The sequence below is a fragment of the Pygocentrus nattereri genome, chromosome 24 (genome assembly GCF_015220715.1).
Source record: "Pygocentrus nattereri isolate fPygNat1 chromosome 24, fPygNat1.pri, whole genome shotgun sequence".
Classification (NCBI taxonomy): Eukaryota; Metazoa; Chordata; class Actinopteri; order Characiformes; family Serrasalmidae; genus Pygocentrus; species Pygocentrus nattereri.
In genome coordinates this window covers 18,985,091-19,057,179 of record NC_051234.1, presented here as the reverse complement: position 1 = coordinate 19,057,179, position 72,089 = coordinate 18,985,091, and positions in this window count along the sequence as shown.

The following is a 72,089-nucleotide window of genomic DNA, read 5'->3' as shown; positions in this document are numbered from 1 at the left end:
AAATCCTTGCCCGAGATTTAATGAGGGCATACATTTATCCCTGCCTCAGAGTGTGAATTTTAAACACCTTCGAAAGTGCCGGTGCGCTTTACGCCGAATCGATGTGCCACAGGAATTAATTTGCACATCTCAAAAAGTGAATAAAAAACACCTGCACAGACATAGGCTAACTTTCATTAATGTCATTACACCATTTCAAGTGAATGATAGCTATTAATTGAATTAATTAAAATGGATTCTGCACCTTTTTATTATTCTTTTATAGCATTTACTGCTAACAGTCATTTCATACAGCTATGTATGTATTACTGGATTAAAATCATAGTTTTCATTGGTAGTCATTTACAGCACCTCCCTGGGTAAAATTGCAAAATGCTGAATTTATGAACTGGCTTTCATAAAGCGACAATACGAAAGTTCAAAATTTTCTATAGTTTCTCATTAGGTTGAATGAATAACTTACTCTAAATGTAGGTATTATGATATAAACTGAGTCTGTTCTACAGGTTCTCATTAGGTTGAATGAATAACTCACTCTAAATGTAGGTATTGTGATATAAACTGAGTCTGTTCTAAAGTTTCTCATTAGGTTGAATGAATAACTCACTCTAAATGTAGGTATTGTGATATAAACTGAGTCTGTTCTACAGTTTCTCATTAGGTTGAATGAATAACTCACTCTAAATGTAGGTGTTGTGATATAAACTGAGTCTGTTCTACAGTTTCTCATTAGGTTGAATGAATAACTCACTCTAAATGTAGGTATTGTGATATAAGCTGAGTCATGTTCTACAGTTTCTCATTAGGTTGAATGAATAACTCACTCTAAATGTAGGTATTGTGATATAATCTGAGTCTGTTCTACAGTTTCTCATTAGGTTGAATGAATAACTCACTCTAAATGTAGGTATTGTGATATAATCTGAGTCTGTTCTACAGTTTCTCATTAGGTTGAATGAATAACTCACTCTAAATGTAGGTGTTGTGATATAAACTGAGTCTGTTCTACAGTTTCTCATCAGGTTGAATGAATAACTCACTCTAAATGTAGGTATTGTGATATAAACTGAGTCTGTTCTACAGTTTCTCATTAGGTTGAATGAATAACTCATTCTAAATGTAGGTATTGTGATATAAACTGAGTCTGTTCTACAGTTTCTCATTAGGTTGAATGAATAACTCACTCTAAATGTAGGTATTGTGATATAAACTGAGTCTGTTCTACAGTTTCTCATTAGGTTGAATGAATAACTCACTCTAAATGTAGGTATTGTGATATAAACTGAGTCTGTTCTACAGTTTCTCATTAGGTTGAATGAATAACTCACTCTAAATGTAGGTATTGTGATATAAACTGAGTCATGTTCTACAGTTTCTCATTAGGTTGAATGAATAACTCACTCTAAATGTAGGTGTTGTGATATAAACTGAGTCTGTTCTACAGTTTCTCATTAGGTTGAATGAATAACTCACTCTAAATGTAGGTGTTGTGATATAAACTGAGTCTGTTCTACAGTTTCTCATTAGGTTGAATGAATAACTCATTCTAAATGTAGGTATTGTGATATAAACTGAGTCTGTTCTACAGTTTCTCATTAGGTTGAATGAATAACTCACTCTAAATGTAGATATTGTGATATAAACTGAGTCTGTTCTACAGTTTCTCATTAGGTTGAATGAATAACTCACTCTAAATGTAGGTATTGTGATATAAACTGAGTCATGTTCTACAGTTTCTCATTAGGTTGAATGAATAACTCACTCTAAATGTAGGTATTGTGATATAAACTGAGTCTGTTCTACAGTTTCTCATTAGGTTGAATGAATAACTCACTCTAAATGTAGGTATTGTGATATAAACTGAGTCTGTTCTACAGTTTCTCATTAGGTTGAATGAATAACTCACTCTAAATGTAGGTATTGTGATATAAACTGAGTCTGTTCTATAGTTTCTCATTAGGTTGAATGAATAACTCACTCTAAATGTAGGTATTGTGATATAAACTGAGTCTGTTCTACAGTTTCTCATTAGGTTGAATGAATAACTCACTCTAAATGTAGGTATTGTGATATAATCTGAGTCTGTTCTACAGTTTCTCATTAGGTTGAATGAATAACTCACTCTAAATGTAGGTATTGTGATATAAACTGAGTCTGTTCTACAGTTTCTCATTAGGTTGAATGAATAACTCACTCTAAATGTAGGTATTGTGATATAAACTGAGTCATGTTCTACAGTTTCTCATTAGGTTGAATGAATAACTCACTCTAAATGTAGGTGTTGTGATATAAACTGAGTCTGTTCTACAGTTTCTCATTAGGTTGAATGAATAACTCACTCTAAATGTAGGTATTGTGATATAAACTGAGTCATGTTCTACAGGTTCTCATTAGGTTGAATGAATAACTCACTCTAAATGTAGGTGTTGTGATATAAACTGAGTCTGTTCTACAGTTTCTCATTAGGTTGAATGAGTAACTCACTCTAAATGTTGGTATTGTGATATAAACTGAGTCTGTTCTACAGTTTCTCATCAGGTTGAATGAATAACTCACTCTAAATGTAGGTATTGTGATATAAACTGAGTCATGTTCTACAGTTTCTCATCAGGTTGAATGAATAACTCACTCTAAATGTAGATATTGTGATATAAACTGAGTCTGTTCTACAGTTTCTCATTAGGTTGAATGAATAACTCACTCTAAATGTAGGTATTGTGATATAAACTGAGTCATGTTCTACAGGTTCTCATTAGGTTGAATGAATAACTCACTCTAAATGTAGGTGTTGTGATATAAACTGAGTCTGTTCTACAGTTTCTCATTAGGTTGAATGAGTAACTCACTCTAAATGTAGGTATTGTGATATAAACTGAGTCTGTTCTACAGTTTCTCATCAGGTTGAATGAATAACTCACTCTAAATGTAGGTATTGTGATATAAACTGAGTCTGTTCTACAGTTTCTCATGAAGCTTAATTTTTTTCGCTGGCATTCTGTAACTATGAAAGAAGACTTTTGTGGGTGGTGCATGAATAGGTCAACTGCCATTTGTCCTAGTAACCTGTTCTGAAGCCAGCAGTGTAGAAATGATGACAGTAGGTCTGTATGGAGGCCAGATGGCTCTGCTGTTGCACTCTTTTAACGGCGTCCTCTGCTGAGGGTCAGCGGCTGTGTGAGTGTGTCAGTCCATCACAGAGTGTGTGCTCCTCAGGAAACGTGACACTTATCTTGCTTAGTTATTTGTGAAGACAGGAGAAAATGTTAAGGGTCCATATGAAACATTCCTTTCAGCGGAAGTGGGCAGAGCTAAACTGCTATAGGCTGAAAAGGTGTTTATTTGTAAATGTTTATAAATCATGACAACACAAAAATAGCATACAGTCCATATTTGGACTGTGTGAGTGTGTTTTAAAAATGTTCATATAATACATTAAGGTAATATTTTAAACATGTGAAGAAAATACAGTTTTTCACAATATGGGCCTTTCTTGTGTTATAATATGGGCCTTTCTAGTGTTGTAAATAAATATGCAGTAGAGCTTAAAGTGCAAGAATTTGGGTACTGCAGGTTAGTTCCATATTTTACAACACATTCTACAGAGAACACATTTCTGCAGATTTTAATGCATAATTGCTGTTTGTTTGCTGAATTTAACGTATTGGGGAAAATAATTCTACATAACCTGTGGCCTGCGCAAGCTGTTATAGCGTATTTTATATGTTATTTTTTCCAGTATGTAATATTTGGGGATTTGGTGATCCCTCTGGTGGAAATGTTTAATTGCATGTAATGTGAGGAAGAACATTTTGTATTGTCAGTTTTGGTACAATCCCAAACAAGCAGATGAAAGTTTGTGAAGGACGTGAATTATTTACTATTGTCGTAATTTTAAATGATCCAATTTTTTTTTCAACTACTATTTCAATTATTATTTAAGGCTTTACAGGTTGTTTCTCTTGAGCAGTGATGCTGCTTCTCTCATCTGTAACAAAAAAATGAACATAGCGCTGCTTTAAGTCATGTTAACTTCCTAATGTCATTAAGATGTGCAGTTAAGTTTCACAGTGGGTGATATGAAGGTGAGGCAGTTGAACTTGCCTTGTGAGACCGGCCCAAGTTTCTGTCATATTATGTAACATATTATGTGTGTACAAGTGAGACAACAATACAAACCTATCCAGTTTATCGATACAGTCACAATTTCAAATAATCATAGAATGATTTATTGTAGCAGTACAAACAATGTTGCTAATCATCTCTAATCTGTCAGGAGTTCACTCACCTCGTAAAGCTGAGTGTCAGTTTGATTTTAAACAGCACTGACAGCTGGAAGCGCCCCAGTTCAGATACTCTAATTACTGAAAAATAAAGGTTACTCTTCAGACCTGGGCTGAACTCTTTTCTTTAGCTTGAGCAATTTTCACTTACACCCCACAAATAGATCAGGACAGACTGACAGATATAACCCAAGCTGTTGCGTTAAAGTCTGAGAAGACTCCTCACTGCATCAGTAGACTTCTGCTATCATTTATTATGTAGGCGGTGTAATTAGCACGTATGAGGAGCGCGCACGCTAAGCTGCCTGCAGCAAATTGGGTAGCCGATGATCTTGGCAGATGATATCTCATGAACAGTAACGTAAGAACATAAGCTTCTGCACCTGACAGTACAATTTATATATCATAGCACTGTGAAGAAGGTGTTGAGAATGATCCACCATCCAAATAATAATACCTGTACTGTGGGGGTCCTGACCAATGAAGAACAGGTCGCAAGGGACCTGACAAAGTATGCAGACAAACAGATGGACTACAGTCTGTAATTGTAGAACTACAAAGTGAACCTATATGGTAAATTGTGTTGATGAAATGAACAATGAGTACAGAAGCATAGTAGGTGTAGTTATATAACATAAAAATTCAGAAGACACATGCAAGTTCACTGGCGGTTTTGAATGGCAAATGAAATGTCTATGTTTGTGTGACATCATGAGACCTGGTTCCCATCACCACCACTGTAAAGCAACCTGAGTCAGTCAATGAACTATTTCAGATTGAACAAACCACTTGGAAGAACTGTCGTTATCATAGATTAAATGTTTAAGAAATGTTTAGAAGTCCCCTGTTCATCTGATGGGGACAATTTGCATTTCTAAAAATGCTAAATATAACTGTATTCTGAATATTGCCTTTACAAAATTGAAGTTGGACTGAATACAGATATTTCTTTATTCTAAACACATTCTGAATGTTTGCATTCCATTACATTCGCACTCTGTGTATACACAAATAGGGCTCTGATTGGTTACACTGTATTGTTGTAATGCTGGGGAGTGAGTAGGCGGATGCATACACTGAGATAAGCATCTTTTATTAAGGGCAAATCCAGGGTCATGGTCAAAATGGTCCAGGTTCAAATAGCCGATACGGAGAGCAGGAGGGACAGACATGACAAAACAAACAACAAACAAAGAACCTCAAACAAGAACCAAACACCACAAGAATAAAATACACCCAACACGATCAAACATCCAAACAACAAAGACCAGCAAAGACAAGGGGCAAACATGGGGCTTAAATACAACAGGGATGATGAGGGACAGGCGGAAAACAGGTGGGGACAGTCAGGGGCAGAGTAACAAAACAAGGGGTCGGACTAGGAAACCAAAACAAAGAAAACACATGGACTAGACCAAAACAAAACACAAACACATGAACAGGACCAGGAGGGGCCAATCATGACAATTGTGCCTTGTTTAAAAAGCAGACTGGGCTGAAACACTCCTTGTAACTTCAGTGTGAATGAGTAAATGATGTCCGTCCAATTAACGACATTTTACTTTGCAGTTTATTTTACTATGCAGTTGTCTAAAAGTGTTGAATATACCCATCATTTACTCTGAAAAGTGTATCATGATGTAATTTATAGCATTAACAATAACATATCATCATTTTGTCCAGCTCTAATTGGAAATGCATGCCCAGGTTTGGTAAAGCAAATGCTGAAGGAGAAATCCTAGAGTGTTAAACAGGAGCCCACAGCAGCGGATCATCATTCAGGAGGAGAACGGCGGGGAAGACCATTCGCCACACATCACACTCACAACTCTTGACCACAGGCTACTGGTAATGAATGGCTTGGCACACCAGGAGGAAAGAGTAAGCTACACCACAGCCTTTTAGGCAGAAGCTTCACTGCACTCCGTTTCACATAGAAACAGACCTTGACTCCAACACTGTCTTAACATACTAAGAGGGTCTGCTTTTCAGTAGTTTAAATTCAGTATTTGTCTTACTACATGTTATAATTTCAAATGTATGTAATACATCGTAGCTGTCCAAAAAAAACAAGCATTTTTCATGTTCATATTTTTTATTTTTATTTTCATAAATATTTATTACTTCATTCAAGCACACCAGCTGCCCTTTACATTTCATATCCAATGGACCAGTATTAATGTTCCAAAATTCCCCTTGAACACCAAAATCGCTGTCTTGGAGATGTTCTTGTTTTAATTTGGACAGTGATGATATATAAGATTTTTCACTATGAGTTTAAAATATCTACCAAAGTGTGTGCAAAAGTCAAAAGTGGCCCTTCACTTATTTAATTTCTAGTCAAAACGATCATTAAGTACAAGTTATACATTTTTTAGCATCAGAAAAAAACAGAAAATGTATTTAAATGAATATTATGCAACTAAATACAGAATTGGATTATTTCAGTATTTAATGTGTCCACTCTTTACCATTTTAACAGCTTCCATTCTTTTAGGAGCCCCACTTTTAGTTTTTTTAAAAATTCTGCAGGGATATTTTTCCACACCTCCCATCTTAGAAGCAGGTTTTACATTTTCTGCTTCTCACCATCCAGGTAATCCCAAACACATTCAGTGATGTTGAGGTCTGGACTCTGGGGTGGTCCGCCCCTTGTTCTGAGAACATCAGCAGCTTCTTTGTTTGATGCGTCTATTTCAATTTTCTCAGTAAGAGCTTCTCAACAGCTACACGTCCTTTCAGACTCATAGTGTTGAGTTGTCTTCTCACAGTGGAAGGATGGACATGAAATGGTTATGAATACACTGCACTTACACTGCTTCAGCACATCAGTTCCCCACAAACAACATGGAAAAGCAGTGGAGATAGCTAATATATTTAAACACAACTGTTTACCAGCAAAATTTTAAATTCAAGCAGGAAAACGATAATTTGGACGATAAGAAACCAAAATGAATTATACAGACCGTAAGTGATGATGCAGTACCTAAATCCTAATTTTTTACTAATTTACTATACTAATGCCTTGGGAAATATTAATTTAATGATGCACACTGCATTAACTTTCTGATTCTCCAAAAAAAGAAGCATTACTTACATAAATATCGACTTAGCAAGACTACATTTCATTTGGATTTCGCAGGTAATCCATTTGGAAAATCCACATGCAGCCAACTGAAGGGGGATGATACAGTCACAGCCACAGACATGCCCAAGCCATGGAAGTACCATAAGAGATTGGTTAATGAATGTTTTAACATAATCTCTTCATGTTGGAAGGATACATGAAGGCCATTGAAAGTCAAAATAGTCCTCAAAGAACTTATTTTTTCATATTATACCATTTTTACCAGGCTCAGAAGACACGTGTAGGTTCACTACTGATTTTGGACAGTAAATAAAATAGTTATATTTGTGTTGCAGACATCATGACCTCTGGTTCCTGTCAGCACCACTGTAAAGAAATCAGAGTCTCGATAATGAACCATTTCACGTCAAATCGCTCTGACTGACTTTGTTTACATCTTATAGATTCAATTTTGCAGAAATTTTTGAAAAGAAATGCTGAGTTTTCTTTTAAGTGCTGTTTATCTGATGGGGACAGTTTTGGTGGTTTACTAGCTCTTGCGGGTGGTTGTTAGAAGTCTCATTTTCTCTGTAGCTTGTCATTTTAACTCAAATTTAGGAAACTCCTTTTTTTCACTTATTTTTCTTTGACTTTCTCCTTCTTTGACTTTCTCATGTCTAATCTCCTCAGAAATATCTCTGACAATAAGTTGTATTTAATAGCTGTTTTTACTGGAAATGAAACAAATGAGCTCTGACTTTTTTGTTTTAAATACATTTTTTAATTATTATTATGTTAACTACTTTTCACTTTCCAACATGTGATTTTAGTAGTTCACATATCAGATTGCAACCTATAAATCTAATTTAAGTCTTTGTTATAATTTTGCTTTTATGCCAAAAACAGGTCACTTAGAAAAAATGAAGTGAATAATAACATCTTCTAATTTTTTTTAACTGTGGGTTGCCTGATTTCATGGTCTGCTTCTGAATCTCCACCACACGCTGTTCAACCTGCCACACATAAATTATGAATTCCCACATTTTCACTTGAACATTGAATTGTTCAGTTGAGAGAGGCTTTAATAGAGTGTCATTCTACTGTACAGTTGGCAAGAGAAACTGTAGGTGTGAATGGCAACTGCATGACACATCAAGAACAGGTAAAGACAATAATAGACCAGGCTGTCTTACTGTCCAATAGCCAAACTTATCACTGCTTTTCAGCATCGTAAAACCATGAGAAACCAAGTGCCATAATCAGATATGTGAGCACCTTTAAAAATGCAATCAATGTGCTCCAAAATGGTGCTATAGTGTAATGCGTATATTATTATATGCTAATACTGGATATGGCCTCCCTTTGCTTCCAAAACATTAAGAAAAGTTCATCATTTCATTGATTCCACAAGATATCAAAAGCAGTCCTTTGAGATTCTGGTCCATGTTGACATGACTGCATCATACAATTCCTGCAGACTTTTCAGGTACATTTCAATGCAGCAAATTCCCTGCTGTACCTCATGCTAACAAAGTTCTACTGGATTCAGATGCAGTGACTGGGTAGGCCACTAAAGAACATTAAATTCATTGTCATGTTCATGAAACCAGTTTAAGATGACTTTTAGTTTGTGACATTATCATGCTGGAAGTACCCATTAGAAGACAGTCAGCAACAATACTCAAATAAGCTGTGACATTCAAGCGATGATTGATAGATATTAAGATCATTGATCATTGATACATATTAAAATCATTACGTACCTAAGGTCATTATTGTGGGTTATACATAATGTTCCAACATCTAGTGTTAAGCCTTCTCAAATAGGTAGAGGCTGTTACTGCAGCAATGGGGCTACAAAATCCCTATTAACACCCTTGATGTCAGAAAAATGCTGGATGCTCAATGCTAACTCATCACCTGTTTAAATACTAACTTTAATATCACTTCATATTTGGAGAAAAAAACAGTGTGAAATGTAATTTTTACCAAAACCGTCCACCAATAGCAACATATATTGACAACCTTTCTGCAATGCTCAAGAAAATATAGAGCCTTCCAACACCACAGCAAATAAAAGGAGAGAAAAATGGTAGGAGCTGCTTGGGTTCTTAACTTGTCAGACTAATCCACATCCAGTCCCCTGGGGCTGCTGGCCACTGGCATTTTCACTGCAATTTGTTATAAGAGAGCAAGTTTACATTTTGATTTAATAAGGCCCAAAGGCATGGCCCCAAACAAGAATCAATCCGGGTGGGGAAAAAAAGATACACAGTCCAGAGAGGTGGAGAAATAAACAGGAAAATTCACTCAGACCACTCATTGCGTGGTCATCATGGTTCAAATGTTTCAGTTTATGTTTTGAGGTTTACTTTCAATTGGATTTAATTAGTTGTATTGGTCTGTACTCGGCATGCACTCTAATAAGTGCACTTGAGGGATGCCTATATAAAATATTCAGTGCTTTTCTTTTGAGCTTCTTCTGAATCGTCACATTAAACAGTCAGCATATGCACTCTCTGCCTTCAGGCATAATATGTAAGGTATACCAGCATAAGAGAGACTCGCTGACATTTTCTTTTGAAAGTCTAACCTCCTAACACAGAAGTGATTCTGGTTAAGAAGCAGGCCTTGACCGTTTAAAGGGGATGTACTGCACATTTTAATTTTTTTCCCCTCTTGAGATCCACTACTAGTGTTTGTGTGGTGTACCAATTTTTTTACATGACCATTTTCCAACCTCTGTCCCTTTGTGTTACTTTAAGACTGATATATGTAAATGAAACATCAAATATTCTGATTAGCTGCCTGGTAGTTATGCCTCATTAAAAAAAGCAGTCCAGGTTGAAACACTCCTTATAACTTTGATATATATGGGCATGGCTAACCTGCTGTAGGCTGAAAAGGTGAATATATGTAAATGATGTCACAAAAACAAGGAATTCAAAACAGATTGTTTTACAGCTTGGTGACTTTAGCCGTGTTTATATATGCTTTGTTCACCATATGGCACAATGGGCAGTTAATAAAAACCTGTACATTTTCAGAAACAAAATTACATTCAGTTCAAAGGAATTTGCCAAGATGAGTGATTTCATGTCTCAGACTTCTGGGTGCATAAAGTTTGCATGCAAGTTCAACTCCGGTTTTCACCATTTCAGCTCTGGTGGTGGCTACCAGAGAACATGTAATGTTGCAGATTTTTAAGTGGAAGGTCCAGAGCTAGTCCAAAATAAATGGGTTCATATGGAGCTTTTGTGCAAAATCTTAGTTTATGCATTTTCTCTAGAGAAGAATGCTCTAATTTTCTAAACAAAGAACATCAATCTGAAAGTATTTTTGAAGTCCATTTTTAGGACTTTATAATAGTGTCTAATGTACAATCATGACATCATTGAGCACTAACCATTCAGCAAATGAGCTGATCAGCTCGCCAACCAATCAGTAGCCTACTTAGTAGCAGTAATTCTGGCCATTCAGTACCAGTAATGCTAACCTACCAGCACTCAGTACCAGTTATGCTAACAAATCCGAACTCATTTGCAGTAATGTCAACCATTTAGCACTCAGTACCAGTAACTCTAACCAATCCACACTCAGTAGCAATAATGCCAATCATTCAGCACTCAGTAGCGGTAATGCTCCCTAATCAGCACACAGTAGCAGTACTTTCAACCAATTAGCACTGAGTAGCTGTAATCCCATCCAATCAGTACTCAGTAAAAATAATGCCAACCAGTCAGCACACAGTAGCAGTAATTCCATCTCATTAGTACTCAGCACCAGTAATGCTAGCATCCTGCTGCCAAAAATGTTGCAGAAAAACAGAAATATGGTATAGCATATAGTTTTCTTTTTTAGTTATATACATTGTTCTACTTTCCAAAATAAAAGAAAGTTCCTACACAAATGTTTAGAAACTTGTTTCATTTTTTGTTAACTGTCAATTCACCCCTGTTCATTGAAGTCACGTCAACATTTTGTAGTCATATTATAGATATAATAGGAGAAATAGGAAGTGGCCAGGCTCCCCTTAAACTGATCAAGTCACTGCTGCTTTGACCTCTGAAGGGGTAGAGCTTCATAACCAAAAGAGAGGAAACATTAATTTAACTAAGGCCAAATCCCATTTTACCCCTTGCCCCCAGCACTTAGCCCTTAGCCCTCCATTTTGCACACTCACATCTAGGATTAGGGTGTCCCTCTTTAAAGGCATATGATGCCCTAAATATAACTAAAGCCCAGCAGTGAGTAGCTGAACTTTTCCCTCCTCTGCTATCACTGAAGACGGGTTGGGTCGCCTACAGAGCACCATTAGTAGCTGTTAATGAAGCAATGTTTTTTTTGTGTGTGTGTTGTTAGGGTTGTCCCATTTCGTAGGGCACGATTTCAACCACTACCCCTTGTAACTCAGTTTCAGGGGGTTAGAGTGACACTCGAAAACAATGAGTAGGGGTAAAAAGAAGAAATGGGATTGGACGTACGTCTGAACCATTATACTGTTTCCTCCCCAAGTGTGTTTGCATACACTTAATACTCTGATCATTATCAGATTTTAGCAGTTTTATTCAAGTGGTCATGTAAACAGTATACTCTGATTTCATATATTGGGTTAAGGCATAGGAAGTCGATCAAGAAATCTGATTTTTGCTCAGTAATCAGGTTTTTCCATGTAGTTCTTTCTTTTTTCCGTCTACATTTCCAATACATTTACAGAATTTAGCAGACGCATATGTGAAAACAGAGCACTGTCTTGGAAATAGCAAGCATTTAACACGACACCCACGAGACGACCACAAAACGCTTTTAGAGCAGTTCTGAAACCATCCACACGCTAGACAAAATGAAGAATGTGAATATTCAAGTCAAGTCAAAGTTTATTTATAAAGTGCTTTTTACAACAGACTTTGTAACAAAGCAGCTTTACATAAAACTCTGGGTCCATGACCCCATGAGCAAGCCAGTGGCAAGGAAAAGCTTCCTAAGAGCAAGAGAAAGAAATCTTGAGAGAAACTACGCCTCAAAAGAAGAACTCATCCACCTCTGTTCAACACTGGATAGCAAAACAATAACACAAGAGTAATATGAACAGAGAATAAGATTTTACCTTAAGCATTAAATATAAAAAAATTGTATTTGGATTAAGCAGCAATAACTAATTAATACTGTTGGAGGCCTATCAGAGTCGAAATGAGTAACAATGAGAATCAGTCAGTGTTACCAGTGAAAACCAGTACCTACTGTTAGAAGTGTTTCACAGAGAAAACCATGAACATCAGTGACTACTGTTAGAAACCTGTAATAATGATCTGTTAATATGAATATGAGAAGAGCTCAGCGTATTTTGAAGCAGGGGAAGCAATGTCTATAATTGGGTTATTCGTGGGGCAGGTGAAGCAATGGCTATGATTAAATCTTAATCAAAGCAGATGAAGCAACAGCATCAAACTGCACAGGATGGGTCACAGGTGTTCAGTTTGGCAAAGAAACATACAGGCAGTTAGTTCTGTTAAGAGAGACTGACTTCAGTTTACAGTGTTAACAGAGTGTAGCAGAGGCTCCAGTAGGTCTAGGTATTACAGCCTAAATGAATGGGAGAACCAGAAGGAAACAAAGACATGAGGGCTTGGTGAGATGTCAGCGTCCCTCTACTCCACCGTCAACAAACCTGTGTGAATGCATGAGGGCAGCGGAAGACCAGCACCTTTATTCCCAGTTTACCATAATACTCTATGTCCATGAACCCCCAGATCTACACCTTTTATCTAACAGGAAAAAATAATTGCCAAAGACTTGACTAAACAAGTGGGGTTTTAGCCCAGACTTAAAGACTGAGGCTGTGTCTGAGTCCTGAACACTGACTGGAAGGTTATTCTAAAGCTCGGGGGCTTTCTATGAAAAGACACTACCCCTGATGTGACTTTATTGATTTTAGGTGTTAAAAGAGCCAGCATCTTGTGATCTAAGTAGATGTCAGGGTTCATAATAGCTCACTTAGAGCTTTATATGTCAGTAAAAGAATTTTGTAATCAATGCGGAATTTAACTGGCAACCTGTGTAGGTTTGATAAAACTGGACTGATATGGTCAAACTTTCTGGTTCTTGTAAGGACTCTGACTGCAGTGTGAGGAAAATGTGAGGAAATTTTGTTTTTCATTGATATAGGTCCTTTAAGATATAAAAAGCAATGTACATTGCTCCCCACATTTCAGGAATAAATGTGTTTGCACTTTAGCGAGCTTGTTAGATGTCTTGGTGTCTAATACGGCTTTGTCTTACATGATAACAAGGCAGATCCTCAAGTGCAGCAAAGGTGTCTTGATACTGAAAGGTTAGGGTTGTGTTGCTAAGACGAGAGAGATAAAATAAGGTAGCAGTGTACTGATGTCATTATTAAAAGCCTGTTTTCAGACGACTGGTCTTCAGCAAAGCTCTTTATTTCATGCTGAATTCTCATACAGGAGCTGGGAAAAGGTCATAGCTTACAACAAGTCTTACTATATCTGGACTGGATAAGATGCTAAGCTATGTCAAATAAGATGAACAATTCCTCAGAAAACACAGGCTCATTCTTAGAGAACAGAATGGAAGGAAAACTACATATAAATATGGAGTCAAGTGATAAACCAATTCATTCCATTTATTACTAAGCGGCCATAAATGAATCTGAAATTGGAAAAATGCTAATAAAGATTAAGAGCTATTGGATGATTGCGCAAACCTGTAAACAACCTCTGCATGACACAGGGATGCGATATCTATATTTCATTTCTGATTATATTCTCAGGCCTGTATGAAGATTGCTCTCTGCTCTTTCCCCTTGCAGAATATTTATAATTGATTTCAATCTCAGCACAGACAATATTTCTATTTTAAGATAATTTTGGATGCATGATTTTTGATGCTAGCTATTCAGTGCTCTCGCTCTGAGCCCATATCGACAATGTATTCAGTCGTAAATATTGATTTTCACCATGAATCATTTGCTACATGCTTTCCATACATGCAGAACTTGTGTCGCGTACATATGAGGTTAAAAAATGTGTCCAAAAGTTTGTAGACACCAGCATTTGTTCTAAAATCAGGGATATTAATAGGGAATTTGTCCCCCTTTGCAGTGCTAAAAGCTCTACTCTTCTGGCAAAGCTTTACACTACTTGACAGAATATTGTGAGGATATGATTGCATTCAGCCACAAGAGCATCAGTGAGGTCAGCCACTCATGGTGAATGATTAGTTCTGGATCATGAACAACACTTCAACTCATCCCAAAGGTATTGGATTTGGAGTTCCAACATGCCAGAGAATGCAGTTCCACTGCTCTGCAACCCAATTACCATTCTAGCCCACACTTGGCATTGGGCTCGGTGACCATGGTGGGCATGGCTTCTCCAAAGCGTCACATTCTATGGGTCAGTGCTTTTCTCTGGAGGTGTGTGAAGGGTCACCAATGTGTACAACTTAAAGCAGCTGAATTCACTCATTAGAATGTGTGGAGATTTTTAACAGACGTATTTCCCAGTAAACTTGAGCTGCATTTACAATATGTAGAAAGTCAATGGCAAAAATTTTCAATGGGACAAGGATTCTGCTAGTGGCATCAGCAGCATATCTATAACTTTCCAGTTACACCTGGTTCAGTAACAAAAAAATCTTGGCATCATAATTCATTCAGATTTATCATTCGATCAAAATTTTGTATATCTTTGCAATATTGCCAAGATAAGAAATGCCATATCCCTGCATTACGTATAAACATTACTACATACCTTTATTACTTCAAGGCTAGACTATTGTAATTCACTACTGTCAGGATGCACTGGCAGGAATTTAAGCAAACTTCAACTAGTTCAAAATGCTGCAGCCAGGGTCTTCATTAAAACTAGAAAATTTGATCATATCAGTCCAGTGCTATCATCACTTCATTGGCTGTCTGTTAAATTCCGTATTGATTACAAAATTCTTTCATTGACGTTTAAAGCCCTACATGGGCTCGCTCCTGAGTACCTGCAAGACCTTATTTCTAACAGAGGCTAACAGATACAATATTATACAAAGACCAGCACCTAACTAGGGAAAACTCAGGGCTTAAATACAAGATCAACAAGGGTTAATAAGACACAGGGGAGTACAATCAAGGGCAAAGTCTCAGAATAAGGGGGCAGAACCAAAACAAGGAAATACATGGACAAGACCAAAAAAGAGGACACAGCAGCAGACACAGGCAGAACAGAAGGCCCATGGGGAGCAGCAGACACAGGCGAGGGCAGAACAGGTGGGAACAAAGGGGCTGCGATTGGTGGCGGGTCCAGAAGCCCAACAACAGGTGGCGAATCCGGAGGCGAGGCGACTGACGGCAGGTCCAGAGGCATGACAACTGGCAATGGGTCCAGAGGCGCAGGCATGTCGTGGGGTGCGGATATGGGGTCAAGAACTTGTGCAGCACAGGAACAGACTCATAGGCCAGTGAAACGGCTACTGGAACAGGCTCAGTGGCATCCATAGTGCCAGGAACAGACAACCTGGAGGAACACACAGAAACAGAACCCTCTCGGCAGCTCTCAAGGCTCACCCAAACTATGGGAAGCGTGCAGTGGTGCTTGAGAGTGAGCCGAGTGCCTTAGAATGGGTTTCCTCAATGTTCCATCTGTTTAACCTCGTCTTGCGCTACAGGTCGCTCTTCCATGCAGCATTGATCAAGATGGGTAGACACAAGGCGCTTACCTGGGATCTCATCACTATAACACAAGGCAGGATCTTTCTTCAAAGTTCTATGGGAGCGATGAGATGGCCGTGTACCTGCAGCAACAGGGTATTTGCTGTCTCCAGCTTGGTGGCGTTGAGACATGGCTAACTTGGGCTGCATCGAAACAGCCGGAGTTTCGTCCGAACAGAATAATCACCTACCGGAGTCTCACTCTCTCGCTGTGTCCTTGGTAGGTTGGTCTTTCTGTAACGTGTGGGAGCGATGATGAGGTGGATGCATATGCTGAGAGAAGCGAGATTTATTAGGGGCAAATCCATAATCAGGGTCTAAAGAGTCCAGGGTCAAAGAGCCAACACAGAGAGATCGAGGGACAGACATGACGAAAAGGAACACAAGCTAAATGCAATAACAGAGACTAGAAAATTTAACGGAGGCTAACAGATAAAATACTATGCAAAGACCAGCACCTAACTAGGGAAAACACAGGGCTTAAATACAAGAAAAACAAGGATTAACAAGACACAGGTGAAAACAATAAAGGGCAAAGTCTGGAAACAAGGTGGCAGAACGGAAAGAATCAAAACAAGGAAGTACATGGACAAGACCAGAAGTAAACGAAATCACATGGAGGACTGGGAAGGGCCAATCATGACACGCCCAAGGATTCTTCCTCAGCTCTGAGGGTTTTTTTCTTGCCGCTTGCTCACCTGAGGGTTTTCACATTCATGTCAAAACTTTGTCTTTACCGGAATTCTGTGAAGCTGCTTTGTGACAACATCAGTTGTAAAAAGCGCTATACAAATAAATTTGATTTGATTTGATATTGTTAATCCAGTGATAAAAGTCAATAATAATATAATTATGTTATAATTCAACAATAAAGGCAGCCTGGAGCTTTTTTTATACAGTGATAAAAAACATGGTAGCTCATAGCAAGCTCCAGGTCCACATGCTGATTCATTTTGCTGACCAGTGTGGACACGCGTGCTCACCAACTGACCTGGAAGCAGACTGTCATCAGTTAAAGAAGACAAACACAATGATATTGAATATGTTGGAAGGGAAACATGAGGTTAGAAAGAGTTAGAGGCACCTCTGTCGTGAAATGCAGAAGATAATGAAAGACAGTAATAATGGATGCAAGGCTTGTTGTGGTTCCTCCTGCTGAGTGATAAAGGTGGATATGGACTGCTGTCCTGGAGAGGCCTCTTCAAATAAATAGCTGTCTATTTTTCATCAGGTGAAGGGACTGAGGACATTTACTATTAAAGCGCCACATTGTCTGGGATCAGATTCGAATGTTATTGGCCCTGACCTGCTGTAATGGTGGTCCATCATATTTACCAAAGGCAATTTTTAGGATCCCTGCTTAGCATGCTATAAAAAAGATTGGCAACACCAAAGTGGCTCTCACGGGTGAGCAGTTAGGGCAGCTGAGCCCAAAGCAGACATTTCTCATATCGCAGAGCAAACAAAGGAGGGACTCCATTATAAATGGACAACAGGCTGTCAGCAGGAGGATATTGGAGTGTTGTGTTGCTTAAAGGAATAGTTTGGTGAAAAATCTAATTTGCAAAGATCTTTTTCTCACACCAAATGTAGTCACTCCACCAAGACATGTTTGGTTTGGCTTTTGTAGATTTGCCATATAGTGTCAGAAGTCTGTTTAAGAAGGAAGCTGATACCAAAATGAAAAAGGTAACCACTGATAGATTCACTAAATATGACGTAAATTTCTTCCCATTCCACAGTAGCAGAGCTGCAGAGTGAGATTTCCCTGGAAACTCCCCCTTCTGATGGTGTATTTTGTGAGAGAACTTTTAAAAAACTTCAGAGTAGAATTTTGGAGGCAGGCTGATTTGCTTGTTTTGCTAGCTGGCAACCGCAGAAGAAATGCTAACGTTTAGGGCATTTTAGAAAGTACTGCAGCATTGTCTTTGAATCATTATGACAATAGAGAGAATAAACATCTCAAACACTGGAAATGTTTTGTCAGATGTAGAGAACAACAAGCTAAAAGCTAAAGTTAGCAACCAGCATAGCTGTTCACCAGCTAAATCAACACCAGGCTGTTAGCTGGCTATCTTTATACTTTACCTCAGTTTGGCCCCTTTTTCTCTGACTGAAAGGGTAAAAAATTCGTCTTAGCTGAGCATTTTATACTGAATCAAGTTAGAATCTGTTTTCTTTATGGTTTTGTCACTAAAGAAGCTTAGTTGTATGTATTAGCATAAAGCTAGCAATTGCCGCATGGATTTCCAATTATGTAGTTATTTGGCATGCTTATTGTTTGTAGTGAGAGAACACTAATGAACAAAAAGTATTTGAGCAAACAGATATAGCGCTGTGTCTTTCTTTATTTCTCCAGCTTTAGACCAGAATGCCCCTTAAACAGCTGAACCTAGGCAAGTGTAGGACTAGTTAAACGTCGTTATCCGGATGCTACTCGGCCAAGTAAAACATTCACATAGCTGTTAGCTATGTTTGCCATCACCAGACACCAAATGTGCAAACACCAGACACCAAATGTGTCTTTTCTGATTGACTACAGCGGGTGAAAGGGGGCAAACTGTGTAAAATAGATTTTTTTTGCTGAAATATTCATTTTAAAAGTGCTGTTTAGTTGTTTTACACATGAGCCCCTGTGACAAATCCAACCGCCCAGCTTCCCCCTTCAGTTCACTTCATTTTCTTTGTCCTCACCTCATCCAATTGGAGGAGAATACAAAGCCTGCATGGACCATTCCAGGCTGAGGGTGAAACCATCTCTTGTCTTGTCAAAGCTGCGGTAATACAGTATGAGCGATTCAAGACAGAATGCAGATAAATACCTGGGTGACAAATAAATGCGCCACAAAAGGCGCATTAATTCAGCACTTGTAAGACATGTGTCCTTATGACAAAAGAGGGGGACATTTGTCAGTCTGTGCCACAGATGGCCCTGCTAGAGTGCTTGACAAATTATCCCCACCTTGCCTATAGTGGTGGCTCGCGCGCTGGGAGCTGCTCTGCGGTGGCATTGTTAATCTGCGAGCATTTGGCACACCATTCAGACGGCTTTTCCCTGCCTGACGGAGAAATACCTTCCTTTTAATGACCTTCAAAATGTCATCTATTATTCATGGAAAACATCCCGGCAAGCGTTCTGGCACTAATAACTAATTAAGCTCTAAACGACTGGCCTTTTGGAGAACCACACTACAACTTTAGGTGTGAATTTTTCATGTTGCATTGATCCTGGCTTATTGTAGCGCTCTATTAGAGAAGTAGACTTTAGATTTGCATGGTTTTAAGCGGCACAGCTGTCGGTCTGTTTCATCCCTCAGTCAGAGCGATAAATCTTCATAGTGGGTAGAAGAACAAGAGCAAGGCTATAATGAGGCAACACAGACGCTGCATATTTTCTTTCCCGTTTTTCCTAGGAATTAATTTCAGGTTTAAGAAATTATTCTCTTACTTCCTTTTCATTGACAGCAGACTACCCATAGTATCTACAGTAGTAACAGTAGACCAATAGACCATATGCCCATATAAGGGGCTCTGAGTATAAGCCAGTTTTCTCTATGGGAACCTTGTTTTTGAAAATCACCTCTATCACATTCTGTGGTAAGCCATAAATGTTTCAATTCCATAGACTTTCCCCCTTGAAATGCAAATATTGATATGTGTTACAAGCAAGCTAGAACTGCTATGCATTTAACTGACAACATGAACTCATTTTCACAGGAGGCATAAAATGCAATATCTGCCAGATCTGGAAACTTCTTAGTAAGCAAGCAAGGGAGCATTTTTGCGTTGAAATGCTATTTGTTTATTGTGTCTGTTGTACAGGATTGTATGATATAAAGAAAGCTGCAGTTGAGCTATTTTGTCTTTTTATCTGTTTTGTCTATCGTCTTCGCAGACAAGAGTGAGTAGTTTTCATAGCAAAGGGGTTCTCATCCCTCCCCTTTCATGACATTTCACGCGCAGAAAGCCAACAGTGTCCTAGTTAATCTGATAACAGATTATTCTGATTCAAACCATCAGGGTCAATTTCCACGCAGCTGGCTGAATGGCTACTTGGGGGCCCTGCAGAAACAGGCTACTATACTATACTACTGTAACTATGCACTGCTTCACCACCATTATAAAACAACACCAGCTACTCAAATTGTAGTCTAAAACCAACAAAGTTAAACATCACATTTGACAAAGCTTGCTGGTTCGTTGAGATTGTCGATCTTATGATGTTGATTCTATTGTTGTTGTTGTTAATAATAATAATAATAATAATAATATTTTATTTGTATAGTCCGATTATACATTTAATGCAGCTAAAAGGCTTTGTAGAGGGTTAAAATAATAAAATAAAAAACATACAAGAACATAAAGGCAGCAAGAATGTAAAAAAATAACTCTGTGTAGTTTGTTCTACACACTTACTCAGTTAATGTCTAGAACCTGTTTGACACTCTAAACTCTTTAAACTGTCCTGATACTTACAGTCATGTTAACCAAAATAATTACCTACTACTTTAGAGTTTGAAATTCACACTTTCCTCGTTAACACTTACAACATAAATGGAAGATTCCACCAATTTCTGAAAATTTCTGCATAATTTCATCGACAAGAAAAGTCATTCAGAGAGGTTTGATGTGAAATGGTTCCTTTTTCGAGACCAATTTTTGAGACCTGTTTCATGTGTATTGTAGAGGATGGAAAAATAGTGGTATATCTGAAAAACCAGTTTTCTTTAACAAAAAGGGGACTATTTTGCCACACCCTGCATGTACCCCTCCACCATGAAAGGAGTTTAAATAGTTTGGTTTGGGCCAAAACCTCCTTTTGTCTCAGACATCTGGCAGCCAGTCCATGGCCATTTCATGTAATAACTTTTAGAGCTGGGTGTCCGGTTCCTATCACCTATCACCACCACTGTGACTAATTCTAGCTCTGTTTTACATCTTAACCATTTAATTGTGCCGTAATTTAATAAACATGAGTGTTAGTTTGCATGTAGCATGCACGTGGCAGTATTCCAAGTAGCAACATCTGAATATATCAATCACATGAGCTGTCACTTAGTGGGCATCTGGCGAATAACAATTACATGTAGAAATGCTGGACATTTTCATTTTTATTTATTTATTTATTGACTCCACTGAGTCAAGCCTTATATATTCAGTGCTATTTGACAGTATCTTCCCCGTGCTAGTGTTGAATAATGAGGTATCCCCATCTCCAGCTCCTCACACATACACTTCGTGGCTTCCATTCTGGCTTTAAAGACATGCAGCCTGACTCGTTCTGCCACTCATAAGTGCTTTTAGCCTGCAGGAAGCCCTCTCTGGGCCTCCGATTGGCTGGCTGCACACACCGTAGACATCTGTTTGGGTTTGTGATTTGGCTGGGATCCAGAGCTGAGTCGCTGGAGCCCCTCCGCTCTCTTTGATGAGGAATTTGTTCCTGATTTATCGAGAACGAAGGAAGAATGTGAGCCGTCCTGTGGCGTAATTGTCCCCAATTTGGGCAAAGTATTTCAGACTGTACTTACAAAATGATAAAGCACTGTGTGGCTGGAGCACATGGCTTCTCTTAGCCTGCCTAAATGAGACTTCTCAACAGTGTAGATATATTAATAAAAGTTGCAGGGAGTCAAAAAGATAATACAATGACTACCGAACAGGAAAAGAAGGCAGTAGGGCGGAATAGTAAGTATATTACACATACTACACATACATGGTCCCTTGAAGTCTTTCTCCAGCAGCCATCTAATTGACTGTGCATACATCATTAATTTCTAATTAGCCTCTACCAGACTGTTTCTTTCTCTTTAATGTTGAAAAAACTTAAACGACCTCAAATCTAGTGGTTTGAACGACCTTAACTCTTACCTCTAAAGATAATTGTGAGGTTTTTAGCCATATAATATTCATACTGTGATAAAAATCCTTATAACTAATCATTTAATAAGTGGCGGGGCTTGAATTTCTGAAAATGAGCTTATAATGAATTAAGTAGCCAGTCAGCATTTATTACAAAGACAAAACATTGGCCATCACTTGAAGCATGGACAGATTTTTTTCTTTGACATACAAATAAAAGCAAGAAATGAAATCAATGAAACATGTAGTAAGATTCTCACTAATTGCTTCTTCTCAGGAGACTCCTGCTAGCTCCTCCCAGTAATCATCACCCGAGTCTTGTTTCGGACCCTCTGCCATGTCATATACGCCGCTAGCTCTTTTTAAAGCCTTGCAAGTGCTTGCATGATTGTTAATTCACTGGTGTTTTTTTTTCTAGACTTCTGTTTTGGATTTGGTGAAAATATGCAAGCTGCATATTTTTCCTCATTAATGATTATACATGAATCATTCTATCAGACTGGTTCAAAGTCAGAGCTGAAAACATGTTTCAGTCTCGGATTAAAAACTGTCAGTAGTGACAATTCTTAATATTACACACTGATTTAACTGGGACACATTTAGGACACATTTACTTCAAAACAGAAACTAACTGCTCGCCATGTAGCCATGAGGGACAGAGATGCAGCCTCACTTCCTGTTCTAAAATATACAGGTGTGGCTAAAATTAAACTAAAACTCTTTGTGCTTTGTGTTTCAATAGTGACATGAAAATATGGGACAGCATTTTTTAATTGAAATTAAATTCATGATGAATTTAAATCTTTTAACCTGAGTTTAAAATTAATGAAAGTGATCTTTCAAAACATGACAATTTCATATATCGTCACTGTGCCAAAAATACATGTATTTCCATTTTTGTCAATTTTTATTTTTCCACATCATCTGAACCTGGTGCCTGTTTTCACTGTGTGAAAAGTTCATGATGTGGCTCAACAGAAATGCTCATAAGTTAGCTACTTTTATTAGCTTACATTCAAAGTTGAAAGTGTTTTCCAAGTTACAATTTTGGAGATCAGAATATAATCTTTGTAAATATCTGAGGTCTGAATAGTTTTTTATTATTAACTAATTCAGAAGAATGGCCCATGTTTATCTCTAAAGAGAGTATAGAATGAAACAGTTACTTAAAAAAAGCCATTAGAGTAACTACAAAAACAGCACATATATATTGCCCCGTTAGTTGTGGTCATTGCTGGTGGTAAAGCCTGTCTCTGTATGATTTTCCAACAGTGGTTAGCAGACAATATGCCATTCTTATTTATTTATCAGTAGAATTCTTTTGTGTTTTTGCTCACCATTTATCAAAGACTATTAAAGCAAAGTAAAATGCCTCCAAATACACTTTTATTATAATGAATTATATTTAATAGAAAACAATTGATATATTTTTCTTTATTGCATCACAAAGAGAAGTGTAGCATTTGTTTAGTACATAGCAGATAGCATTGAAGTAAAGATTGTCTCCAGTTGTAGTGAGCATTAAGTCTAATCTTATACACTATATTGCCAAAAGTATTTGCTCGTCTATGGGAATTTTTAGACCATTCTTCAGAAATGCATTTGTGAGGTCAGACACTGATGTTGGGCAATTCATCCCAAAGGTGTTCTATCGGGTTGAGTCAGGACTCTGTGCAGGCCAGTCACGTTCTTCCACACCAAACTCGCTCATGCATGTCTTTATGGACCTTGCTTTGTGCACTGGTGCGCAGTCATGTTGGAACAGGAAGGGGCCGTCCCCAAACTGTTCCCACAAAGTTGAGAGAATTAAATTGTCCAAAATCGCATGGTCTGCTGAAGCATTAAGGGTTCATTTCACTGAAACTAAGGGGCCGAGTCCAACTCCTGAAAAACAACCCCACACCATAATCCCCCCTCCACCAAACTTTACACTTGGCACAATGCAGTCAGACAAGTACTGTTCTCCTGGCAACTGCTAAACCCAGGCTCATCCATTGGATTGCCAGAAGGAGAAGCATGATTTGTCACTCCAGAGAACACGTCTCCACTGCTTTAGAGTCCAGTGGAGGTGCTTTACACTATTGCATTCAACACTTTGCATTGCACTTGGTGATGTAAGGCTTGGATGCAGCTGCTTGGCTATGGAAAGTCATTCCATGAAGCTCTCTACGCTGTTCTTGAGCTAATCTGAAGGCCACATGAAGTTTGGAGGTCTGTAGCGATTGACTCTGCAGAAAGTTGGTGACCTCTGCGTGCTATGCACCTCAGCATCCGCTGACCTCGTTCTGTCGATTTACATGGTCGACCACTTCATGGCTGAGTTGCTATCGTTCCCAATCACTTCCACTTTGCTATAATACCACTGACAGTTGACTATGGAATATTAAGTAGCGAGGAAATGTCATGACTGGACTTGTTGCACAGGTAGCATCCTATCACGGTACCATGCTGGAACTCACTGAGCTCCTGAGAGTAACTAATTCTTTCATTAGTGTTTGTAGTAGCAGTCTGCAGGCCTAGGCGCTTGGATTTATACACCCGTGGTCATGGAAGTGATTAGAGCACCTGAATTCAATGATTTGGATGGGTGAGTGAATATTTATGGATATATTGTGTAAGTGTGTATATTTTATAGTCATTCATTCATCTATCCATTCATTCTCTCATTTGTCTCTATATGTACTATATGTAGCTTTCAGCAGAAAAGTGGACTGGCTCTAAATGTAGTGTGTTAAGTTAAATTTTTATGTGCTAATATTTATTATTCATTCATTCATTCATTCATGAATGGATTAACAAATGATAGAACGAACGAACAAACGAATAATAAATACAAGCATGTACATTCATGATGGTCTCACAAAGACGAGAAAAAATACCATTTTTAGCGTTAAGCAAATGGAATTAAAGAAATGTAGATGGTATCTAAATAGGCATTGGGCCTTATTTGTGCTTATGTTTAATTGTCAATTTTTCATTTCCTTCTTTCTTTTTTCCTTCTTTCTTTCTTTCTTGCTTGCTTGTCTCACAAAGGGAAAAATAGCATTCATGTAGCAAATAGCATTAAAACAAAATAGTCTTTAAATGTAATAGTATTAGGTCTAGTCTGGTCTAATATGTGTTTTATTTATTTGACTTTCATTTATTTATTCATATTTATTTATTTCTCACAAAGCAAAAAATAGCATTTTGTGTTTTAGCAATGCAGCAAAATAGACTGTCACTAGTTGCAATGGACATTAGCTGTAAGATTGCGTGTGCTTGCATTTAACTCTTTCTTTGTTGTCTCACAAAGACAAAAAAAATGCAAATTTAGAGGGGGCGTGAAGAATGGATTGGTGGGTGGGTTGGTGGGTGGGTGTGCTTGGTAAACGATTTTTAACCCCAAAAAGGAACACAACCTGAAAGAGGCTTAGAAGCCCTGGCATAAAGCAAAGTCTTTTGTCTCCAGTTGCAGTGGGCAATGTGTCTAATCTTATGTTTGGTTATATTTAACAGTCATTCATTTATTCTTGTTGTCTTTTCTGTTTGCAGTCATAAAGCTCGCACATACACAACAAACACAACTTTAAAACAAGAAAACAACTAAAAAAACCATATGTACAAAAGAGCCAGCTGATAAAAAGCCACAGCTCGTCAGCTAGCAGCATTTGTTTATCTACAGATTTCAACACCCTGTATGTTAGAAAGCCGCTGTCAGAAGGCAGCAGTGTTGATGTGGAGTTCTGGCACTTTCTATTCTCTTTGAGGTCCATGAGCCAGTAGCTGGTAATGGAGACAAGTGAGTACACATGATTTAAAATTGCACACAAACACAAAAGGCTTCCAGAGTAGAGGGACTGGAATCCAGAATCAGTTTCTGCTGTTCGCTGCGCAGCACTTGAGTCAGAATTCAAACAGCGCCTGCAGCCTATATGCATCCTTACAAAAGATTGCATCAGAAAACAATGGTGGCTTGCTGGTGGGAAGAAACCATTAGCTGCTTTAGAAAAAAAAAACAAAACCACATTTGAGAGCTCTTATCTGCCATTTAATCCTCCCTAGCTGTGAGTTCAAAGCCTTTGCTCTGTTCACTATGTTCTGCCAGTCAGTGCTGCCAATTTTCTGGTCACTAATATCTAATTAAAATGTACAGTGGTGCATTTACATACCACACATGTATGTGCAGTTGCAGTGCAATTGCACATTTCTTATTAAAAGTGATAATTAGACTACATTTAGCATATCTCATTATTAGGTTGACGCTTATGCAGGAAAATTGAACCGGATATATGATCTGGACTATATACCTACTATATACATGTACCTCTTACATACTAAAACACATTCACAGTATGAAATGCAGTGATGCACTGAATTCAGTTAATTGAAATGTGTAACTATGTTCCGCATTAATAATATGTTATTATTTATGTAAATGATGTAGGGGCAAACAGGGCACAGCCAAACATTGCAGCACGTCAGCATCATGTAAGCATAGTGTAAGTGAAATGCAAGCAACCGTGCATCCATTTCACATTACAGCTCATCTCTGTTGCCTGAACACTTCAGCACTTTTTCTCCTTTTCAGCTGATCTCTTTATTATTTTTTTCATTTTTTTCTACATTTCTACCCAATTTAGTTTTGTCCAGTTCCTCCTACTAGCTAGATCTCCCCCAATCACACAATACTACTAGTGATGTAATAGTAAAGGTTAGCAGATTCTTCCTGAGAGCCATGTGAAGCACCACGATATCATTCTCAAATATATAATTGGACAGGTCTGCGCACTTGGAGGAGAGCACTAACTTCCAGTTCCATTACATTAGCTAACAAACACATGCATTAGCTAGCATCAGGCAAAGTTTGGGCGGTAAGGGAGGGCCCACACAGAGAGAACTCTCTTGGACTCAAGGCTAGGGATCAAATTCCCAGTCTCCTGATGCTAGGGCCAAAGCTTAGATGGCCACCACCACTCAGTGGACCCCCAAATTACAATCTTTTAAAAGGTTTTTATAGCTGTTCATGTTAGATGAAAACCTCATCATAGCAGTAGCTCCCGCACACTGTTAGTACAGCACAGGAGCTGCTTGGCAACTAATAGGCCAACAATATCATCAGATTTAAGTTAATAAATATTTTATCCTTTTTTCTGGGGGCTCTTATTCTTCTTATATATGTAGTAAACATAACCAAATAAAATATTTTTCCCTGTAACTCTGTTATCAGATTAACTGTTGTCTCATCTCTGTGTGTGTGAGATGTTGTGACTGTGCTGCTGGTGAGCAATGAAGGGTGAAAGGGGTGGGCTGAGAACCTCCTGCTATGAAAACAATTCAGCCCTCTCCACAGACAGATGGCTTTCTTTCTAACAATCCTTTGCAACTGACACAGTAAAAATGGAATACTTTATTTGATGTGGTTCATTTATAGATGATTAGTAAGCTATTAACAGATTTACAGTAATACATTAACAACATATCAGTGAAGTAGCAGTAGTGAGGCATCTGAATACACTTAAGTAAATTTCTTGTAGATGTTCTGTTGATACATTACTTACATTAAGTAGATGTTTTGTTAATATGTTACTTCCATTGTGCCAAACCTAACGTTACCAAACTTGACCCAAATCCTAACCTCAATCCAAAACCTAATCCTAACACCCACCCTGGCCCTAATCCTAACCTTAACCTCAATCCAAAACTTAATCCTAACCATCATCCTGGCCCTAATCCTAATCTTAACCTCAATCCAAAACCTAAGCCTAACTCTCATATGTTTTTGACATGTTAGTGAAAGATTGTTGAGTGTATATTTCATCAAGGTGTCATCAAAAATTGCATTGAAACATGATAAAAGCACTTTAATGATGTTGATTTCCCAGCTTGCGGTATTGCGTTTTATGGTGTGGATTGAAACACTGATTACAACTGAGGTGTATCTGTTCTGTCAGTTGAAAGATTAAAAAACACTTTAGAAAAGCATCTGGTTCGTATGTAACATGGATAATTTACATAGTTAAACAGATGCATGGAGAGCGTGCTTTTGGTCTTCTTTTCATATTTCTATAATGACATCATTTGTAAGTTTTTAATGGCAATCAGACTATATTGTAGCACAGCATGTGTTACCCCCGGGCTCAAGGAGGACACTGGAGGCAGGATTCACGTTTTCAGCAGCCATTGCTTTAATTTTCCCACACACTAAACACATAAAACAAACCAAACACTAAGCCGGCCACTTTTCAGTGGCTCAAGCTGGCTTTTCAGTCTCTTGAGCTTTTCAGCTCTTTAGTGTCTCGTTGCTGCTGCTGCTTGTCCCTCTCTCTCTCTGTTCCCTCTCAGCTCTTTTGGAAGGCGCTCAAGCTGCTGCAACATGAGAATCAGCTGCCCTCACTAAGGGCAGCGTGAGCACCATAGCCGAGAGGGTACAAGAGCTCGCTGCTCCGCCTCCTCGTTACCGCCCCCAGCTGGCAGCTCAGCCACCTGGGTCAAACATAGCTGCCTAGCTGTGTAAGAGGGGTGGGGCCCAGGAGGCAGAGCTTGGGACTCGCTCCTTGCTCTGGTGCCTCCCACGTTTGGCACCAGCGTCCTCGTCCTCCTCCTCCTCCCGCCGTCACTCTCATGCCTCGCATCTGTCCAGGTCCCCGGCATCCTCGCCGAGGTGCATCGCAGCCGAGTGCTCGGCCGTCATCGGCGGGGCCTGGGGGGCAGACGCATGCCGCATGTATATTTTAACAACTCACAGTGAGTGCTAGTCAGACTAAAGTACAGCCTCCACAGGGCAGACTTTGCAACAGTATTATCTTGTATACATTCACAGAAGTTCAGTTTTTGAAAGCTTTAATTAAAATAAAAAAATTAAAATGTACAGATTCATTAACATTTGCAATGTGAATAAAATATCTTAGTTTTATCACGTGATTTTTGTTGTAATGCAGGGGATGATGAGGCTGGATGCAAATGTGAGCTGCTTTTATTTAAACCCAGAAACTGATTCATTGAACAGGCAAGTCCATAATGAAACAAAACAGAACTAAACTAGAAACAAAACCTACAACAATAACAGTGGCAACAATCAAAAGGGTAACATACACAATGCAAGACAAAGAGACTAAGCAAACACAGTGGTATAAATACACTGAGAAGAAAACAAGAAACACATGGGACTAATCAGTGGGCGGGACTACAGACTACAGGCAAGTGAAGATGATGACAAAGGGACAGGACCAGAAGAGACACAAATCAAAACAACAAAAGCACATGGCACAAGAAAACAAAGGCACATGACAGACGTGAACAAAAACAAAAAGAAAAAAAAAAACATGACACTGGGAAACAAGAAAAACTAGGCTAAAACAGAGACAAAGACAGAGCAAGACAGGAGGTTACAGCTGTGGTCAAAAATGCATTTGTCAGTGTTGGACAACCACATTTCACTAACCATATTTATTTTGATGCATATGTTTTTGTGTATGCGTGATGTCTGGTTTACAGTAAACACGGCCTACTCTGTAACATTTGCACTCAGTCTGCTTTCAGCCGAAATGTTAATAAACTGTAGATGCTCCTAACAATGTTTCCATGTTAATCTGTAGCAGAGATAAGCTCAATCAAATTTACTGCATTGCCTTTTTCAATGTAGCACAACTAAATAATCAGATCTGAACAGGTTCCAATAAAGTATCCAAGTACTTTTCAAGTATTTTTCCTGCCATCTTAACAGGGCATTAGGTGAACATATTTATAACCACTGCCAAATCATCTGTGGTAGACATCACATGCACAGAACCCACTGACATCTACTTTACAATAAAAAAGAACAGTTACATAAAGCCATCCCTGGCAATTAAACTCTGAAAATGGTTGGAAATAGCTGCAGTCATTAAATTAACCTTGCTGTCTAACAAGACAGAATGCTTTTAGTCTGAATAAAATGCTAAAGAAAGAAGGAACAGGCCACAATCTACAGAGATAATGATCTCATTTGACTCTCCAGTGATATTTCGTGATGTCCTGGAAAGCCCTTGGTTTAAAAAGTAGACACACTGCGAACACAACAGTGATGCTTTCAACTTACTAGTTTGATTATGTATTTTTAAATGCTGGAGAAACCGTCGTACCCACATAGACAACAGAAATTGTGCCGGCTCCTAACGTTATGCATTATGAACTAGTGTAAAAGCTCTCTGTCCTGAAACATCTCTCTGAACCCTCATTACAACTGGAGCTGTGGTTGCTAAACTCTTCATAGCACAACAGTCATCATCATCAATGTCATATGCTATAGAAAGCACTTAAAATATATGTCATTGAGATATATGCAGCCAGTTGAGTGGCTACACTTTGTGGTAATTGACGTTATATGAGCATATCACATCTTTAATCTTTTATTTTGGTGTGTCATAAGCAGTCCAAGTTGCATGAATAATCACAAGCCTGCCAAATTTAATATGGGCTTCACAAATAAAGAACAACAGAACAGGAGGAAATACTAGGGGTGTCTAACCAGTAAACTAATCTCAGTAGGCACACTATACCTATGTCTTAACTGAAGTTTCCCCACATTTCTAGATACAGCTTGGTATAATCTACATTTATATACAGTAACAATTCCAGAGCAAGGTATAAAGAAAATCAATTATTTATATGATTTAAATCACTACTATAGTAGTGGATGTATGGCCAAAAAGTTATACCACAGTAAAATATAGACACACTCAATAGATCTGCACTCATTGTCTATTTAATCAGCTCCACTTACCATACGGGTGCACCTTGTAGTTTTACTGACTGTAGTCCGTCTGTTTCTCTATTTACCTTTTGTTTAATGGTCAGGACCCCCATAGAGCAGGTGGATCATTTGGGTAGATCATTCTCAGTGCTGCATTGACACTGACATGGTGGTGGTATGTTAGTGTGTGTTGCTCTGAAACAAGTGGATCAATATCAGATATATATACTTGCTGTTATGACAAAAACTCATATCTCCTTTTTTGCTGTTTTTCATTTTTTGACATAATTTGAAAAAGCAATTTACTGTTTATGTCGGGTCAAAATTCCATACGAGTGGAATGGTCCAAAACTGTTTAAAAAAAAACATTTTATACAAGTTTACACACACACACACACACACACACACAAACATGTTAACTTTACAGATGAAAGAAAAAAATTCTTAACTTTGAATGAAAGTTAATGGAACTAGATTTTTGTCCAATCACTTTTGGAGCTGTTCTGAAATTTTTGTTGAATGTTGAAGGTCAGCTGGAGTTTTCAAATTCTGTAGAAAAGCACAAAACAACTAAAATAAAGACGCATATATATATATATATATATATATATATATATATATATATATATATATATATATATATATATATATGTACACACACACACTGGCTTGTAAATTGTAACTGGGCATGTCAATTTATAGCTATTTAATTTGTTAACATTAGCTAACTGCTTACCAAGGTGTAAGTGCCATGAAATACCATGCATAGGCAAGTCTTCACAATGCATAATGGGATGGTTAAAGTTTATGTAACTGTATTAATGAGAAGCAGGTGTGGATGTTAATGAGCAGGGCAGTGCAGGTCATTAGAAAATCAGAAAAGCAGAGTGCTGACTGCTCTTCTTAGAGATACAAAAACCCAGTGATTACCACCTCTGTGCTGAAAATGGTTCATCAGCCAAATAAAATCCCACCAGTGCTGGTCCCTTTGCAATGGTTAATGGTTAATAATTGTAAACCTAAAAAGTACACCTACATAGCAGACGTTTCTGATAAATGAGTGTAGCCACAAGGTAGGAGTTTTTAATGCTGTCTGATGAGTCCTAAGTCCTAACTTTGACAGTGATATATTGACAACGTTCCTGTATGTAAACCAAGGTAACTGACCTTTTCCTGCTAATCCTGAGCATTGACTGGTTCTTTTTACACTGATATCTCAGCCCAATCAGTTTTCACTTGACTTTTCCACTTGAATTTTCTCTAATAAGCCTTGAGTGGAATCAGAACGAGCCATCAGATTTGTTCAAAACATTCAGGGATGCCAATCAAACTGTGACTTTTCTCGGACTATTAAAGGCCAGATGAGTTTGAGCTATTTATTCTTCCAATATAATTAATATCAAGGGCTTTATGAGGACATGGATTAAATGATTGCACAGAAACTTTCAATTAAATACTGAGAAAACAGCATAAGCATGGAAAGAAAGCTTAAACACAAACCAACTTTTGGGCTCCCAAGTGTTGTGCATTTGCTCAATTACTTTATTATAGATTTATATTAGAAATGCACATATTGTTTGTTTCTATTGTTGGGGGCAGTGGTGGGCTAGAGGTTAGGGAACTGGCCCTGTGACCAGAAGGTCACCAGTTTTGTCTCCAAGGTGGATAGTATGTGACTCAGGTGCCCATTGAACAAGGCACCCAACCCCCAACTGCTCCCCAGGCGCTGCAGATAGGGCTGCCCACCACTCCGGGCGAGTGTGATCACTGCCCCCTAATGTGTGTGGTCACTAGTGTATATGAGGTGTTTCACTGCATGGATGGGTTAAATGCAGAGGTGAAATTTCCCTGTTGTGGGACTAATAATGCTCACTTAATCGTGACATTGGTCTTTGCAATGCTGATATTGCAGAAGGCTGGAATATGCAAATGAGCCCACTATCCAATCACAGTGTTCTTTATTGTGTGCTGTTAGCATCCTGACCAATCACAGTCATGTATTTTACTCTGTTTTAACCAGTCACAGTAATTTTTGATGATTCTGTGGCTGTTTGGATTAATTTATATTTAAAACGATGACTGCAAATTATAAACATTATACATACATTCGCAATACTTATATTTTGTAGTCCAGCCCTAGAGCTGTGGGGTACATTAGTGTCCACATTAGTTCCCTGATTCAAGAAAAGGTTCAGAGAACTTCAGTTTTCCTTCCATTTCATCTGTCAGAGAAATGACCACTTATTTATTCAGAATGGGCTTTTTTCCTTTCTTGTATTGCTCTCTCTCTCTGTTTCCCTCTCTCTCTCTCTCTCTCTCTCTGACTCTCTTTCTGTGTGCTGAAGACTGACATTAAGGATAAGTGCGCAACAGCTATCAAACGTCCGTCATCACGCTAATCGGCACTCAGAAGAAATGACAGGGGAGGAGTGTGATTCGGACCTAATCTCAGAGTTAGACGTGGAAGCTAACAGTAGAATTATTTTGCCCTGGGGGGCAAGATTTGGTCTTTTCCCCTCCTCGCTTTGGATTGTATTCTTTGGGGACCTGTAGATGCATTCCTTCTTTTCCTTTACTCCCAGTGGCTACCTTTACAGCATGTTTCTTCCTAATGGCTGTGCAGAGGAATAAACATGAGGTCAGTGGTTCAAACCTGCCAGTGAAAACAAACAGAGACAGAAATGCAACATAGGCTTTGGTATGGTTGTTTAATTTATTAATTAAATTATTATTATTATTATTATTATTATTATTATTATTATTAGTAGTAGTAGTAGTAGTAGTAGTAGTAGTAGCAGTAGTAGTGGTAGTGGTAGTAGTAGTATTATTACCACCAGAAATATCACAATTTTCTGTGTATGTCTTGTTATACTATGTACATCTGAACCTGAAAGTGGTTAGTAAATAATTTGAAAACAAAGTATTCAGTGTATAAATATGAAATATGTATTCAGCCATCACCACATTTTAACAGCTTCACAAAAGTATTATAGTTGTTAAACTATAGTAGGCTACTGTGCTAACACCTTGAGTCAGGTTAAAGTAATTAAAAGTAAAGTGGGCCCTGTTTGTAGTCCAACAAAACCCTGTCTGACCTTAACAAAATTCTGTCCAACTCTGATAAAACTCTGCTCAAACCTAACAAAATGCTGTCCAACCTCAATAAAATTCTGTATGACAATGACAAAAGTTTATCCAACTCAAAAAAATGTTCAACCCCAACCATAGCCAGATAAAATTCTGTCTGACAGTGATAAAACTCTGAAAAAAGTGTTCAAGTTAGCCAGACAACTCAACAAAATGTTGTTCAACCTCAACAACATTCTGTCTGACCACTACAAAGGTGGATCTAACCCAAACAAAATTATGTTCAACCTGAACCATACCCAGAGAAATCTGCTCAACCCAGACAAAACTCTGTCCGATCCCAAAATATTTGTCTGACCTCAAAAAAACTGCCTGACCCAGACTGTAGCCAAACAAAATTCTGTCTGGCCCTGAAAAAAACTGTCCAATTCTCTGTAACCCTGACAAAATTCTGTCCCCACGACCCCAGCCATAGCCAGACAAAGTTCTGTCCAATCCTGACAAATTTCTGTCCAAAATTCTATCCGACCTTGACAAATCTCTGTCCAAACATAAAGTTCTGTCTGACCCTGACAGAATTCAGTGCAACTACAAACCAATCCTTGTTCAACATTGACAAAATTCCTCAGCCATACCCTCACAATAGTTTGTCCAGCCTCTGCTGTAACCTGACAAAATTCTGTCCAACCTCAACAAAACCCTGTCCAACCTTCATAAAATTCTGCCAAATCCAGCAAACCTCTGTCCAACCCTGACCATAGCCTGACAAATTTCTGTCTGATCTCAGCAAAATTTAGTGTGGTTTATTGGAGCCTAACAGCATTTCTGTCAGAAGCTTCTGTAACACAAAATACGATACAACCTCAACCACAGCCTGACAGTAGTTCAGCTCACAAAAAACAGCTGAAGAGGAGCACTCATATGAGTGTAAGGTTAAGCAGAGACTTTACCTCTAAATGCACCTGAATTAACATAATGCTGTCTGACTCCAACTGCAGTCTAACACAATTTTGTCTGATTTTAGAATAAACTTTATATTCCATTTGAATTAGTGTATTCAGCAATCAAAGCATTCAAACTAAGGTTTTGTAGTGTGAATAAGCTTTATGAAGGCTTATGTGTTCACTGTTAAACAAATTGTTGTTTCTTCTTTCTTAAAATTTTCATTTTTTTCAGAATTTTGAATAGTAACTAAACAGAACAAACACCTCAACAATCTGTTTTTATACACTATCAATTATTACATGAAGCTCAAATAACTCAAAATTGTAAGTTTTTAAGCTAAAACTAAAGTAACTCTAAAGTGCCATGCTAAAGCTCCAGATTCAACAAAATTCCATCCCAAACTGACATGACAATGAAAAAATTCTGTCCAACCCCAACTGTAGCTTGAATTACAGATCTGAGGCAGAAAGTGCTCAACAGATAACATGCTGACATTGTGGCATTCATCTGTTTTTGTGGTCCTGTTGGTTTTACAATAAAAGCAGAGACAGTGATTGCTGAGCGGCGTCAGAGACATGTCAATGAACTTTGAAGTGCAAGCCCAGCCCAAATGACTAACACTGAATAAAATAATCCAGCAAAATAACAATACCCTCAGAAAAAAAGTCAATCTGAAACAGTGCCATGGAAAGCAGTACAAAAACTATTCATTCCTTCCCTACACTGTCAACCAACTCCTACTTTTCTTTCTCCACATCCAAGCCTGATAACCTTGTTTTTCCTCCCAGAAGTTTGTAAACATCACCTTGTCCAGCTTTTGCCAATTCAACTTCAATCTGCGAAATAGTAGTTTCAAAATGTCTGTTATCAGTCCACTACAGAAAGATCACAGCAAAGATCAGCTCCGATATAACAGTGCTGTCACACTGACAACATTCATGGCCATTCGTGAAGATACTTTAGTGAGAAGCAAGCTGAACCACCAATGGAAATACTACTGATCCCATGCTGTATTTATAGAACAGCTTCTTTTAAATCAATTCTCACAAAAATGCCTTTCTGCCTTTTGCTTGTAATATTCTGTATGTTTTACTACATAATTTCTATGTAATAACATGCTTCACCTATATAATAAGTTGATTTATATTTGCACTGCATTTCTGACCCTGAATCTGATATCGTTTTGTACTTACAACCACAAATATTGTTTGGATTGAAAGTTTAGAATCTGCACTTTCCACACAATTTCTCCACTTGTTTCAATGAGCTATGAATCTGAAATAATTCACATAAAATGACAGTATGCTTTTGTTAACTTGTGTTCGCCGAGACATCTAAAGGTTATCAACTTTGAACTGGCGTCCACTATAAATATGCAAATGCAAATACTGACATTTACTTTTGGCAGCAATTTATTGCATTAAGTATTTTGTAAAATGACATCATTGGTTGCAAACAGCATGATCCCAAATGAGTTAGTATGTAATTAGTGTGTAATTAGCACCAGTCTGTTTGTTCAGTCAATAAGTGTAATCTGATTACGTATGGATCAGTTCCTTCAAAATGGAGATCATTTTGAGTTAATAATTTAACAGTACAGACTCAATACCCTGTAAAAAAGAATGATGTGAAGGTTGTTTTAAAGTGCTGCTTTTTTCATCTGAACTGTTATTTCACTTTGCTTTATTGGAATTGCAGAATGTATTTGACACAATAAATGTGGGTAAAATTAGATTGTTTTTAAATGAATTTTTTATGCTGAACAACAGGTTATTGGTATATTTTGCTGTGCAGTGAGTATATGTTAAGCAATGTTATGTTATGATAAGGCATTTTAATGGGTTTAACATAAAATATGACTTAGTTTGAACTCATCAAATTACTAAATGTAACTGCTTTTAGGAAGACCTCATGTTAGTTGTAAACTGCTTATGTAATCCAGTATGTTCATTTCATGACCTGAGGTGTGCAGAGTGCTAAACCCGAACTCCAGTAAAAGTACTGATATTTTGGTAAAATAATGACTTCAAAGCAACATAGAAAGGGAGAGGTCTTGAGTGAACGTAAGTTGGCTTGAGAAAGCCAGCTAATAATAATATTACTACTAATAATAAGTTGCTAAGGTGTTGCTAGGTGGTTGGTAAGGTGTTGCTAAGTGGTTGCTGTAGTATCTCAGGTGTTGCTAAGTTGTTGCTAGGTGGGTGCTATGCCATCTAAGGTGATTTCTAAGGTGTTGGTAGGCAGTTGCTAAGGTATCTCAGGTGGTTGCCAAGATATCCCAGGAGGTTGCTAATGTGTTGCTGTGTGATTGCTATGGTGCCGTACATGTGTGTGTGTGTGTGTGTGTGTGTGTGTGTGTGTGTGTGTGTGGAGTGTGTGGTTTGTGTGTATTGTGTGTATAGTGTGTGCGGTATATAATAAAATGTAATAACAGTGTTCATAAACTTGTAGTATACATAAAAGTGTATACTGACTGTGCTGGAATAAAGCTAGGATAAAGTTCATATAGATCATATAGTGCATATACAGTGTGAAAAGTTTAAGTCCCCTGAGTTTTTCCTATGGAATATTTCCTATATTGTATGAAAACCCTAAAATGGATTGATTCTAAAAGGACAAGCACATTATTCGGGTATAACTTCTGTGTTGGCTGGCAATTTTTTAGCTTAGAATAAGAAGAAACAGAACAGTGGATTGGCTTTTTCAAGCCAACTTAATCAAGGTACCTTTCCAAAATGAGAAATGCTGAAACTCCAAAGTGAGAAACTCCAAATTTGACTACTCAGTTACCCATTTGTGTGCCAGTATTCAAATCCTGAAATCAGTATGCGTTCTGTTTAACTGAAGGAAGGCAGAAAAACATACAGACCAACATTTCAGTCAAACTTGATTGTTTGGTCGTATTTGTGAGTAAGTGCGTTCTGTCATACTTTGCCATTTCCAAACATGAGTACCTGATCATGCACACATTGCCAAGGATGCACTGTTGAGGACGTAACTGCACAGCTTTATTGCTAACTAGGATGACTACCCAAACCAATGTAAATTAGGTCCAGAAACAGTGAAAAGATAATTCTCTGAAAATAACTTTAACACATTTTCCACTGAGGAGAAAAATATCTCATGTGAACGACAACAAATGTCCTTAAGCATAAGTTGATTCTGTCAACCCATTATCTTACCCAAAGAGGCAGCCTCGGTAAGTCATGCCTCAGTTTTTTATGACTAATAAAACATGTTCTTTGGAATGCTTCTAGATTGTTGTGCAACACTCTTGCTGCCTCCTAAAATGGTAAGCCAACAGCCCTACTTTACTTTTGTCCAAAAAAGTTCCAAAACAAATTTTCATCTATTTTGTTGTCATTTTTTACCTGTGGTTAACTGGATATCAGTTGTACACATTTTTAACGTAGTGGAACCACAACAAAATGTTTTTTTTTCTTTTTTAACCTTCAAGTAGCAGCAATAATAAATCTTTTTTTAAGCACTGCATCTGAAAGGTTTTCACACTATGAAAAAACATTGTACAAAAATGGGCATGAACATACAGCAAAGCCTGAAATTATTCATACCCCTGGCAAATTTTGACTTAAAGTTACTTTTATTCAACCAGCAATTTTTTTTGACCAGAAATGATACAGGCATCTCCCAGAAGATAATAAGACAACCTACAAGTGGCATCATTGAGGAAAAAAAAATATTTCTCAGCTTTTATTTACATTTTAACAAAAAGTGGCATGTCCAAAATTATTAAAACCCTTCTCAATAATCAATATAAAAGCCTTCATTAGCTGTTACAGCAATCAAACGCTATAATTGCTGACCAGCTTTTTGCATGTCTCCATTGTTATTTTTTTCCATTCTTCTTTAGCGATGCGCTCCAACTGTTTCAGTTTGGGTGGTCTCCTTGCCATCACCCTGATCTTTAGCTCCCTCCACAGATTCTCAATTGGATTCAAGTTAGGACTCTGGCTGGGCCACTGCAAAACATTAATGTTTTTGTCTGCTAACAATTTCTTCACCCCTTTTGCTGTGTGTTTTGGGTCGTTGCCGTGCTGAAATGTCCACTGGTGCACAAGGCCAAGTTTCTCTGCAGACTGCCTGATGTTGTTGAGAAACTTGACGTATTGCTCTTTTTTCATGGTGCCGTTTACTGAGATTAGGTTCCCTGGTCCATTGGCTGAAAAACATCCCAAATCATTAGGTTCCCACCAGCATGTTTGACAGTGGGGATGGTGTTCTTAGGGTTGAAGGCTTCTCATTTTTTAAGCCAAATGAAGGATATATCACTGTGGCCAAACAATTCAATTTTTGTTTCATCTGACCATAAAACAGACAACCAGATGTCTTCTTTGTCCAGATGAGCATTTGCAAAGGCCAAGTGGGCTTTTCTGTGCTTTTTCTCGTGAAGTGGCATCCTCCTTGGTCTGCATCCATGGAACCCAGCAGTGTGAAGTGTCCATTGGACTGTCTGCCTTGAGATGTTGTCACCAGCAGAGCCAGATTCACCAGGATGGCCTTGGTGGTGATCCTTTGATTCTTTTTCACCTCTCTCACTAACCTCCTGGCCAGCACAGGTGTCATATTTGGCTTCCTACCACGTCCTCTGAGATTTTCCACAGTGCGGAACATCTTGTATTTTTGCATAATACTTTGCACTGTAGCCACTGGAACTTGAAAACATTTAGATATGGCCTTATAGCCCTTTCCTGACTTGTGAGCAGCCACAATGTGCAGCCGCAGGTCCTTAGTGAGTTCCTTTGTCTTAGCCATGACTGTCCACAAACCACCTGCAGAGAGCTGCTGTTTTTCACCTGCTGAGTTGATTAAAACAGCTGTTCCCAATAAATCAGGGTAATTAAGATGCTTTAGAATAGCTTTGACTATATTTGGAATGGTATAGAACTTTGGATTTTCCCATAGACTATGACAGTTTGCAAAGGGTATGAATAATTTTGGACATGACACTTTTTGTTCAAAGGTAAATAAAAGCTGAGAAATATATTTTTTTCCACAATGATGCCTTTTGTACATCGTCTTATTATCTTCTGGGATATGCCTGTGTCATTACATTAACACTCTTTAACTCCCCACTACTCTTCTGAAACAAACCTGGACTGCTAAATGCAGTCTAAATGCAAAATGGATTACAGCTTAAATCAGGCTTTTTTGAGTCCAAACCCAATCCGAGCCCAACAAAATTGTGCCTGACCCTGACCTGACCCACAAGTTTTGTGTCAAAAACTGACTCAAGCCTGACAAAATCATGTTTGACCCTGACCCAAACTATATTATTAGTTTTGAGTCAAGAACTTACAAGACCACAACAAAGTTCTGTCTGAACCCGACTTAAACTACATCATCAAGTTTTGAGTCCAAAAGTGACCCAAGCCCAACAAAGTTCAATCCAACCCCACCTGATTCAGTCTAAAACTGAATCCCCAAACCGCCCCCTACTCTGAACACCACCAAGGCATTGAATTTGCCTCGAAATTTCACTGTTTCTGAAGTCTATCTATCCACATTGCGAATAAAATTTCTCATTGTTACACCCAGACATACTTATTACAAGATATGGCCCCCAAGACTGGCATATCATATTACTTTTTTGCTTTGTTATATTCAGAATGCTTTCACTCTGCTCACATTACAACTGACAAATCATGTTGTTTTCTCTCTGCAAATGTATGCTGACTACATGATTGAGACATTTGAAAACTTAAATTGGCAGCGAGCAATTGTGGTACCTTTGAAACAGTAAGTGGCCTTCAGCATTCTGCTGATTACTGAAGTACAGCAAATCCACAAGAAAGTCATGTTACTGATAGAGCAGAATTTTGTCAAGTGCAACAAAGTGCAGGTACAGATATTCATCTGTCTGATCTGATTTGTCTTTTTTAGGGGTGAGATGGTTTGTTTATTTTCTCTGGATAAAAAGAAAAAGTTTGAAGGTGTCCCAGTTCTAGCGTTGAATGACTTTGAAGCCGTAGGGCAACAGAAAATAAACATAAATAAATCAAAATGCCTTATATGTGGTAGTTGTGGTAGAAGATTCAAACACATCCTTACAAATATAAACAACTGGTTGTTAGAACATTCATTTATGTTAATGTAATAATTTTAAATGGGCTAATAGTCCTGAATCAAATGTAACGTATTAATAATGGTGAACCGTGACAATTAGAGCAAGACCTTCACTTCAGGCCATAAATGTCAAAACTTGTAAAAAAACACCTCCATTACCATAATGTTATCTTTGTTACGCTAATGGTGATACAGCACATCTGCAGCTTGTAAAAGACATAGCATTTGTTTTGTTTGTAGCTTGTAACAGACATTAATATATATTTGAGCTTGTATGTGTCACTTTCATAGTGACTTTTTCAGAAAGAATCCTGTCATAGAGCTGCTGCCACTGTTTTCCATTCCTAACAACTGACTGAAACGAGGAACGATATGGAACTTCCAGAAGGACTGATGTCTCCACCTATTGCCAATTGTCAAACATAATTGGTTCCTCTGTTTCTTTCTAATTCTGTTGGTTGTTCATCTCATGTTTAAGGCTTTCAGTCCAGCTCCTGAAGTCCTACTTCTGTTGCTTATCAAAGGCTCATGACACAAGACATTAGAGATGTTCTTAATGACACAATCTGCATGTAGTTGATCTATCCCAGTGGTGCCTACAAATACATTCTTTTGGCTTCACAGAACATTGGAGAAAAACCTATTCAACTTAGCAAGGAACTGAATCAATCTTTGTTTAGAGTCATCATATGACGTTGAGTATCCAGTTTAAATGCTTCACAACTGAGTAAAATTGTTTTGACATAGCTTATTTGAACAAAAAGCCACAACATGAAGTTTGAGATTTTTGTTCTGTTTCCATCATGTTTTCTGTAAGTATACTGACCAGTCGTAAGGCAGAAATCTGATTACTGCTTGACTTATGTAGACCTGGAGTTTCCTCTTTGTCTGATTACCCAACTGCATGTAAACACATTGATTGGATTTTCTGCAGTTCTCAAATTATTAAGTACATATAAACTCACTCAACATAAATATTGTAGTATAATGTAAGTCATGTTCTACAGTTTCTCATTAGGTTGAATAAATAACTCACTCTAAATGTAGGTATTGTGATATAAACTGAGTCTGTTCTACAGTTTCTCATTAGGCTGAATGAATAACTCACTCTAAATGTAGGTATTGTGATATAAACTGAGTCTGTTCTACAGTTTCTCATTAGGTTGAATGAATAACTCACTCTAAATGTAGGTATTGTGATATAAACTGAGTCTGTTCTACAGTTTCTCATTAGATTGAATTAATAACTCACTCTAAATGTAGGTATTGTGATATAAACTGAGTCGTGTTCTACAGTTTCTCATTAGGTTGAATAAATAACTCACTCTAAATGTTGGTATTGTGATATAAACTGAGTCGTGTTCTACAGTTTCCCATTAGGTTGAATAAATAACTCACTCTAAATGTAGGTATTGTGATATAAACTGAATCTGTTCTACAGTTTCTCATTAGGTTGAATGAATAACTCACTCTAAATGTAGGTATTGTGATATAAACTGAGTCTGTTCTACAGTTTCTCATTAGGTTGAATTAATAACTCTAAATGTAGGTTTTGTGATATAAACTGAGTCTGTTCTACAGTTTCTCATCAGGTTGAATGAATAACTCACTCTAAATGTAGGTATTGTGATATAAACTGAGTCTGTTCTACAGTTTCTCATCAGGTTGAATGAATAACTTACTCTAAATGTAGGTATTGTGATATAAACTGAGTCTGTTCTACAGTTTCTCATTAGGTTGAATGAATAACTCACTCTAAATGTAGGTATTGTGATATAAACTGAGTTGTGTTCTACAGTTTCTCATTAGGTTGAATAAATAACTCACTCTAAATGTTGGTATTGTGATATAAACTGAGTCGTGTTCTACAGTTTCCCATTAGGTTGAATAAATAACTCACTCTAAATGTAGGTATTGTGATATAAACTGAGTCTGTTCTACAGTTTCTCATTAGGTTGAATGAATAACTCACTCTAAATGTAGGTATTGTGATATAAACTGAGTCTGTTCTACAGTTTCTCATCAGGTTGAATGAATAACTCACTCTAAATGTAGGTATTGTGATATAAACTGAGTCTGTTCTACAGTTTCTCATTAGGTTGAATTAATAACTCTAAATGTAGGTATTGTGATATAAACTGAGTCTGTTCTACAGTTTCTCATCAGGTTGAATGAATAACTCACTCTAAATGTAGGTATTGTGATATAAACTGAGTCTGTTCTACAGTTTCTCATTAGGTTGAATGAATAACTCAGTCTAAATGTAGGTATTGTGATATAAACTGAGTCTGTTCTACAGTTTCTCATTAGGTTGAATGAATAACTCACTCTAAATGTAGGTATTGTGATATAAACTGAGTCTGTTCTACAGTTTCTCATTAGGTTGAATGAATAACTCACTCTAAATGTTGGTATTGTGATATAAACTGAGTCTGTTCTACAGTTTCTCATCAGGTTGAATGAATAACTCACTCTAAATGTTGGTATTGTGATATAAACTGAGTCTATTCTACAGTTTCTCATTAGATTAAGTTAGATTTTTTTCATCATTCTGTAAAGCTCATCCAACCTTAACAGTAGCCACAAAAGAATGTGTTTGTGGATGGAGCCTAGATAAGTCCATAGATAGATGAGCATTACATTTTTTAACTATAGAGTATGAATTTTACACTGAAATATTTTGTCATCATATTTAAAAATATTATTGTAAGAATCACATGGTTATATGCATAAGCTCTTGAACTAAAATAGACTTCACTGGCAGCAATAGAGGCAAAAATGGACCCCTTATGGACAGAGAAGATTATACTTCCTGCACTCTTCAACAACCATCCTATGAATTTTCTCAACCAAGTGGATAGATTTTCACTCCCCTCTTTGGCCATCATGAATAGATTTTGAATAAGCAATAATAACAGTAAAAACGCCAAGAGCTCTCAAAATCCTGTGCAAAGAATTGATAAGGGGGGTGGAAAGTTTTAGAAAAGCGAGCGAGGGAAGAGAGAGGCTTTGTGGTGAGCAGTCGGCGGTGCACAGAGGACATTATAGTGAAGGCCCAGTTTTCACAGATAATGGTCCAGCGAAAGCGCTCTGTCTCTGAGGAAGGTGGACTATGGAATTATGGGCTAAAAGGTATTTCAGAGGTGAATGCTGCCCGTTTTTGCTTTTCAAGCCAAAAGCACTGCCATTACAGAAGTCAAACTGAAGTGTCAGAAAATAATCCCATCTGCTTCGTAACACCTCCCAACTGCAAAATATAATAACAGCATATTAGGCTTAAAACCCTGCAAAGCAACAGTTTACTATTAGAGGATATTGATGTGTCTATTAGATGAATAGAGGTACGTTTGCAAAAATTGTAAGTTTGAGGAACAAATTGGTTTGTTCAAGGTAGTTCAAGGTAATTAGTTTGGTTAACATGATGCTAAGTTCCAAGACATTCATCATTCATCATCATTAACCACTTAGTCCAGATAGGATCGTGGTAGCAGTTGGGAGAACAGAGAATCCCAGACAACCCTGTTCCCCGTAACCTCCTCCAGCCCATTCCTGGGAACCCCAAGCTGCTCACAGGCCAGCTTGGAGATAAAATTCCTCCACTGGGGTTCGTCCCAGTAGGCTAAGCCAGGTAAACTCCCACCGGGAGGCGTCCAGGGGGCATCCTATTTAGATGCTCAAACCACCTCAACTGGCTCCTCTCAATGCGGAGGAGTAGTGGCTCTACTCCAAGCTTCCCGCAGATGACTGAGCTTCTCGCCCTATCAAGTAGTGTGTAGCCTGCCACCCTGCAAAGAAAGCTCATTTCCGCTTTCTTCTTTTGGTCATTACCCACAGCTCATGACCATAGGTGAGGGTAGAGATGTAGAATGAGTTGTAAACAGAGAGCTTTGCCTTATGGCTCAGGTTCCTCTTCACCACTACAGTCTGGTCCAGTGACCACATTACTGCTGCTGCCTGTCTCACAATCCCTCTCCACATCTCACATTCACATTGTTCACTTGTGAACAAGACTTAATATACTTAAGATACTTAAACTCCTCCACCTGCAGCAAGTCCTTTCCCTTATCTGGACTGGGCATGTCATCCTTTTCCAGGCTAGAACCATGGACTCAGACTTGGAGGGGCTGATCCACATATCAACCGCTTCACACTCAGTTGCAAACTGCTCAAGTGAGTGCTGGAGGCATCCATGTGATTTAGCCAAAATTACAACATCATCTGCAAAAGCAGAGACGCCACCCTCTGGTCTCCACACATAATGCCCTCCTGACCTTGGCCATGCCTTGACAACCTGTCATTACTATCACAAACAGGAGTTGAGCCAATCACAGCCTAGGTGGAGTTAACAAGGCTAACAATGAACGAGCCTAACTTAATGCCGACTACACAAATACAACTCTCACTCTGAGAGTACAGAGATTGAATGGCCCGCAGTAGTAGCCCTGGCACCCCATACTCCTGGAGAACACACAAAACACATATAGACTGGGTTGGCAAACTCCCATGCCCCCTCAGCAATCTGCGAGGTGAAAAGGTGGTCCATTGTTCCAAGGCTGGGACAAAATCTGCATTGTTCCTCCTCAAACTGAGGTTTGACTGTCGGTCGGAGTCTCCTTTCCAACACCCAGGGAGGCTGAGCAGTGTGATTCCCAGTAGTTGGCACACACCTTCCAGTCCCCTTTCTTAAAAATAGGGACCACCACCCTGGTCTGCCAGAACCTCCACAAAGCTAACCAAAAGTCTTTTTCCACGGCATCGCCAAACTCTTCTCACGCCCTGGATTCTGCCTGTCCACCAAGGCATTAATTGAGATGATTTTCAAATAATTACTGATTAGTTGTAATAATTACATTAACAAACTATTATTTTTTTATTGTCTGAGTCTTAAACCCTGCAGAGGAAGAGTTTATTATTTAAAAATGCATTTACTATACAAATAGAGTAACATTCAAACCAGGAAATGTTAATAATAGATGGAACAGTATGTCTTAGCATGGTCTAAATTTGATTTCACATCTGACAGACAACAGTAAGCAATCCAGCTGAATGGAATTATTAATGAAAGCATATCAATAAATAATAAATATCCTCTATGATATGTTGCCTGACCCAAGGCAGACTTCTTGAGTTTATCCATTCGCTGTAATCATTAATGATGACTGTGCTGTTGTGTTTTATGAAAAGCATTCATATGTCATGTGTAATTAATGGGTTTTAATAAAGAAATGCATCTCTTTTTTTGAGGAGGCAGGCATGCATAGCAGGGAAGCGTGCAGTGAATGGAGTGAATGTGCAATGTATTAAAACATATTGCAATGCTGAGCCATTGGAAACCCACCATACATCATATTGCTGAAGCCGCCACACTTTTCCACCCGCCACAAATCACTGATTTACACTTAGTCTGGTGCAGAGAGGGTAGGGGGGTGGGGGGGATTATATGCGTCAAAAACAGGTTTGAGGAACGAAAACAAAAAAAGAAACACAATATGTGGCTAGCCATGAAAAAAATTTACATCTAGAAAAGTTCATTTGAAATCTCAGTTATTAGAATTTGGAAGGCATTAGTTTTGACATTATGTCAAAGCTGTCTCTGCATCATGTTGCTAAGATGTCTACTGAAGGTAGCATGCTAACCAGCTTGCTTGGACCAGTCCTGTCTTGTAATACCAAATACTGAACCTTGAGACATGATAGTAAGTCACTGTGAGTCACCACCTTTGGCAGCAAAGACAAGAAGTGACATATATAGAAGCAAAACCAGAGTCAACATTGGTGTTGCTTTCCACCACTGGAGACAGGATGAAGTTTGATGCTGAACTCACAACATTTTTTCTATACTAGTAAGGAGGGGGGAGGATTAAAGAGGGAAGAGGACGGATTGTCCATTTCCTTGAGTCTTATGATAGGAGTGGACCACTTAACTTGCACAATGTTATGAAAGTCTGAGCTGGCTTATTATTGATGTTGTCCTTGGATTCACAAAAAGTCTTTATTTGCCCAAATGTTATCTGTGTTAACCTAATGTTACCTTAATTGAATTAATATTACCTGCATTAAAGTAACATTACTGGAACTAATGTTACCTGTGATAAAGTATATTACTAACACTAATGTTACCTACATTAAAGTAATATTACTCAATCTAATGTTAACTGTGTTAAAGTAACATTACCAGAACTAATCTTACCCGTGTTAAACTAATGTTACTTAGACTAATGTTAACTGTGTTATTATTACTCAGACTAATGTTACCTATATTAAAGTTAATATTACTCAAACTAATGTTACTTGTGTAATGTTCCTCAGACTAATGTTACCTGCATTAAAGTAATGTTACTCAAACTAATGTTACCTGTGTTAAAGTGACATTACTGGAACTAACGTTACCTGTGCTAAATGTCACTCCATTACACAAATCTTAACTGAATTAGACAAATGTTTCTGGATTAAAGTAACATTGTGCACAATAAATAGTTAATGTTAAAATTATGGTACCTGCGTTAAAATAATGTTACATGAAATAAACACTACCTGTATTAATGAAATGTTACCTGTGTGGTACCAGCACTAAAGTAACATTACCAACATTAAACAGTTAGCTGCATTAAGTAGTGTTACCTATGTTTAATAGTTACTCCTAACATTTGTTAACACTTCCAACATTAAACAATTACCTATATCAAAGTAACTTCCACTTTGTTAAAATGGCATGACCTGCATTAAACTAACATTTTCTGTGTTAAGCAATCTTACCAGTGTTAAACATTGTTACCTTTAACATTTTTTAACACTACCAACCTCAGTTACCTATCTCAAATTAGTGCTACCTGTGTCGACCATAGTGGTACCTGCATTAAACTAACATTACCTACATTAAGGAATGTTGCCTGTGTTTAACATTGTTACTTGTAACATTTGTTAACACTTTTATGAACTAATGAGCTAATAAACATTTACCTAAATGAAAGTAGCATCCCCTGTGTTAAAATAGCGTTACCTACACTGAAGAAATGTTGCCTGTGTTTTAAAAAAACACTATTGACAATGACCTGCGTTGCTGTTGCCTTCATTAAACTGATGTTACCGGTGTTATATGCAGAGACATGCGTACATACACAGAGACATATCAGAGGTGATATGAGTGAGTTACTTTGAAAAGATTGTTTTAATATTTAATGTCTAGGAATGTGTATTCTGGCTGTTTGTGCAGTTCGGGTGTCTGATATTGACAGGGCAGCCAACCAGAGCAGAGATAATTTACATATATTAAAGGCACAATAACAAAAACTGCCTGTTTAATTCTAAAATGAGAATGACTGTTTTGTAATGTTTGTGTCATTAAACCACACAAATATTCCATATAGTGAAAAAAATGCAAAACAGAAGAAACATAGCATATGAGCCCTTTTTCTGCTTCTGTTTTTTTTTTTTTTTCTGTTCCTGAGCCCTGATGTGAGCCACTCGTGAGGTTATTTGTTATGGAGGTAGTCATTATCTGATAATTGCCCTGTGATAAAATGATCATCGGGAGACTAAGTCGCCAGGCATGGCAGTGTGATGTAACACTATTAGCGAAGCAGACCTAGCGTGACACTGTCACAGAGACGGACAGGTGTAATCAGCCACCTACGTTAGGACATTAAACCCCCAGTTCCAAACATATTCGCACACATACCAACCCGTCTGTGGCCCTACATCTGTTTCTGATAACGTGCTCTAATTAAGGCCATATCGGGGCAATGTAAAAGCTTGCACTGCTCTCCCTCATCAGCTTGTACTACATGCAGCTGAGGAGAGTGCAGTGATTAAACTCGCACTGGGTGTACAGGTGAATCAGGAAAGGGTACGCAATCTAAATGAGACTTCATTCATGTACCTATTAGGCTAATAATCAATTCCCTCACTCTTTCTTTTTCCTATTACACCGATAATCATTTTAGGACAGGTTCAGGTTCAGAAAGCACAGCAATGACTGCAGAAACATGTAACACATTAAGTCTGATAACTACTTGCTTATGATCTGTGTTATTCCTTTAAAGATTATTGTTATTTTACTTATGAAAAGTGATCCTGGGGCTGAGAAAAGTACTACGTGTATGAAAATTCACATTATTATGTGCATGCAAATCATTAGAAAAATTGCAGTCAAATGTCATATTAATAATTACTGTTAGTTTATTTAATGATAACTTATACAGTGTGGATTGAAATACTATAGGCTAAACACCAGAAGGTATTTTATGATGTGATATTCAGTAACTACTAAACATTAACTACTAAAATGATTTAGTTTCTTCTAGGAATCTTCTATGAATGACTAAGTACTAGCTAAAACATTCAGTAACTACTAAAACTTTCAGTAACTACTATGAATGACTCAGTAACTTCAAAAACACCTAGTAACTACTAGAAGTTATTCAATAACTACTAGAAAATTCATTTTGTTTGGGATGGAGGGCATCCAAAGGTGCCCCAGGGTCCCTCTGAGACTATGATCCACTCCTGGATCTTATGCTGAATGTGTATAAACAGAGGGATCTTTGAAATATCTTCAGTGATTCACTCTGACCTCCACCACTCTGACCTCTCCTCCAGCAGGTGCTGTCTTAATGACGCTTTGACGCCATATGTCAAATTTCACCTCTTGCTGAGTAGAGTGAGAGACATTTGTCCTTAGTGACCACATTACAAATGGACTGCACTCACTCCTTCACCCCTTAAACCCTGTACACTGAAAAAGAGCTGCATCGAATGTACATGATTTCAAGTGTGCACTAATTAATTATTACACAGTTTTGTTGTTTAGTTTTGGCAACAGGTGTGTTGAGGTTATATGTTTATTCATGTGGAAACAGCGTTCACATTTGAATCAAGTAAATTCAGTGCATACTATTTTTCTTTGTAGGATTATTATTTAGTTATTGCTTATTCAGTAACAATAAAAATATATACAGTATATATTATACAGTTATTACAAAACTCTTCAGACCTAATACTAAAATTATTCCACATCTTCTAAAAAATAACCAGTAGCTACTATTAATTATTCAATAATTGGTAAAATGATTCAGTATCCACAAAATAGGTTACGTGAAAACTGAAAATGATTCATTATCTACTAAAATGATTTAGTAACTACTATAAATTATTCTGTATCTACTAAAATAATTATGTAAATACTACAAATTATTTGATAACTTTTAGAATTATTCAGTATCTACTAAAATTGTTTAGTAACTACTATAACTTATTAGACATCTACTAAAATTACTTAGTAAATGTTACAATTATATAACTACTAAGAATGATTCAATAACTACTGAAAATGATTCAATAACTAATATGAAGTATTCAGTATCTACCAAATTAATTATTTCAAACATACTATAAATTATTTCCTGCACAGTACTGTTTTTCCTGAGATTTGTTTGTAATGTTTGTATCATAATTCATTTTTTAATTAATTTTAATCTGTCTTATCCATTAGAACACTGTTACATGCAAATGAGCTCTGTTCTGATTGGATGTCCTGTAGTAAGTCTTGTTCTAAAAGCAGTCCAGGCTGAAACACTCCTTATAGCTTCAGCAATAATGGGAAGAGCTAAACTGCCTTTGGCTTAAGTAGTTTCAATAGATATTTGTAAAAGTGTAGGTTTTTGTTACAACATAAAACAATGATGCTGTTTTTGTAGCATAGTCTCCGTATTTGGTACGTTTTGAAATTGAATTTGAAATACATTTTGATATGACATCAAAGCGAAAGCAGTTTGATTGCCCATGATTTGTAACCTTTAAGGCCCAAAAATAACTGTAATACCATGTATGGGTCATTTATCCTCTACAGGTCTTTTGCTGGCTGTTTCAATTAGGCAAACATCAGTTATTAAGAAAGTTGTTTATGTTGACTAAAGAGACACAAAGTCCTTCAGAAGCAGATGGTCTGCAATTTATTCTTATCAGACAGTGTGTGTGCGTGCGTGTTTGTCATGTGGTGACATTGATGCCTCTGTATTGCACCATCGGCAGTTCTATTATTAACCCCACACCAGATTGCTTTTACCAATTGTAGTTACCCAGAGTGCACTTACCAGACTTGACCAGCAATCAAAGCAGTGTTCTCTGTCGTGACACGCACTGGCTCTGTCGGTTCATCAGTCTGAAGTATTGAAATGATTGCCAATGTTCTGTCAAAGCTGAGATTGGAGTCTCTCGAACGAAAATAGAGATGAACTGGGCTCCGTAAGCAAGTCCCCATTGCCCTCTGTGGATGATTTAGCAACAGCTAGAAATTCCTCTGCCTGAGGCGCGCTCGAGGAAAACACACCAGTCAGAGGACTTAACCTATTTACTGCACCTTTTATCACCTGACTGCCATCTGGACATGTTCTAGGAAACATTTCAGCAATATTATTGTACGGAACGCTAAACCGTGTCTTGTTGAATCAACAAAATATTTGAAATAATACATTTGAGCACATAAAATTGACAAGCACATAAACACATACAGGCCTTTAGAGTTTAACCCTTTTTTACAGTAGTGTAAAATACAATTTCCCCATGTTGTGGAGGTTCTGCAGCTAAATGTTTTTTTTTTCTTCTGAAATATTAATGGAATACATACATTTCAATGGTTTTTGCATGTACGATTTCCAAAAATGGATTTGTGTTATTGTAGGTTAGCAAGCAAGTCAACATTTGATTCTATTTACATGCCATTTTAATGTGCTTATCATATTAATTTCTCTGATTTCCTCGTGTTTATGTTTCCAAAAACAGTTACAATTAACTTTTACATTACCATTTTCTACCTTGTCTTGATCCCTTAGAATTACAGATGGTCCCCGTATGACTGATATATGGAAAATAGCTCTATTCTGATTCACTACACATTTTCAAAAAGCAGTCAAATTTGATGGGCAGGAGAGTTTGTGGACCCCAGAGGGTTAAGACAAAATTTGACTTAGTTGTCGATAGCTCTTGATTGTTTTAGTTAACTTAATTTGGTTTATTGGTAATCCCAGGTGGTTGCTAGGGTCTTACTAGGCCTTTGCCATGGTATTCCAGGTGGTTGCTATTGTCTTTGGATGTCTGATGTATGAACACTTTGTGTCCAATTGGTCCTCAAAGCACAACCATAGGCATATAGACTCTACAATTCTGCAAAGCTTGGTGGTTCTAGTTCAGCAGCTGCAGACCTGGATTATTTTATATGTTGAGGGTAGAATAATAAGAAGAAGATTGTAAAGCACAGTAAGTTATTTTTGCAAGCCAACTTAATAGCATCATTGTCTGTTGTTTGAAGCAAACCTTTACAGTAGGCAATTAAAAGGTTTAACAGTATTGTACAAAAAGTAATAGACAAGAACATACACTTTATTGACAAAAAATATTCAGTCACCTATGCAAATCATTGAATTCAGGTGTTCCAATCACTTCCATGGCCACAGGTGTATAAAACCAAGCACCTAGACATGCAGACTGCTTCTACAAGCATTTGTAAAAGAATGGTCTCTCAGGAGCTTATTGAATTCCAGTGTGGTACCGTGATTGTAAGGATTCAGCATGCACCACCTGCTGCCAGCAGAGGATGTCGGCAGCAAGGCACCCAGCCTGCACCTCCCTACTGCCAGTAGAGGGCATCGGCAGCAAGGCGCCTAGCCTGCACCGCCTGCTGCCAGCAGAGGGCAATAGCAGTGAGATGCTATGGACTAATCAGGCTAACCTGATACACCTGGGAGTTCCCCTATTTACAGTGGCGGCAAACGCCAATGTTTGTCACATCTTTGTAGGGGGTGACTGGTACAGTATTCAGTGAAAAGAAAAGGAAAAAGAAAAGAAAAGAAAAGAAAAGAAAAAGAAAGGAAAAGAAAAGAAAAGAAGAGAAAAGAAAAGAATAGAAAAAAGAGCTGGAAAGACAAAAGAGGGAAACTGCCCCAAAAACTACTAAGAGCTCAAAAGAAGACTCTAAGCCCTGCTAAAGTTTTTGCTCTTTGAGCAGCAGACCTGCAAGAACTACGGCGGACCTTCCTCTCAAAATCCCAGAGGAAGTGTTTTGTTTTCTGATTATTTCTTTGCTTTCACCCTTTTTCAACTAAGCCTTTGTTTGAGCATGCCGGTTGTGGCGTTTCCTTTGTTTGTCATTCATTCCTGCGCTTTTTTTCTACCTTCAACCAAGGCCACTTGTGCGCCCTGGTGGTGCAGCGGTAATGTCACGGACCCCCGATCTGTACAGTGGTGGTTTGAGCCCATATTTGCCCTATTTTTACTGCTTTAGGCACACGCTCCATTGTCCCCATATATCTCCTTACCCTTTTTGCTGGGTTTTAGTTCTGCATTTGGATCCGCTTCCCCACCATCCCGTAAAGTCCGCCTTGCAAAACCAGGGTGTGGTTATTGGCAGGTATGAGCAGCTGTTGCATGACATGATGCAGCAGTTGATCCTTCTGGTCAGGGCATAGGTGGCTCAGCCCACCAGTGCTAGTGCTGCTGCTACTCTGGTTTTGCCCCCCACGTCGTTTTGACGTCACATTGGCTGCTAAGCTGGGCCTACCTTTTGAGCCCCTGGAGCCAGTCATGGCCATTGTTGACTGGTCTCTGGGGTCTGGGCCTATCATTCACTGGACTGGGCCACTCACCTTACGAGTGGATCCACACAGGTAAAGTATTGTGCTGTACCTTACCTAAGCCCCCCACTTATTATTATTATTATTATTATTGGCATTTGGCTGACGCTCTTATCCAGAGCAACTTACAATTTGATCATTTTACACAAATGGCCTAACTGCATGTCTTTTTTGGACTGTGGGAGGAAACCGGAGAACCCGGAGGAAACCCACGCAGACACAGGGAGAACATGCAAACTCCACACAGAGAGGACCCCGGTCGCCTGGCCGGGGAATCGAACCCAGGCCCTCCTTGCTGTGAGGCGACAGCGCTACCCACCATGCCACCGTGCCACCCCCACTTGCAACTGGTGTTGGGGTTCCCTTGGTTGAGGCAGCACAATCCCTGCATTGACTGGTCTACCCAGTCTGTGTATGTGTGGGGCCTCTGGTGTGATGGGCATTGTCTGGTCAACACTTGCCCCCTCCATAGGGCATCCTCTCTCAAGGGTCCTGCTATGCCAGACCTCACAGGGGTCCCCAAAGACTACTGGAACCTCAAAGAGTTCTTTAGCAAGCAGAAGGCCCAGGTTCTGCTGCCCCACAGGGGGTTTGACTGTGCCATCAACCTGCTTCCAGGCATCACACCACCCCACAGCCAGTTGTTCATGCTCTTGACCCCTGAATAGACTGTAATGGAGGACTAAATCCATGAAGCAATTGGATGAGTGGAAGACAGCCTTTAACACTCCCACAGGGCATTATGAGTACCAGGTCATGCCCTTCGGCTTAATGAACGCACCAGCGGTCTTCCAGCACTTCATAACAGTGTGTATTTCTACCTCGACAACATACTCATCTACAGCCACTCCCTAAAGGACCATGTCAGGTATGTTAGGCAGATTCTGCAACTGTTGTTGGAGAACAACCTATACATTAAGCTGGAGAAGTGTCTCCATGATATCCTTCTTGGGCTTTGTGGTATCCACAGGCACCTTCCGCATGGACCTGGCCAAGATCAGAGCTGTGGTGGACTGGCCGTGTCGTACCTTGCTCCGGTTGGTCCAACATTTCCTGGGGCTTGCCAACTTCTTCCGATGCTTTGTGAGGAACTTCAGTTCCATGGTGGCACCCCTCACCGCCCTTACCTGAAAGTCCCCTTTCGTTGGACCAGTGAAGCCCAGAAAGCTTTCAAAGAGATCAAGGCATGGTTAACATCCCCCCCGGTCCTCCAGCTGCCCGATCTGGAGGAGCCATTCGTCATCAAGGTAGGTGCCTCAAAGGTAGGTGTGGGGGCTGTACTTTCCCAACGGCTAGGCCCGGCCAAGAAGCTCCACCCCTGTGTGTTGTTTTCCCACCACCTGACCCTGGCTGAATGCAATTACGACGTCAGAGACAGAGAGCTTCTGGCAGTGAAGCTCGTCTTGGAGGAATGGAGGCACTGGCTTGAGGGGTTCAAAAATCCCTTCATGGTCTAAACTAACCACAAGAACCTGGCCTATATCCAAAAGATAAAATTGCTCAACCCTCGCCAAGCCCAGTGGGCACTGTTTTTTAGCCACTTTGATTTCCTGCTGTCTTATAGACCAGGCTCTACAAACATCAAGCTAGACACCCTGTCCAGACAACGGGCACCTCTGGGGCCTGATCCCTGAATCCATTATTCCCACTCCTCGGATCTTGGCCCCTCTCCATTGGGAGCTGAAGACTGCCATCCAGGAGTCCCAGTGGCAGGAGCCTTGGGAATTGGGAATGACAGGTAGGCCACGTAAAATGATAGAGTGTGGTCAGCGGATGCTGAGGCGTATAGTGCACAGAGGTCAGCAACTTTCTGCAGAGTCAATCACTACAGACCTCCAAACTTAATGTGACCTTCAGATTAGCTCAAGAACAGCGTAGAGAGCTTCATGGAATGGGTGTTCATGGCCGAGCTGCTGCATCCAAGTCTTACATCACCAAGTGCAATGCAAAGTGTCGAATGCAGTGGTGTACAGCACCACCACTGTACTCTAAAGCAGTGAAGGAGTGTTCTCTTAAGTGAAAAATCATGCTTCTCCATCTGGCAATCTGATGGATGAGACTGAGTTTGGCAATTGCCAGAAGAACGTTGCTTGTCTGACTGCATTTTGCCAAGTGTAAAGTTTGGTGGAAGGGGGATTATGGTGTGGGGTTGTTTTTCAGGAGCTGGGCTCGGTCTCTTAGTTCCAGTGAAAGGAACCCTTAATGCTTCAGCAGATCAAAAGATTTTGGACAATTTCATGCTCCCAACTTCGTGGGAACAGTTTGGGGATGGCCCTTTCTTGTTCCAACATGACTGTGCACCAATGTGCAAAGCAAGGTTCACAAAGACATGGATGAGCAAGTTTGGTGTGAACTTGACTGGCCTGCACTTGAGGGATGAATTAGAGCAGAGACTGCAAGCCAGGCCTTCTTGCCCAACATCAGTGTCTGACCTCATAAATGCACTTCTGAAGAATGGTCTAAAAATTCCCATACACACCCTCCTAACCCTTGTGGAAAGCCTTCCCAGAAAAGTTGAAGCTGTTATAGCTGCAAAGGGTGGGCCAACATTTATACTAAAGTTAATTTCCTCAGAAGTTTTGCACAGTACTGTACTGCAACATCAGTTTTATAACACTGCATCTTTTGTTTGATGAGATGATCAACAGGTAATCAGGTGGACCGGATCTCAGAATCCTTGTCCAATTTAAGCTGTGAGTTTTGTGTTATTATTGGCAGTACTATCAGTGGAATGGAACATTAAACTCTATTTGAATAAAACAAGACTATTTTGTTTTCTATGATCATAAACCTTTAAATCTTATCTTGCTAATGAGCGGTTTTGGACCCTGGCTGTTTGTGAAATGTACTGACGAGTAAACATTTTCCTAATTAAGGCTCAGCTGCCCTCGCTGAAACAAACTTGACACTGTAAAGTGAGTAGGGCAGCGTGTAGGTCTAAAGTGCGAGTAAACGTCCCATCTTCCTCCCATGAGGCCATGCAGAGGATGAATGTAAGCAGATTTAGAAAGCACTCACACTGCAGTAATAGAAAAACAGAACCAAAGCTTAACCCTATCAAACCTAATGTCTTGTTGCTGATCCGTTTATCGTGTTTGTTTCTTTTAACTGATTGAAATCTGCCTTCAGAATAGTTGGTGATCAATCTGTAATTATTACTTGCATAGTAGAAATAAATTATAAGGTAGGTGTTTTTAATAAAGTGGCCTGCAAGTAGATGAACATGTTAGGTGTTTCTAAAGCACTTTCCTGTAAGTGGATGAATAAGGTAGGTGTTTCTAATAAAACGGCCAGTGATTTTAAGCACAAAGTAGGTATTTCTAATAAAGTGGCCAATGAGTGGGCACCAAAGGTAGCCAAAGGTAGGTGTTTCTATTAAAGTGGCCAGTGAGTTACTACAAAATAGTTGTTTCTTATAAAGTGGCTAGTGGGTGGAAGGACAAAGTAGGTGTTTCTAGTAAAGAGGACGGTGAGTGGGAATACAAGGTGGGGTTTTCTAATAAAGGGATCTGCGAATAGACATACAAGGTAAGTGTTTCTAATACACTGGCCTGTGAGTTAACGCACAAGGTAAGGGTTTCTAATACACTGGCCTGTGAGTTAATGCACAAGGTAAGGGTTTCTAATACACTGGCCTGTGAGTTAACGCACAAGGTAAGTGCTTCTAATACACTGGCCTGTGAGTTAACATACAAGGTAAGGGTTTCTAATACACTGGCCTGTGAGTTAACATACAAGGTAAGGGTTTCTAATACACTGGCCTGTGAGTTAACGCACAAGGTAAGGGTTTCTAATACACTGGCCTGTGAGTTAACGCACAAGGTAAGTGCTTCTAATACACTGGCCTGTGAGTTAACGTACAAGGTAATTGTTTCTAATACACTGGCCTGTGAGTTAACGTACAAAGTAATTGTTTCTAATACACTGGCCTGTCAGTTAACGTACAAGGTAATTGTTTCTAATAAAGTGTCCAGTAAGTGGAAGCACAGGGTAGGTGTAGCCAGACATTCATTTTGAAGGTAGCCCTCCAAATAAAGGAGTTTTTAATAGATGTTTTTCTCACATGTGTAGTCCTCTAGCTCAGATGAAAATGCTGATAGAGATGGGCATCCTACCAGCCATTACAAATCCCAATAAAACTTGTTTAAAATGATTCTGAGTATGTGAATCTTGTTTGAATTTTTCAAAGCTGTGCAGGAATAGAGTAATATTATAGATGAGCTGTAGTTCATCTGTTTCTTCTGCTTTTTTTCTGGCAAGCTATGAATTCCTAATTAATTTTCCTATTTATGGTAAACACAACAAAAAAGTGATCAACACTGCCACTTGAGAAAAAGAAACTGAATGACCTTGACATTTTACTGTAGTTACATGCCAGTTGACTGTAAAGAGGGATGCAGGCTGTTCTGAGTACACAATTCTGAATGAGACACTCATCTTAAACTGAAATAAATGCTGGCATTAAATGATAATGTCTGTAATGATCATATCTCAACAATAATATGATTCAGTAGGGGAAGATATATATTACTTTTTAGGGCATTTAGAGGGAAAAAGTCATAGCAGGAGCAAGACGATATTTTGCATTATTGTTACAAAAAATCTAAAAATTAGAAATATAGAGAATGATGCCAGAAAATGTTCAGAAAAACAATCATTTATTAATTTCATAATTCATTTAATAAACTTTCATTGAATGCTGAATATATGCAACATCAGCAGCATGTTCATTTCGTTTTCATAACGCCCCTAAACTACAACCATACATACATGTATATTAGATCTGTACTAATGAATGAGGACTATATGCATGTACATAAATATGAATTGTATGTAATATGTAGTATTGGAGTGATTGGTGAAGGTCAAGCAGGTTAGTTGTGTTTGAGAGGCTGAAACTGGATTATGTAAACAGGTACTTTGGGCTGATTGACTCATCCCTCACCAAGTATGTTTTCCTCTAGCCCCTACCCACCCTCCGCCCTACTCCCACGCCAACCTGCTAGCCTGGCCTTAAACACCCATGCACTTATATTTATACAATGTTAGAATTTGTAGTCATATATACACTGTATTGCCAAAAGTATTCACACAACCATCCAAATTACTGATTTCAGATGCTCCAATCACTTCCATGGCCACAGGTGTATAAAACCAAGCCCCTAGACCTGCAGACTAAATATTTTACAGTCAACTGTCAGTGGTATTATAACAAAGTGGAAGTGATTGGGAACGACAACAACTCAGCCACAAAGTGGTAGGCCACATGAAATGACAGAGTGGGGTCAGCGGATGCTGAGGTGTATAGTGTGCAGAGGTCACCAACTTTCTACAGTCAGTCACTACAGATCTCCAAACTTCATGTAACCTTCAGATTAGCTCAAGAACAGTGTATAGAGCCTTATGGAATGGGTTTCCATGGTCGAGCAGCTGCATCCAAGCCTTACATCGCCAAGCTTAATGCAAAGCGTGGAATGCAGTGGTGTAAAGTGCCGCCCTGGACAGTGGAGACATGTTCTCTGGAGTGATGAATCACACTTCTCCATATGGCAATCTGATGGATGAGTCTGGGTTTGGCCGTTACCAGGAGAACGGTACTTGTCTGACTGCATTGTGCCAAGTGTAAAGTTTGGTGGAGGGGGGATTATATTGTGGGGTTGTTTTTGGATTATGTTAAAGGGGCTCGGCCCCTTTTCCAGTGAAAAGAACTCAATGCTTCAGCAGACCAAGACATATTGGGCAATTTCATGACAAAACATAAAGTATGTTTTCTGTAGAGGTTGTGTTACCTAACTTACTTATTTAGAAAATCTACAAAACATGTAATGCGACCAGGGCGGCCCAGCATTGTCCACACAACTGTATCTTCATCTCTCAGTTTTGTTTTTTTTTTTCAAAAATGAAACATGGTCGATTTAATAAAAGCACAGTCAGAATCAAGAATTTTAATCTGAATTTTGTTCTGAAAATTTACAAAAACAAACCTGCTCACACACAGATACATACACACACACTCAAACACTCTCTCACACACACACACACACACACACACACACACGCACACAAACCATAATGCTCAGTGCCACTTCAATTCTTTTTATGAAGGCTTTAGTGGGAAATGTCAGAATTATGACCTCACACACTCTCATCCTAGACAAAATAAGAAAGACACTGAATGACCAGTCCAGTGGCTAAAAGTGTCTTAAACAATACAGACTCTGTCAAAGACATGACCCACATGGCTGACACACTGACATAACCTGTACTGACAGAATAAAACAGAGCTCAAAAATTAACATTAGTGTATAAATACTGCACATATATTTACATTACTGTATAAATACTGCACATATATTTACATTACTGTATATGTACTGCACATATATTTATATCACTGTACAAATAATGCACATATATTAACATTACTGTGCAAATACTGCATATATATTTATATTGCTGTACAAATAAGGCACATATATTAGCATTACTTCACAAGTACTGCACATATATTTACCTTTATGTATATATACACACTGCACATATATTTATATTACTGAACAAATAATGCACAATATTAACATTACTGTTCAAATACTACACATTTACATTACAGCACAAACACTGCATATATATTTAGATCACTATATAAATACTGCACATATGTTTACAGTATTGCATAGATACTCTAAAAATATTGACATTACTATATAAATTCTGCATACAGATTCACCTTACTGTGTGAATATTAATATTACTGTACAACACTGTACTAATTTTAATAATATTGTATAAACACTGTAGTAATATTAGTATTACTGTTTAAAAAACTAATAAAAATATTAATGTTGCTATACAAATATTGTATCAGTCTTTGAAAAGAACTACATATATTTTGCACATACTAGCATTACTGTAAAAAATGTTCAAATATTTACACACAAATATTAACATATACTACACAAATACTGCAATTTTAATGTTACTGTACAAAGTACAAACTGATCACTACACACCAAGTTGGTTTTGCATTTTCTGCTTCTCACAATCTTCAAGAACTCCAAAGCCCATTCAGTGATGTTGATGTTTGGACTCTGGGATGGTTCGTCTATACACTGTTATATAAACACATTCTGTATAAACATGAGTAATACAATTCAGCCTATAGTGCTGTAGATTCTGTCACTGATCTCCAGACGCTGAAACAGAAATGTTCAGTAATGACAGGTGTTGGCCTTTCATGTGCATCAGCTTAAGCACCAACATCCCACTGAGAGTTGAAAAAGTGCTCAAGTGATGAGGCAGAACGCGACAGATGAAATGTGAATAAAAAAATGTAATTGAAGGTGGAACACAATAATAAATATATATTAAACACACCACCATGCTGTGCACAGGGTGTCACAAATTTACTGTGGTAAAAGTCAGAACATTAAAACTACCATGAAGCCAAGTTCAAAAAGTGTGGATAAAAGTGTTTTCTTGTGAGATGCTTTTATAAATCATTTACAGTTGCTGGCTGAATATTTAGACTAAGTGCATTTTAAACGCTGGCATCATTAAAGTGGCTTAATTACTTTCAAACAAAGTCTGTTGGGGTTGCACAGGAATTGGCCTTATGATAGCATATTATACAGGGTGGTTCAAAAAGATTCATCCGATTTCAAAATGTAAATTCACATGTAAATTATTACAGAACAATGCAGTAAATTGTAAATGGCATACGTGAGCATAAAGTTTATGTAATGTGAGGTTCATATGAACCTCCTCCAGCTGCACAGACAACATAAATACCATAGTCAAATTCATTCCATACTGAATTGAGCATGTTGGGCGTCACTGTACTCGCGATTTCGGAGATCATCCAGTGTCGTGGAATCAACAATAAACGCTCTGAAATGTTGGAGGTTCACTGCCGACAAAAATCAAGTGGAGAAAGCAAAATGCTTTCTGCTCAGGGATCGCATCTCTTCGCAAACCGAAGGGAGCCATCTTCCGACGACAGTCAGAAACTCTATGATCCCCCTCTTTCAATTGGATTGTGATTGGATCCTCGGCGCCTCATGGTTATAAAAATATGGTGCTTTGAAATATTCTTTTCTTTTCTCTTCTTTCTGTAATACTGATCTTTTTTGTAAAGCTGCTTTGTGACAACACCTGTTGTAAAAAGCGCTATATAAATAAATTTTGCTTGCTTGCTTGCATTTGTTTACAATTGCGATTATGGGCCTATGGGTCTTTCTGGGCTGCATGGAGAGACATTTCTAGCCCTGTAATACAGTGTCCAGGTGGCTAAGACAAGATAACACTTTCTTGGATAGTCCATTTTAGGTGCTTTGTAGGTACTTAATTTACTTTCAAGTTACATTCAACTAAATATCTACTAAATCTGTTACTCTAAACATGGCTCTAATCCTAACCCTAACCTTAACCTCAGCCCAAAACTTAAACCTAACCCTAACGCTGCTCCAAATCCCAACTCTAACCACACCACAGATTAGAATCAACAGTTTTCAAGAGATAGTTTCTTAACAATTTGAACATCTGTAGAGAACCAATAGGGCACTACAGTGGACTATCCCAATATAGTGAGACTGACCATTTTAAGAATTCCAAAGGCCATGAACACAAAATTATAAAATATTAAATAATCAAAAATAACCCGCAGTTAAAAAAGCTTTGTAGATAACATTACATTTTAAGTTAACTTAGCTAATAAGATATTCAAAGTTTATGAGGTTTTGGAAGTTCTAATAGTAAGGGACTGTTTCTGATTAAAAGATTACATTTTATGGATTCATTAAACACTGATAGCTGCTAGTTAGCTCTGGCCCCATTACCATTATCAGCTCTTGCATAATTGTCCCATTTTCTCTGTAATTTTGAATCTAGTTTAAAAGGTCCTGTTTTTTCATTTTAGTTTTTCTTTCCTTATGCAAATTGATGATCTTATCTAATAGTTTACCTAATCTCCTCAGAAATGCCTGTGTAAAATGCACACTTTTTTCAGTTGCATAGTATTACTGGTCTCCTGTTGAGATTTGACCCAGTAAAAGCAAGGCGGCTAGCCACGCTCTCACTGGAGAGTCATCCTTATTTGAACAGATTACTGTAACCTAACTCAGATCACATACTCTTTCTCAGTGGTGCAGAGTAAATCTCCCTGAGTGCTTCAGCAACTACCTGCATCATTTATACTGCCAAAGACAGACTTGATGGAAATGTTTAGAGAAATAAGCCTGTTTTGTGGTTGTTATTGGATGATCCCTCTCTTCCTGTCATGCCTCACACATAGATGAAATTGTACAGTCAGTACTGTTGTATTAGTGGTAGGAATCTCTATGCACTGCACGTTGTGTCAAGATATGATTATAAAATGTGTGATTTTTTATTGTTGTTGATAAAAAAAAGTGTGAATTCTGGAACTGCTTTGATTTAGTTTTTTCAGAAATGTGGCTCAGTGACAGCATTCCAGATGCAGCAATCCAGCTATTCTAGAACTTTAGTCATGCAAATACTAAGTCAGTACTGCCTAGATTCTGCAAGCAGATTCATTTTGTAACTTGTGCAGTAAACACATAGGACCATTTTTACACCAATATCTACGACACTTACACAGCCACACCCCTGGCCCACCTCAGTCGCTCATGACCACATCTCCCTCCATCCATCCATCCCAGATGACCCTGTCTCCCACAACTTCCTCCAGCTCATTCCCTGGGACCCCAAGCCACTCCCAGGCCAACTTGGAGACATAATCCCTCCAGCGGGTCCTAGGACGACCCAGGGTCTTGTCCCGGTAGGCCGTGCCTGGAACACCCTCACCATACATGGAACAACGAGGGACAGGTGAAAACAATCAGGGGCGGAGTTACACAACCAAAACACGAGCACATGGACAGGACTGGGAGGGGCCAACCGTGACAGTACCCCCCCCCCAAGAAACAGGAACAGACGCAGAACCACAAGAGGCAGAACAAGAAACAGGAACAGACACAGACGGAGACACACCAGACACAGGAACAGATGAAACAGAACGAGGACAAAAAACGGAGGGAGGACGAGGAGGCACAACACAAAACGACGCTGACCGAGAGACGACCGGAGACACAGGACGAGGAAAACAAGAACGAACAACAGACCACGCAAAAGACAGGGGAACAGGCACCAAGACAGACACAGGAACGGAAACGGGCACGGAAACAGAAAGAGGAATAGAAACAAAAGGAGACACATGAACGGGAACCACAACAAGAAAGGGAACCGAGACAGACACAACAGTAGGGAAAAGGAAAAAAACCAGGGACTGAACAAGGCAGAAACAAAGGAACGGAAACAGACACAGAAGGCACAGAAGGACCACAGGGAACCGAGACAGAAACGGAAGGCCCAGGGGGAACAGACACAGGCGAGGGCGGGATGGGTGGGAACAAAGGGGATGTGATGTCCACGGAGGCAGGCGGGCCTGCTACGATGTCCACGGAGGCAGGCGGGCCTGCTACGACGTCCGTCTCTTGTACAGGAGACAGCAGTCTACGCATCAGCAGGATAGTCTCTTGTAGTGTGAGACTGCTCTGATGCATGAAGGGCGGGTCCGGAGGCGCGGCGACTGGCGGCGGGTCCGGAGGCGCGGCGACCGGCGGCGGGTCCGGAGGCGCGGCGACCAGCGGAGGGTCCGGAGGCGCGGGCTTGCCACGGGGTGCGGCCACGAGATCAGGCTTTCGGGCTGGGGACCTCTGCTCCAACCTGGAGGAACAGACAGACACTGGACCCACTTGGCCGTTCCCAAAGCTCACTCGAGTGATAGGCAGCTCGCAGTGATGCTTGCAAACGAGCCGAGTCCCACAAAACGGGTCATCTGAATGCTCCTTCTGTCTGACCCTGTCTTGCACTGCAGGTCGCTCCTCCCTGCAGTGGCGCTCAAGACGGGCAGACCAAAGGCGCTTACCTGAGCTCTCGTCACCCGGACACAAGACACCGCTTTCTTGCGGGACCAACGAGACGCTCGTGTTCCCTCAGCGCCAGGGGATTTGCTGTCTCCGGCTTGGTGGCGTTGGGACACGGCGAACTCGGGCTGCTTAGAAACAGCCGGAGTTTCGTCCCAACGGAACAACCACATGCCGGAGTCTCGCTTACCTGCTGCGTCCTGTGGTGGCCAGTCTTTCTGTAAGGGGGAGCGAGGAGGTGGACACACACGCTGAGATAAGCGAGATTTATTATGGGCAAATCCAGGGTTGTGGTCAGAACAGTCCAGGGTCAATGAGCCGACACGTACAGATTTAGGGTATGACATGACAAGAACCAACACAAACAAAGACCAGGTACAAGGATACAATGATACAAAGACTGGCAAACGCAAGGGGCAAACACAGGGCTTAAATACATGGAACAACGAGGGACAGGTGAAAACAATCAGGGGCAGAGTTACACAACCAAAACACGAGCACATGGACAGGACTGGGAGGGGCCAACCGTGACACCAACCGCTTCACACTCAGCTGCAAACCACTCCAGCGAGCGCTGGAGGCATCCATGTGATTCCGCAAAAGAACAACATCATCTGCAAATAGCAGAGACGCCACCCTCCGGCCTCCACACATAATGCCCCCCTGACCCCGGCTATGCCCTGACACTCTGTCCATGAATATCACAAACAAGAGTGGAGACAGAGCACAACCGAGTATACGGACACAGCTCTCACTCCGGGAGTACAGAGATTGGATAGCCCGGAGTAGTAGCCCCGGCACCCCATACTCCCGGAGGACCTCCCACAAGATATCTCGAGGAACACGGTCATAAGCCTTCTCCAAGTCCACAAAACACATGTAGACTGGGTTGGCAAAGTCCCATGCCCCCTCAACAATCTGTGAGAAGGTGAAAAGCTGATCCATTGTTCCACGGCTGGGACGGAATCCACATTGTTCCTCCTCAATCTGAGGTTCTACTATCGGTCAGAGTCTCCTTTACATAGACTTTCCCAGGGAGGCTGAGCAGTGTGATACCCCAATAATTGGCACACACCCTCCGGTCCCCCTTTTTAAAAATAGGGACCACCACCCCACTCTGCCAGTCCAAGGGTACTGTTCCCGTGGTCCATGCAGTATAGCAGAGGCGTGTTAGCCATGACAGCCCCACAATATCCAGAGCCATTTCTGGACGAATCTCATCCACCCCCGGTGCCCTGCCACTGAGGAGCTTACCAACTACCTCAGTGACCTCCACCAGGGAAATGGAACTTGACACCCCGAAGCCACTGGCCCTGACTCCCGTGAGGGATGCACGTCTCCCGGATTAAGAAGTTCCTCAAAGTGCTCCTTCCACCAACCAACAATATCCTCATTCGAAGTCAGAGTTTCTCCACCCTTGCCGAATACAGCTTGGGCACAGCCACCCCGACCCCTCCTGAGTCGGCGGACAGTTGTCCAGAACCTCTTTGAGGCCGAACGAAGTCTTTGTCCAAGGCCTCACCAAACTCCTCCCATGCCCTGGATTTTGCTTCTGCCACCTTTTTTGCACCTATCCGCTGAATCGGGAGTCCTTCGGGCCAACCAGCCAATAAAGGCCTCTTTCTTCAGCTTGACGGCCTCCCTCACCACCGGTGTCCACCAGGAGGTTCTTGGGTTAACGCCCTGACAGGCACCCACAAACTTTTGGACACAGCTACACCTGGCAGCTTCCACAATGGAGGTTTTGAACAGGCTCCATGTCCCCTACCTCCTCCGGGACATGAGAAAAGCTCTCCCGGAGGTGGCAGTTGAAATCATTCCGAATAGGGGCCTCTGAAAGTCGTTCCCAGCACACCCTCACTATTCACTTGGGCCTACCGCATCTGACCATCAGTCTTCCCTGCCATCTGATCCAACTCACTGCCAGATGGTGATCAGTTGACAGCTCAGCACCTCTCTTCACCCTACTGTCCAGAACATATGGTCCCAAGTCAGATGAAACGACAACAAAGTCGATCATTGACCTTTGACCCAAGGAGCTCTGGTACCATGTACACTTATGAACATCCTTGTGTTCGACACCATCTCCGTCATGGTAATTCCAATATACAGACCTCGGCTCAAGCATGTCAACCTGGTTCTGAAACACGTGAGAACCTGGTCTGAGGGGGGTATCTCGGCACTTCAGGACCGTTTGGAGCATGCACACTAGAGCATATTCAGGGAGGCTGCTAAATATAATACCTCAACTGATTTGAAGGAATATACAGCATCTGTGACAGGCTTCATTTGGGTGCATAGATGATGTCACTTCCGTCAACACCATCATACATGTTAACCAGAAGCCATGGATGACTGCAGAGGTGTACGCAATGCCGAAAACCTGGAATGCTGCTTTCACGTCAGATGACAAGGCAGCTCTCAGCAAGGCAAGAACCAACCTGGCCAAGCAATCAGAGAGGCAAAGTGCACAGAGAATCCACAGACACTTTCGGGACACCAAAGACACACAGTGTATGTGTCAGGGCATTCAGGGCATCATTGACTATATTGTGACATCACATGCCTATGATGCTGATCCTTTGCTTCCAGACCCACTGAATGATTTTTTCCACCAAAAAACCAGCCAATGATAAGGCCACCTCTCCTTCCATCAAATAAGTGTGTGGTCTATTCACAGCAGACATTAGTACAATCCTTTCCAGAGTTGACCCCTGGAAGGCCACTAGCCGTCACTGCATACTTGGCCAGTCGTTCAGGGAATGTGCTGACCAGCTTGTGGATGTCCTAACTGACATCTTCTCCATTTCTTATAGCCGGGCAGTTGTCCCAGAGTGCTTCAAAACTACTACCATCTTCCATGTTCCATAGAAATCAAGCGTTTTGCCTCAGTGACTACTGACCTGTAACCCTTACTTCAATCATGATGAAATGCTTCAAGCAGTTGGTAGGGAAATACATATAGAGTCTTTCTTGATCCCTGGAACCATTTCAGTTCATGTATCGCCTAACTAGTCTACTGAGGATGCCTCATCCTCTGCCGTTCACCTTGTACTGAACCATCTGGACAGAAAATGTGACATTGCTGCTCATTGACTTTAGTTCAGCATTCAACACAATCATCCCACAGCAACTTACTGGACCTGAAAACCTTCCTCTGCAACTGGATAAAAAGAGACCACAGTTTGCTCAGGCTACAGCACTTCCAGCACCATAGGAGTCACACAGCCCTACAAGGAACTGTAAGGATAGCTGAGAAAATCATCTTTACCCAATCTTTACATCTTTACCCATCATCAACACCTTCTACCACAAGCACTTCATCCACAAGGCCAACAGCATTGTGGATGACCCCTCCCATCCCTCTCATGGTTTATATTTTTTGTTATGTCTAGTGTATTTATTGTATATTCTGTACTACTTTCACATTGTTGTGTATCTGCACTTAATGTAATCCTGTGTAATATGCTGCAGTTGTGTGTTGGTATCCAAATCCAAAAACAGGCATAGGTGTAGGATTAAATAATATTACACTGGCTACCACTGACCTGTCCAGGGTGTATCCTGCCTTCCAACCGATGACCGCTGGGATAGGCTCCAGCACCCCCCCCCCCCATGACCCTGAGGGAGAAGAAAATGTGTGTGTGTGTTGGGGGGGGGGCTTGGTACCACTGCCCAGTAACTGCTTGGACTGCTAGGAACACTGGGTAACATTTTATAAAAGTGATTTCACTTCTTGTTTTGAACGTTGTAACTGCAAACACATACATTCATGGCTGGCATGTACTAATAGTACCCCCTGCTTGACAAACATTTAACTGCTACACATGCTCTAAATAAGTGTGTTTCAAAGTCACATTCAGGTTTTACATCTAATGAAACCTTTCTCTCATCGATTATAGCTATCGATGCTTGTGGGAAACCATGAAGTGATATATTTTCAGAATTTACGAATCACCTGAACCACAGGAACACTTAAGCTATACAGAAAATGCATAGAATTTTCCTCAGACTCTGAAAAAATCCCCAGAAAAATCCCCCATTTTTAACTTTGTATGCTACAGATGTATAAGGGGGCTTGACAAAGCCAATTTACTTTTCTTCATTTTGTTTTTCATGCTTGTTTTCCATTCTTAGTCCAATTTTCTTATTTTTTTCTTCTTTTGTGATCCTTTGTTAAGAAGACTAGTATATAATTTTAATAGCATAATCAAAAATAAAGCTGGTAAAAAAATAACCAGTCCAGTACAGTGGCAGAAACATGTTTAACAAATCATTTTATATTTATTCTCGCAATTGTTTCTTGTCTTCATTTATTGAAAGGGTTAACTTTCCTTTGGCCTGTCTCTTCCCCAGCATTATTTTTATTCCCAAAATAAAAGGCTTTGTGCATTCAAAATTACCTTCAGAAATGGTAAGACCTTGTATGCAAGACATTAATCTGGGTTGTGTGAGGGTGGACCAGGAGTGGTATACAGTCAACAAGGTGGCAACCTTATCAAGCCAGCTGACTGATATATGCTTGTTATCTGGGAAAGATAATGCAAAGCCCATATAAAGATGGGGGTATGACATTTTGTGAATTGAGTCAGGAAAGAATCTTGATGTATCTATGAATCAACTATTTTTCCATCTTAGAATAAGACAACAAACAAAGTATTTTGAATCATTAGAGCCTGGGGTTAATAAAACTGAAAATGGCATCACCCACTTTTTTCTTTTTTCATAATAAGTGCAAACTTTATGAGATTCCAAAGTATCTAGACTTACTGGAAAGTGTACAATAAATGTAGGCACAGAACCCTCAGTGCACAAGCTTGAAGAATTTACAATGCCCCTTTTTATGCTCTCTTTTTCGTGCTGCACTTAGTTTCCCGACCCTCTGGATGTGGGAGTTTGTTGAAAACAGCCTTCAAACGGACTTATTTTGCCAGATATAAAAATGTGCAGAGCTAAAAAGGTGATACCTCTTGAAAGTGTTTCTTTGACAGTTGCGGCGCATAGAGACCCCACATGAGAAATTTGAAGGAGTTCGAAACTTGACAGTTTTGTCACAGTCTCCATGGCAACCATGCAAGGGCCTCATTATACGCTTGTGTTCTGCATGTAAACCCCTTTTTCTGGGAAACCAAAAAAAGGAAAAATGCTATGAAACAGCTGAGTGCTGAGAAATTTTATGAACATAAGTTGATACTACAAATAAAGTTTAAATGAAGTCAAACTGGCAAAACAGAAGCACTGCAATGAAAATAAGAGGAATTTTGTATTGGAGATATTATCTCAGTATTTGCACTGTTTAACGTTTGTTCACTCACCTTAAACAATTACATTGTATTTTTACTTACTGGCCACTTTATAAGAATCACATAACTTATTCATCCACTCGCTGGCCACTTTATTTAGAAACACTTCGTTGTTCAACCACCAGTGACCACTTTATTTAGAAACACTTATGTTGTTCATCCACTCGCTGACCACTTTATTTAGAAACACGTTGTTCATCCACTCGCTGACCACTTTATTTAGAAACACTTACGTTGTTCATCCACTCGCTGGCCACTTTATTTAGATACACTTACATTGTTCATCCACTCGCTGGCCACTTTATTTAGAAACACTTACGTTGTTCATCCACTCGCTGGCCACTTTATTTAGAAACACATTGTTCACCCACTCACTGGCCACTTCATTTAGGAACATGTTGTTCAACCACTTGCTGACCTCTTTATTAGAAACACCTATGTTGTTCATCCACTTACTGTCCACCTTATTAGAAGCCCTATTCCTTGGTTGTCCAGTCACTGTCCACTTTATTAGAAACAACCCTTATAGCTAGCTGTGTAGGTTTACATTATGTACTGAAGCCCATCTATTGCTGCTTAGTTTATCACCTGATAAAGAGACTAAGATATTATTCTCTACTAAAGACTTGAGACTCGACTCAGACACCAGAGACTCGAGACTTGACTCAGGCTCGCACCTCAGGGTCTCAAGACCTGAATCAGATGCACATTCCAGAGACTCAACACTCAACTCAGACTCGTACCTCCAATAGTCGACTCTGACTACTCACGGAATCAAGACCCAAAACAGACGCACATTCCAGAGACTTGACACTCAACTCGACCTTGTACCTCAGAGACTCAGTTGTCAGCTCGTACTTACACCCACACACCAGAGACTCCAGACTTGACTCAGACTCACAACTCAAAGACTTGAGACATGACTCGGACTCGCAACTCAAAGACTCAAGACATGACTCGAACCTGCAACTCAGAGACTCGAGACTCTACCCAAGACTCCACTCACTCACACACACACTCCAGAGACTCAACACTTGACCCTAGATACTCGACTTGGACTCTTAGCAACAGTTGTTTTGAAAGATGGCATTTTTAAGTAGAGCATGGATAGCAAAATTACCCATAGCACACTATGCAAATTATACAACTATTTCATTTTCTTCATACAATTGTAGAAGAATATAATAAGGCTAAGATCCACCCTGTATGCAAGAAAACATGATAATTATTCTCCAATTTCAGCTTTTCCATTTAACTTGCAACTTCAAACTGCAACTTGTAACTTAGGTTTTCTCTTTATTTTCATATAATAGAGGTTTTAAGCATATTTGTACCTCAACAACATAATTCAGAATATTTCCAAATCATTGCAATTATCTTCAAAATGATCCCAAATCTTGCTAATCTCTAATTAGCTCTAAAGCAGGAGTCAACATTGCTAAATTATGAAGCATTCTAAAGCTTAAAGCGCATCATGGGATCAATTTCTTTTATCTGAATGAGAGCCCTCCAGGACCTTCCATTATGTTAAATAATGAAAGAATACAGCCTGCAAGAACATTAACGTTAGTATTTCAGCTGTGGGAATAAGTGATGATTACTGCAAATTCGTTTAGAAATTAGAGGAACTTTTTTCCTACTTATGACTTCTTATAGTTTGGAACAGATGGCAGTATTATATCCTAATGAAAAAGAGAAAAAAAGACTTGTAATAAAAGGGAAGCAGTTGTTTATCTGTTGATGCTTCTCAATAGGTGGCTTTCAATATGAGAACAGAACAAAGCTGAATAGTCTTCCGTATTAGAACCAAAAATAGTGAGTATTTAGATCAAGTGAAGGTTTATATATTATGAGTGTACAGTACAGGACAAGAGAGTGAAGATGTAGAGGGCAGAACTATGCAAATTCAGTCTCGCTGCCAACAGTCTCACTTTGTCACCATTGCACACCACCCACGACAGTAACAATGCCCACATTCATTACCATTCATTTTCTTATTCTCAACCCTAATCGTTATTATTTTTAATATTCAGCACAGACACTGGTTACGCAACTGTCTCTCACCATCAGGATCTAAAATATGGACTGACTTTGCTGTGCAATAGTTCACAGTCCTGTTAGATGAGTTAGAACATCATGGAATCAACCATCAAGGCAAAAACACTTTACATACAGGGTTATAAGGCACGTATTAAAGGTACCATTTCCTATGTTTTAGATTGTATGTTACTTTCCCCTGTGGTTCACTTATACTATGTGTTTGATCAAGTACCAAAAAGTCATAATTCATTTTTCCAGGACCTCTCTTTATCCCTTAGATTCAATAGATTGTGCTTTTAAGCCACTATATGGATAAAAGTATTGGGACATCTACACTTACAGGAGATTTTATGACATCCCATTCTAAAGCCGTAGACATTAATATAGAGTTGGTCCCCTTTGTAGCTGTAATAGCTTCCACTTTTC